Below are 72089 nucleotides of genomic sequence, written 5' to 3' on the forward strand. Positions count from 1 at the left end.
AGATACATTCAAAGTGCTGGAGGAAATAATATAATTCAACCAAGAACCCTATATTCAGCAAAGCTATCTTGGAAAAAAAAAAAAAAAAGATCAGGTAAATATTCCTATATAAACAAAACAGAGATTCCATTGTTAGAAGACCTGTCTTGAAAGAAATACTAAAGTAATTATTCAGGCTGAGAACAAGTGACCCCAGAAATTAATTTGAATCCACGAGACAAAAAAAAAAAAAACAAAAAAAACTTTCAATAAAAAAAAATATGTAGGAAAGTATAAAAACCAGTGTAATCACATTTCTTTCTTTATTCTTTTAATTAATTTAAAAATATTTGCACTCTAATATGACTATGTTCTGAAAATTTCAGCATGAATTTTGCCTTTTTAAAGATGTGCCTAGTGGAGGAGAACAGAATGATTGTGATGAATGGAAAAGACTGTGAAGACTTTTTTTTTTTTTTTTAACTTTTAGAGAATTAGGGTGGGAGAGTTAGCTTGAAGTAGTTCAAATCGGAGAAAGCGGGAAACACTGAAGCTGTGCTCTTTCTTGAAACCATGATGACAATTCTGAAGCGCATTTACTAGACATGTGATTTGAGTGAAGTATTAAGTCCAAAGACACATTCTGGAAGCACTGTAAAACACATGAACTTCTTTAGTTCATTTCCATTCGCCTACTCTGATAATCTATAGTAAAAATCCTCTTGTTGGAATTTAGCCAGGCTTACGTCTAATACTTTGGGTCTTAGAGATTTATAGAGCTAGAAGCTTGGTCTTTCTTGGAAAGTATTTTGTTGCCTTTATATAGTTATAGAATCAGAAGAGTGAATCTGGGGAGAGATGGGGTTTACCTAACACTGAGAGAAGCATTCATCTGTATAAAATTATTATTGGAAAACTAAGATATTTCTAGCAACAATAAAATAAACTCAGAGTTCAATTTAACTTATCAAAAATATTGTTTGATTCTATGCTAGGAATTATGGATATCTCATAAAAGTGCTTTGAGGTAAACGTTTTATTACACAATCTTTTGGAGAAAGTATCAGAAGTCCCAGTTATTAATTGTTTTAAACTTTGCTTTGTGTGCATGGGAAAGCATATGTGTAATAATCAACTGGTGAAAGAAAAATTGACAAGTTAGCTAAAAGTTTGATTTTCAGGTTTGCTCTAACAATTGTTATGCACTGTTTTATATTCTCCTATTATAGTATTAATGTTAAAAGAGAGAAATTCAATCAAGAATAATTTTCCTATATATTACATAGTCACCACAGTATTGATTTAACAAAGCCTCCTTCATCATACTACATAAATTATGACAATACTTAAAACATTTCCATAGAATTATCCGTATATACCTAATCATAAATGATCACCACACTATTTAATATACAGCGTGATTTTTTATTTGCTTACTGGGAAATTTGAAATTAATTCATGGTTACTTTAAAAATGTATTTTCCAGACAAAACCAATATCTTCCATGCATGTTATAAAGATGCTACATTTCAGAATATGTACCATATTTGGATGTAATAGCTTCCGCTGAATAAATAGCCACGTTTACCAGTCTGGAATAATTCCTTTCCTTTCCTTTCCTTTGAGGGTTTTTCCTTTTGGGGTCCTTTCACGGGAATTAGGGGAAGTGCAAGGAAGGGAGGAGGCGGAGGGTTCTTTTCCTGGGGAGGGCAGGGAAGGTGCTGCGGTTTGTTTACGGGAACTCTTTCTTTCCTTTCTTTCGTTGGAATTTACTTTCCGTTTCAGGTTCTTTCCTTCTTTTTTCTTTTCCTTCTTTTTCCTGTCTTCTTCTTTTTTTTCTTTTGTCTTTCTTTCTTCTTCTTTTTTCTTTCTTTCTTTCTTTTCCTCGTTTCTTTCTCATTTGCCTCTTCTTTTTCACTTTCTTTGCCATCAAAAGTTTTACTGCACATAATTCCAGGTGAACTCAACTGTCAGAGTCCTCATAAAGTTCATCAAGAACATGTATATTTTGTTTGTTAGAACTTAACAGCAAATCATAATAATATAGGACTACCTTTAGGATTAATTTTTAAATGACATTATTTTTGTTTAGGCGGCTATATGAGAAGATCACTGTGAAATGTTTCTCAACTGGCAGCTACTCCCACTGTCTTATGACAACCATGAATTGGGTACTATTAACAGACCATCTGCAACTGGAAAATTGGAACAAAGACAATGGCTAGTCTTTGGGCCACTGTTTAGTTGCTAATGAATATACTTGCTCTAAACAAAAGAAAAGAGAATCATCTTTTAAAAATGTGTGCAACACCAATATTTCAATGATTGAACAACTATTTTTTAACGTGCTAGTATTTATTTCCTAAGGGCTCAGTATAGTCTTCCTGCCATCTTGACTAGTAATGTCTTCTACCTGGAAGTCACACTTTCCCTGAGACAACTACTTTGAGGGGAGCTGTTCAGTTTAAAACTTGTATATCCAAGTAAAACCGTTGAGGAATCCTTAGAATAGTATTTTTTTTCTTCATGCCTTTGTTCTTATTGTCCTCTTTTTGTTTCATTGTTGGGTACAACCGCAGCAATGTCTTCCTAATTAGGAGTGTATTATTTTTCAGCACATTTTAAAGGCCTTGCTTCATTATGAGATGAATGAATAAGTTCTGGGTCAGTAGTGAAGCTCAAATACCAAACAGATAGGATCACCAGTATAAAGTAGCTGTAATTGTGCACAAAGCTTCAGTATCCCAGGCAATTTTGCACTTTAGTTCAGCATAATACTCTAGGCAAACAAATGGCAATGCAGCAAAGATAATCAGACCCCAGGGTTTTTTTTTTTTTTTTTCCAGTGTATCATTATAGTTTAGTTTAGCTGTTAATAGTTAACAGTGAAAACAAAAACAAAGTATGCATTGATAAAATTGTGCTGACTTGCTGCAAACCTCTGTATTCATTGGCTTTTAACCTAATTTATATACATCTGATTGTGCCCCATAAAATTTTAGAGTTTCCACTGTAGTAAATTGGAATTTGTTTTGTTTAATAAAAATACCACCAGATAGCAACTGTCAGTTAGAAAATTAGATTTAATTTCCCTTTATGAGTAATTAGCTGTTAGCATCTCAGCTCTTTATATGCATATAATTAACTTTTCTAATCAAATAGAAGTTCTTTGGTGTTGAAGATAACACTAGGAGCTTTGTCATCAAATATTACACTTCCTTTTCATGACAGACGTAAGTTACATAAATTGTTTACTGTATTTTACTCATGGGATTTGTACATGAAAATAGGAAGCAAACAGGAAAGAATGTAAAGAGTTTCTAAAGGCAAGATATCTTTGTTTGCAAAGACACTTCAGTTTTAAATTTCTATTTTAAATATGCTATTGAGACTTTGAAATTGCAATCATGTATATGGAACTTTGGATATGAACAAGTACTTGGCTGCTGCATTCTACATTGTGCCTGGGGTCACCCTGAACATCATTTACAGCAAAATGATTCTATGGGCTCATTGCCCATTATTCTGGGTGAGAACTCAGAGACATAGCTACATGATATAAACATAACAGTTTAAGAAGTGAAAAATCCAGCTACAATTACTTAATTTAGCAATATATAATTTTAAAAGGTAATTGAATATTTGATTGAACTTATAAATTTAATTTGTAGAGAGGCATGGTCTTTTAAACAGAAATTTAATTAATGCTTATTTCTGAATTAACTATGTAATCACTCTCGAATGGTGGTTTGCTTTGGATATTAGGATACCCCACGTGGCCTCAAAGAAATATGTGAAATACTGTACGGCTGTGATATATGATATTGGAAAAGCAGTAAATGTGGAAACATCTTTACAAAATGATTACTCATTGAAAAAATGCCAATCCTATTAACATTGTATGCAAAGATTTTGCTCCACTAAGAAAAATGCTTGCTGTCTCAAACAACAGTGTAAGAAAGGAAAGGATTCCTTTCCTACAGTAAACCCAGGTATCCTTACCCTGACTCATGAAATAATTCGAAATATTCTAAGGTACTTTTGCCAAGACCACTACTGAATTATGGCTGTTAACTACATATACCAGGAAAGAAAAGTATATTTTTACTGGAATAATCGATCTTGCAGAATTTCTATCTGAAACCATTTCTATATGAAACAAATCATACCAAATTTTTTCCTTCAATGCTGGGATGAAAAAAAGAGTTTACTCTTTTTTAGAACAACAATAAGGGAAAAAGCTGGATCTCTCTGAAAGAGTGATATTAAACCCATATAATTAGTATATGGTCATTTTTTCTTAGAATCTCAAAATATTTTACCCAGTATTGATTGTTCACCTATAGCGGCAACCTATTTATTTGCTGGTTTTACTATAAAAGATAAGCTATCATTAAAAGCTTTTTACTGGGATCCCTGGGTGGTGCAGTGGTTTGGCGCCTGTCTTTGGCCCAGGGCACGATCCTGGAGACCCAGGATCGAGTCCCACATCAGACTCCCTGTATGGAGCCTGCTTCTCCCTCTGCCTGTGTCTCTGCCTCTCTCTCTCTCTGTGTGACTATCATAAATAAATAAAAATTTAAAAAAATAAAAAAAATAAAAGCTTTTTACTTGTATATAGTCCAGCCTAAAAGCAAAAAAATGAGTTAAATATCACTGTTTTATGTATTTTGTTAAATGTTCTGAGCATACATTAATTTTTATGAACATGCATATCTAAATGTTAGAAAAAAATGCCACTACACTGACTTTTACTTTTTGCTTTCATAATGTGAATTATTTATTCATACACACAATGTGTTCTATGGATGTGTATCCAGAGAATATTAACTCATTTTAATAGGTTTAATAGGTTAATATGATTAATAAATGGAATCTTCTCTGTTAAACTTAGAGCATATTTCACTATTTGGCATATTTCACTATTTGGCATATTTCTCTAGCCAAACTAACTATTTTTAGGTAACAGACATGGCTACCTTCCCTTAAAGCAGAAAATACAGAATTCTATGAGAGTATGTGTGTGTATAAATCTCATTATAAATCACTCAAACACCATTTTTATTATTTTTAAATAGATACATAAATTAACAATACAGTTTTAAATTTTCTTTAGAAGATATTTCTGGGAGTACAGTACCTGGGTGGCTCAGTTGGTTAAGCATATAACTCTTGATTTTGCTCACGTCATGATCTCCGGGTCCTGGGATCTAGCCCCGGGTCGGGCCGCATGCTCAGTGCTAAGTCTACTTGTCCCTCTCCCTTCTCCTTCCCTTGCTCATGTGCCCTCCTTCTATCCCTCAAATAAATAAAATATTAAACATTTCTGGATGTATGGCATAACAGATATCTGAGGTGAGATAATATATACTTGATTTTATGCTTATAGTGTCTGCACCGTACCAATAGGGAGAGAGGAAATTTCCTTCAGCTTTCTAATAAACAAATTACCCTTAATGTATATATCAAATGCATTAATGGGGGTGAACTTGGCTTTTAGTACTGGCAAACTAATAAATAACTTGATTTGCCATGGAGTATTTAGTTCCCAAATCAAGAAGATACACACACACACACAACACATACACACACACACACACACACACTTGAACACTTTTATGCTCACCTCATTTCCACAAATAAAGAAAAGCAATACAAAGTTCAACAGTAATAGTGAAAGTCCTGGTCCTTTCAAAAATAATTGCCAGGATGTAGTATAGTTATTTAAATTATATAAGTCTCTTAATCTAGTTTTCTTAGCCATTTACTGACAGCGTTCATATTCTCCTAAAGCCAGTTACAGGAATGAGGCACTGCAGAGCTGTAAATTGTGATCTGTTTTTATAAATTGGGCCATGACATATTCTCACATCCTCTATAAACTGTATGAAGATTCATAGAAAGGACAGAGTCAAAACTATTTTTCAGTTGCTTATTACTCATCGATAAAATTATGTACCTGTGCTCAAAATGGTTTTGCCCAGAAATGGCCTTTAAGTGTATTAGTTATTGAATATCTATCAGATACCAGAAATGTTGGACGTGTGAGTAGTATACAACTCTGGGCATAGGGGAATCTATGGTCTTGATTGGGGATATATTATATTCATAAAAATATTGAATGGTAGAAAGTTGTGGACAGCATAATTATTGGAAAGATGAATGTTATATTATGCAAAATATTTTAAGTGAGATTACAGCAGTCTTGAAGGTTTAAGAAAAAAAATGTAAAATTTGAGAGTTAAGCTGAATTTTTAGAAGAATGGAAAGACCTGATAGAACAGTGGCAAATGTCACAGGGAGTGCAATATAAAAGTAAATTTAAAAAAATCAGGATTTCATAGAGTGTATGGGTTTCATAGGAAAGGAGTGTCTTGTTGGGAGTAATTGCATGTAGATTCAGAAGAGTTTGCAAAGCCCATTTTAAAAGTTGGATATTTTCCTCTGAGGAGTAAGGATTCTTCATCATTTTGATCAGAGGGATGACAGTGATGGTCTGTCTTTGGGGGATTTGTTTGGTGAAATTGACTTCTAGATCACCAAGTGGACAGACCCTAAGGTTATGTGTTTACCAAACAAAAGGAAAAAAAGATTCACTTTGAGTAGCAATTCCTTTTTCCCTATAATTTGTCTCCTAATTTTTTCTCTTTTTCATACACGCAGCACACACACCCCCATACCCATGGTGCACTCAAAGGATCAGCCTTTCTTTACCTAAATTGTTGGAAGAGAGCCATAATTAAAGTTGAAAAATAATTGAAAATTATTTTTTATTTATTAGCTCAAAGTTGGAAAATAATTTCGGTTTGGCTTTTGAATGCTAGTAAAAATTATCAGTGCATATTCTTTTTACCAATTGCCTTTTTTACACCGATAGTAAAATGAGTTTATAGAATAAGTTTGACTTACATTGAAGCTACATCAGGCTTTTTGCCATTCCCTGAACACATCATCTCTTCAGCTGCATCTACACATTGGGCCTGGCCGGTCTCATGCCAGGAATGTTAACTTTAGCTGCTATCACATTCTTAGAATGGACCAAGCACTATGCCAAGTGCTTTTTATTGATCAGCTCATTTAATCCTTATAACAATCTTACGAGGTTGATTTTACAAATGAGGTAATTGAGACCCAAAAGGACCAGTAACTAATTCTATCCCACACTAGGTCATGAACTCATTGAGGGCTAATTCTATGGATTCATCTTTCTTCTGTCAGCAACTATCACAGTGACGCTACGTGTTGGCTGATTAGATACTTAGTTGATGAGGAAGACATAAGCAATTACACTAACCTGGAAAGATCCAGCATTATGTACAATGACATCATACTTAATAGGCCAGGCCCAAATGTTGGGGAGTAGAACGTTCATGTAAAGACAAGGAGAGATCTTGTCAAGTTATGACACTATTATTGGAGAAGATCTCAGCACCATCGTGTATCATTAATCCCAACATGTAGCCACATTTTGGATTTCATTATCACCTGGATTAATTCATTTTTAACATTTTAAAAAAGGTGTGCTAGTACCACACTTTCTGACCAAAACCTTTCATGTTTCGTTTATAATCCATCAAGATATTCTGTGCTTTTCTCAACAGTATTCTCCAAGAAAACATGATCACCTTTGTCTAATTTTCCTTCTCGGACTGATGATGAGTTGGCTTACTAGCTTATTATTAATTGTCTCAAAATTACAGTCCTTGTATCCTCTACTGCATCCATCACTCAACCAACAACACTCGTTATCTATTTTCCCCGCACTAAAAAAAGTAAACACTTTTGGGAAAAAACTGCAAAACTATTTGGAATGGCAGTTTGATGTAACTCCATCCAATATTTGTTTTCAGTTTTAGTTGAGCCATTGTGACACAGTACATGCTAATCCTTTTATTTTATTTTTATTTTTTTATGCTAATCCTTTTAAAACAATAAATGTGTGCTCTTTTTCCATTAAGTTCTTCTAATAACTTTAGAAATCTGTGTGGTTCTTTACCAAATTTCCAAACCATTGCTCTCAGAAGCCACACACCCTCTGACATTCCTCAGGGGGAGTGGTCTGCATTTCCTGACTCAATTGTCTCTTCAGCAATGCTCATTAAGTCTTTTTACTTAACCTTTTACTTACTCATTCCTAAATCCCTGGAACCTAACACAGTCTCTGAAATAACACAACTACTCAGTTGTTGAATTAAATGAAAAAAAAAAAAAAAAAAAAAAGGGTTTCAGTAATCATGACCTGAGCCAAAGGCAGATGGTTAACCACTGAACCATCCAGGTATTCCATACTTTTAGTTTCTACCTATCTGAAATTCTTTAAGTCCTGGTCAAAATAAGACACTGTTTTAAATTTGTTATGTGAACTTGGGTCATTGATATTTACTTAAATATTTGTGATATGACATAAGAATTTATTTTTGATTTATAAATTTAGTGATTGTGGGGGCACCGGGGTGGCTCAGTGGATGATCTCAGGGTCCCAGGATCCAGTCCCACATTCAGCTCCCCGCATGGAGCCTGCTTCTCTGTCTGCCTATGGCTCGGCCTCTCTCTCTGTGTCTCTCATAAATAAATAAATAAATAATATATTTTTAAAAAAATTTAAAAAAAATAGTGACCCTCTAGATATTGCATGGAAGATTCATACCCTGGAAACACATTTTACTGGGCATCTCTCTGTCATTCATTCATATTTAGAAAGGTGAGGTGTAGTAAATGAATATCACTCGTGACCTTGTAGGCAAAGCATTCTGCAACCTTAAGGAAATGATGGCTAATTAGTGTTTTTGTTTTATTTTACCTTGAAGTTTAGACTTTATGCTTATTATATGTACCTAATTAATTTTTGAAAATACTTGTTCATACCAGCACTGCCTCTTCCCCTATGTTTTTTCCTTTGATGAACTTAATAAAAGCATAGCTTTTATTTTTTTTTAAAGATTTATTTAACTCATGAAAGACACAGAGAGAGAGACACGCAGAGGGAGAAGCAGGCTCCATGCAGGGAGCCTGATGTGGGACCTGATTCTGGATCCCAGGATCACGACCTGAGCCAAAGGCAGGCACCCAACCACTGAGCCGCCCAGGCATCCCAAAAACATAGCTTTTAAGACTAATTCTGTGTTTATCCGAGCTTTTGACTCTTTCTCCCCAGGGCTTACATTGTCCATAATCAGGCCTACTGTTGGCAGATATGCATAGAGTGGCAAAACATAATACTAATTTCTGCCTAGGAGGAAATACCTATTTCAAACATGAAATTATTAAATAGTTGTAAACATTAAATACTACTTTTAATCATTTTGTCTCCTGTCCTGTTGATTAAATAGTATTTAAATCATGTGAATTGTTTTTAATTAACAAATGCAATTAATTATATGAGATTATTGAGCAACTACTATGTACGACAAGAAAAAAATGGAAGTCCTTGGTATTTGTAATCACCTCTCTAGTCTGCCTTCTAAGGCTGCAGTGAGGGAATAGTGGGTCTAAAGGAGAAATTGAGAAGAGGCTGAAAGGTGCCAAATAGAGCTAGATTGGAACAAGCCCTAAGGAAAGTTATGTAAAGTAAGCAAAGGGGTAAATCAGGAGTTGGAGAAAGGTGTTGAGAGACAAAGACATAGGAGATTCTGAAAGGAGTGGAAGTTTTTTTTGAAAGAAATATTGAAAGGGGATTCTTTTATGAAGTGTTAGTGTAACTGGCAAGATATACTCATTGGTCTGACACAATTAGTAAAACTTGGCCCCATCTTTCAAGTATTTCGACAGAAAGGATTTGTGTGTGAGAGTGTATGTTTTGTGTGTCTACAATTATATTAGTCTGTAACGAGTAAAGCAAAGGGATAATTAGCAAGTAATATGTAATATCTGAATTCATAAAGACAATAACAACACAAGAGACTTTAACAGATAAAAACAGAAACCACTGTGGGTATTCGTGTTTATGATTATGTATGTATTTATTAATATGCCACATTCTAAAATCATACTTCTAAATCTCCAATTTATCAAAATAAAAATTGACACTCTTTCTTTTAATCCTTTGAGGGTTTTTTTTTTTTTTTAAGATTTTATTTACTTATTTATGAGAGACAGAGAGAAAGAGAGAGAGGCAGAGACACAGGCAGAGGAAGAAGCAGGCTCCATGCAGGGAGCCCCATGCAGGACTTGATCCCAGGACTCCAGGACATGCCCTGGGCCAAAGCAGGCACTAAACCGCTGAGCCACCCAGGGATCTCCCCTTTGAGCTTTTGATCAAAGTTGATGTTATTGATTGGGTAATGATGAATTGATCTCTAAACTTTTAACCATTAGAGGTTGCATACATATTTTCCTCCAGGTTTATATTTTTCTCCTTTCTATCTTTCTAATAACTAGAGGCAGTAGAGCCATCATATGTAACTTCAAAAAAATATTTGATTTTCTCATTTCTGTGCAAGATATTTTATAAACTCTTAGATGTTTTTTCTGATCTTATTATGTATTTTATATAAAATATCTGTAGAGTTACTATAAGTATCTAAACATCTTTCTTCAACTCTGTCATAAACACGTATTCAAATTTAATTAAAATGCAAATGTTTAATCTTCATGCTAAACAAGAGAAAAATATACATTTGGCTGCTCAGTTACTTAGATAAATTTATTGTACAATTTCTTTTTTTTTTAAGATTTTATTTATTCATAAGAGAGACAGAGAGGCAGAGGGAGAAGTAGACTCACTGTGGGGAGCCCAATGAGGGATTCCATCCCAGGACCCCAGGATCATGCCCTGAGCCGAAGGCAGATGCTCAACCACTGAGCCACCCAAGCATCCCTATTGTACAATTCTACCATTCAGTGCATTCTACATTTGTTTTAAAATCACAAATTAAAAATAATAATAATAAATAAAATCACAAATTTTACAGTTAAATTCCTTAAGGACTTTGCGTTACTCATGTCCTTAAGGAACCTGTAGAAGTATTCATCATTTGATTTCCTATAATTATGAAATCTACAGTTGGGAATTCAGTCAACAAAGTTATACATTATTATTTTTCACAGTGGCTATTAGAGTGCTTGCTTGAAATTGAAAATGAATGGAAATCAGTAACCCTTGGTGATTGATCAACTTAGCACATGATTTCCTTACCTGACATACTCACCATGTATTTTCAGGCAAAGTGACTTTTCCATTATTAACTCTTACTGTGTGTTTTGGCATATAATCTAGCAGGATGAAATAGCAACTAAACATTTTATACGAGCATGTTTGTATTACTTACATGTTATATGTTCTTTATTGAGATTGTGATGGCTTTCAAATTTAAATCTAAACAAGTACAGTAGTCTTTTGGTATTCAGGCATTTAGCATGAAATTTCAAATATTCATAATCAACCTTAAACTTAAGTGACAAATAGTAATCAGTAATTTTACTGAAGTACTAATTTGAATCACTCTTGAAATGAGGCTTTTGTTGACAAAGAAGTTGATGGTTTGCCTAGAAAACTCCTCTCAGGGCTGCTTTGTGGTTCTTCACTTGTCATGTGCATATTTTATGCTTATTTTTGTCAGGTTTCAGGACAAGAAACAGAAATTACACCAACCGTTTTGAGCAGAAAGTGATTTAATAGAGTTAAGGAAGAGCATATTGACACAATATGCAAACTTCATATTAAGCTTCAGGAGAGACTTTCAGAAAGCTTGTAACTATCCACCAAGGGAGCAACTAGTTCTGTCACTGTCAAAAGGGCAGGAAAGCAAGAAACCAATGCTAGGACAATTTAGTCCAAGAAAACTCCACTATAGCTGCTGTCCAGAACGAGCCTCCACATCCATAGCTGTTGTCTCTCAACATGCATGATGCCCATGACTGGACGCTCGAAGTCAGCTGCAGAAAAAACTAAATATGTCCACAATCATACTTCCTAGAAGATTGCCCAGATCATTAGTGAGACATCATTTGCCTTATCTATTTGCTTTGGTTCTTGTGGAGTACATCCAATTGTTGAATCCTAATTTGTATTCAGAAGGACCTCAGGGAACACAGGTTTCCAACCTCTGTGGTATAGGAGAGCACTCTAGAAAGATAAGGGAATGGATACTGAGAGTTAATGGGCCACATTCTACCCAAATGCAGGAGTTAGATTTTGAAATTTAAGATTTTGTAAAGATTTTAGGAGGATTCCTCTTGAATGCCAAGGGAATCTTACACTGTACTTCATTATGTGCCATACATAAGTTCCATTCAAGGAAAAAGTAAAGGCAGAGAGGAGATGGACTCTTCCTTTCTTGACCCCTTTAGTGTAAAGAGACTGTAGCCTCACAGAACATTAGAACATTGAAGAACTGAGACCTCTCAAGTGTGTTTTGAACATCCCAGGCCAGTGTTCGAGATGATTTGTGGTGATGGAGGAATTTTTTGTATATTCATGTCTTATCTAATCCTTTGTTAATCATGATATACAACACACATGATTTATTAGCATGTGTGTCTATTTAAAAATAGATACTGATAACATTTACTTAAAAACACCGTCGCAGTAGTGATGCGTGATGAAAAAAAAAATTTGGAGATTACTGTCCTAAAATAATTTTGTGTAGCCATATATGCCATTGACTCATTCTAATAAACCTTTGCATGCCCTGTACATGTTGTAGGGAAAAAAGACCATTTTAAAATTTTCAGGAAGATTATTCTTGCCCTCTAGGACTGAAGGATAGGCTTTATTGAGCATGAAGTGCTGTATTTCATTGCCTTCCCAGAGTCTCATAGTAATGTCCATGGACATAAAGTACCCTACATGTCCTATGCCTAAAAAAAATAGCAGAGAAAAGAAAGGAAGAGGGAATACTCTTCAGATCTTTTATTTTTACACAAAAGTGGCAAAAAACACAGTCTTCACTGCCTGATTTCTCAAGCACACTTTCCAGCTCTCAATTAAACAAACAGGAACTTAGAGGCCATTCAGAGCTCCCTGTTCTTTGGCAGATGCACACTTGTCCCTTCCTGGCAGAGCTGCACATATTGTCTGCAATACACAACTGGATGTATAACGGCTTTTTGCAACCTTGGATTGTTCTCTGGGCCTTGGCCACCTACGCTGAGCAATAAGGGGACAAAATTGAAGAAGCTTTTTAGCTTTTATAGCTTATTGATTTTTATATTTTCTGATGTATTAGAGCAATTTTTCAAACGTATCCTCCTTACCTTGATATCTTGAGTGCAGAGAGAGGATTTCACATTTATTAGCTTTGCTTTGGTAAAAAAAAAAAAAGAAAAAAAAAAAAAAGAAAAAAGAAAGAGGTGCGTGCATGTGTATATGTGTGTATTCTCAATGTTATCTCAGAGGTATAAATGGTTTGGTATGAAAAAAATCAATTCTCAGAGTAAAAATCAAGACTGTGTGCAAGTGTTACATAAAAAGTAGACAACCAAAAACAGACCCTTTCCCAACCTGGTAGCCAAGATGGTTTTGAAAAATTACAGTTTCTGGGCTGCAGTTATACTCACAGATGCTTGATACTTTTCAAATAGAAGAGTTCTATCATAATGGAAAGCATATAATGTGGTAAATACTTTTTATTAGTGCCGATCATCCGTGACAGCATTAAACAAAGAAGTGCAGTAGGAATGTCTTCTCCAGGGGCAGTAGTCTTTTCTCAGAGCTCAGACACGGAGACAAGGTTTGAAGCATTTCCTGGTAAAGATTCTTTGAAATTTTGCATTTTAAAATAACAGGTGCAAAAGGAAATTACTTTGTGGGATCCGAGTTCCCTGTTTCATACCAAAGAGTTAATACTTTCTACTTCAGAGAGAGTTTAGTACTTTATAGTCGTGAATTTAACTTGAATATTTTCTATCCTTAAAATGGCTTAGGATCAGGCTAAATGTTTCCCCCTTTTAATTTTTTTTTTTTTTGGAAAATAAATTCCATGATGTATTAGTACCTTTTAAAAACTTCAAAAACTGCGCTTGTAACATATCTGGATACCAAAACCCTTAAAAACATCAAGGGAATTTTAGAAACCTCAACTCTTCTTTCCTCCAAACATTATCTCTTACTGTTTTGATATCATGAGTCAACTTTATTGAATTTTGTTTTCCGTGAGTACATTTTTTTTTCAAGAGTTAACTATTACCACATAGAGAGCAAATTAAGTTAAACATGTAGTCCTGACTTAAAAAAAAAAAATGATCATTTTAGATTCCTTTCTTACTGGCAACCTAAATAAAAAAAGCAAGAGATAGGATGTTTTTTTGCAATAAACAGAGTGATGAAAATAACCTGAAATTTATTTTGTAAAGCACTTTTTGAAGATGTTTTATTTATGTGAGAGAGAGAGAAAGGGAGGACAAGCAGGGCTGAGGAGCAGAGGGAGAGGGAGAAACAGACTCCCTGCTGAGCAGGGGGCCTGACACAGGGCTCTATCCCAGGAACCTGGGATCATGACCTGAGCCGAAGGCAGATACTTAACCGACTGAGCCACCCATGTGTCCCATTTGTGAATGTATTTGGTTTGGAGGGTACTGCATTTGGAAAATAGTTCTGATGGTGATTACATGCGGTGTAAGTGGTGGTAGGTATTGAGCCAAGGGCTCTAAACTCATCCTGGGAAATATCTAGGCACTGTGAACCAAAGAGAGAAGACTAGATCCTGGAAGGGAAACATGGTAAAAAGGAGTAGACAAGTTCACCTGCATCCTGATTTTATCTAGAAGTTACCCTGAGCTTTGCTTTTATATGCACAGAATATTTGACAGAAGCTATAAAGCCTTGGGCTGCTATGACCTGGGTTTACAAGCATTTCTTTCAACCACAACGTGGCTCTTGCCATCCTCAGGTCTTCAGTATCAGTTGACTACTTCCCATCATTTCCTTCACTCCTGAAGTTATTGAAAGTTGTTCATTTTAATTTGCTCACTTACATCTTCTGGCAAACAACAATATGCCAGTGTGGAATAGCTCCCCCACCCCCCAGCCCCTTTCGTTCACTTCAGTGAATCAAGGTAGGGGTCGGTATGGTGGATGAAAACTGTCACTTAATTCTTAGCAGCTGTGTGAAGGCCCTGAATAAAGAATGAGCACCCCTAGGCTCTTCATACAATGAGAGGAAATCTCCATATGGTCTCTACCTATTGCCCTATCCCGCGTCTTCTTTTCATCCTTGAAAAGAAACTGCAAAGCACTGCCATCAGTTCTGCTTTAGGAGCAGAGAACAAAGATGATGTGACAGCCCGTTCTGTGATCATCACACAACAGATTTCTGGAGTCCAGCCCAGTCTCTGGAATTATCACTGAAGTTCTTAGCGGTGGTAAAAATCCCCTTTGCCTGACCCTGATGGTTTTGACTTCAATTTTCTTGACAAGCAAGTTTGTTTTGAACAAAGGACTGGGAGAAGAGGATTGGAGCTGAAGGGAAGTAGGCTTTCTAATACATTGATTGAGAGCAATACAGCCTTGAGTAAACATTGACCCACCGTGCTGCTCAGATCACTACCTGAATGGATTATCTGCCAGACGTCCACTGGTTGTGTAAACTGGGGCTTTCCAAGAATGGCTTAGCTTGAACTATCTTGGATAAAATCCCTAAATGGCCTCCATTTCTTCTCAGGCTTGTTTGTGCTGTGTATCGTCTGCTTTTCATATATGCTCGGTTTTCCTCAGCAAATATTCCACTGTTTAATATGAGATGGCATAGAGTTTATGGTTTAAGTTAGAGTCCCCTTGAAAGGGACAAGGGTGGGACAGATAATGCACCAAGAACTCTGGGACAACAGGACGAACAGGCCTACATTGGGACACCCCAAGCAAACTGTGACATATGGTCATCCTTACCTACTGCCTATTTTCCTTTCTCTGTCACGAATGCTGAAGATTTTTGGCAATATTGGGCTTGGATTAAACATTTAAATAACATTTTATTTAAAGGAGTATCTGTCATGGTGAGTTGCAGCAAGAAAAACTTGAGGTCAAAGGCGTGCCTTTTAGTATGCTTCTACTATTGCCCTAATAGAAATTATGGGGAAGTGCATCTACTAATGGCTGCACGTAGAGTTGCAAGAATTAAGTGAGATAATATATTTGAAAACACTTTATAAAAGGCACAGCCGTTGCCAAACTTAAAAATGGTATTTAAGACCAAAGTGTTTTAAAATGGAGAATCATGGGTTGGTGACTATCTGAAAATACAATCATATTAAGAATGTAACTTTTAATAATGGAGCTAATTTTGCTATTAAAGATCTAAAACTTAGATTACTGGTAATGAGATATTGAAAAAAAAAAACTATGCTTATTCTCTAGATTATATTTTAGAAAAGCAGAAATAACTTTTGGACCACCAACTCTTGATGACCTTAAGGATCTTGATGCCTCAAAGGATATAAAAAAGGGAAGGGAATATAAATTGGCAGCACTAAGAAAAACTGTTAAGCCAGCTTGGTTAAGCCAGTTTATATATCTTCAAAATACCTCACGAAATAACCTACAATTACATATATTATATATATATAAGATTATATATGTAATAATATAATCATATATATTTATATATTATAATATAATTATATAATATATGGTATCATAATATATTTATGTTATATATAATTATATTAATATAGTATTATTATATTGATATATTATTAGTATATTATAATTTATTTTGATTATATATGTAATGTAATATTACATTTTATATATGTATATTTAAAAGACCAACATAAACTTATTCTTAATATATAAAACTGTTACCTAGCTAAGAAGTTGCTTATTGACATTCCTGAAGTCTCATGGTAGAGGGGAGGTAAAGGCACCACGATGGAATGAACGATTTGGACATGTTAATAAGCCAGAGTTACCCTGTATTCCTGCCCATGGAGGCCTAGCACTGAAGTACTTGTATTGGAGGGACTCCGCCTTCGTATCTATACTCACTATTATTCAAAAAGGTCACAGGAAAGTGTTGTGAATTAAGTATAAGCTCTCACAAGTCTTGATAGACTCAAATGCACCTAATTTGCACACAACAGAGCCAGGTATCTTAATCTACAATGATACTATGAATCTTCCAGTTCAGTTTTAAGCTTCTGTTTCTTTATAAACTACACATGTATACCAGTTCTTTAAAAATGGGGGTAGGGTGTTTAGGAAACTACATGGATGCCAGTGGCTTTTGTTTCAAATGAAAATTAAAAATTAAAAAAATAGGGGTACTTGGCTGGTGCAGTTGACGCCCGACTCTTGGTTTCTGCTCAGGGCATGATCCCAGGGTTGTGAAATCGAGGCCTGCTTTGGGCTCTGTGCTCAGAATGAAGTCTGCTTGGGGCTTCTCTCAGCCTCTCCCCACCACTTTCTCTCTCAAATCTTTAAAAATAATTTTTAAAAGGGTGTGTATATAGGAGTGTGTGGAGAGAGAAAGAGGGAGTGAGAAAAAAAAAAACAGGGAGAAGATGGAAGAGGTGGAAGGAGTCAAGAAAGAGATGTCACATAACAAGCTGAGGATGAGTTGAGTCTACTCTGAAATGATGGTCAATGAAGACCACTGTAAGGAAATAGAATTTTAGCTCAGCCTTGGAGGATTAAAACGAATGTGCCTTGTCAGAAGCAATGCAAAATTTGCATGGAACTGTGGTGCAGTTGTGGGTGGAGGGGAAGCTGGAGTCAGGACAGAGGTAGAGAATCTAGGAGAAAAAAAATCAGTGAGATTGACAGGGATTAGTTCTCCCCCTCTCCTCCGTAGTTTGCAAACATCCTTTCTACTTTGGGACCATTTGGAAATGAATGGCAGTAAGGGTCTGCTGGCATTTCTCGTTCAAGGAACAGTGATGCTAACCACCCTGCCATGCAAGGGACCATGGCTCACAGTGCAGAACTGTTCCCACTTGTCCTGCCTCCCAAGTTGCATATGTGCTTTCACTGAAAGAGGAAAGAATGTGTTTAAGTAGTGGAGGACTACTTTAGTTCCTATTTTTATCATCGGTAGGATTTTCCTGTCAACAGGACTCTAAACACAGATCAATTACTGAATTATATAACCTGAAGTCCTACCTCTTGACAAATTAAAAGGAAAGTGCCGGTAATTTTGCATAAATCTCAGAGGTTAAATTGCAGTTTTTATTAGCATTTTAAAAGCTAGCATCAACACTAAACTTTCAATCAGGCAACACAAAGCAGTTTAACCCTATAACTCATTAACGTTCCTATCAGATACCAGACTGGTTTGAGGCATACAGTGGAGGAGCTGAATTCTCCTTCACAGTAGGCTGCCTCCTGCCATTACTAGAATATTCACATTACCTTGCTTTTGACATTCAGGTACCGTTTGGGTTAAATGTTAGGCTTTCTTTCACCCTTTCGCCCTATTCGCACCTTAGTCCAGGCTCCACAGGTCCCATAAATCCAGGATTTCATGTCAGAACTCACTCATCATCAAAACCAAACTATCTTGATTCATCTCAATAAATACATTCAAATTCTCTTAACACCTTTCCATCCTGTTAAGGAAGTTCCCAGAAGTTTCATCCTGAGGAATGTTATATACCAGCTATGATCTGCAACAGTAGGAAGTCATTATAGCATTTTAAAGAAAAGTTACCAGGAAATCCTGTTTTACAGCAGGAAGGGACTGAAGAAATCATTTAGCTGATGGGTTGCAAATATGAATATACACAGAGGCAGGTAAATGGCAAAAATGTGTAAAGTGGGCCCCACGTACTTCACTCAAGAGAGCTGGGGGTGTGGTAGCTCAAGAAGGTGGGCCCGGAGAGCAAACACTTGTCATGCCTGGCAAAAACAGGAAAATAGACATTCCCCTCCATCTGATACTTTTTCAGAAAAAGCTACAAATCCAGACTATTTTAAGAACAATATTCAATTTTGTACTAAATAAAAATATAGCTTGCCAGTTTAAAAATCTCTGATAGTCTTACCTCCTGAATTCACTGAGCTGTTAAGCATGTTTCTAGAGTTAATAGAGGAAATGAGGGGATTAGTAGGAAAACCAGAAATAGAATCAGAGATTGTCCTGGTTTTCAGTTCACTGCGTTTTTAATGTGTGAATGAGTCGTATTTCTTCTCTCCACCACACTATAGCCAACTGAGTCCCAGCATGCCTTATAAGAATGTGTTTTTAGCTAACCAGGATATGCTTATATAGTACATTCTGGCATGATGAAATGTGCATCATTTCTTGATTCTAGCAGCAAGTTGAAAATTGTTGGGACAAGCAGAAATGTGATTGATCTGCACAATAGGATCAACGTTTACATCTTCATTTCCAGGTATCTTCCCATGGGCACGTATTAGAAGTTAGAGAAAAATACTATGGAAGTAGGGAATGATGAAATGGAGTCACAGATGTGTGAAGGATGAGTCAGGTACAGATTAATGTTGATCTGTCATATGCATGGAGCTTTGGAAAGCGTGGACAAGTTAAAAGAGCAGTATTCATCAGTTTAGCCAGTTTTATATGTGAGATAAACATGGAAGCAGTTATTAAATATAAGTTCAGTAGAAGGTCATTTTTAAAGGTCTTTTTGAGTAGCTGGGACCAGTATTTCAATAATCATAGTAATAAAATTGTAATAACAGTAATAACCTTGCTATATATTACATATACATTGATACATAAATTATATACATAAATCAAAGATAAATAAGTTTCTGTTTGTTCTAAATTTTATATACATATAATTTTATTTCAGGAATTGGTATTTTTCTTAAAGATTGGGTAAAACAGCAATGTTGAAGAAAAGATAATATAAACAGTGATATGCAGGGGCTCCTGGGTAGCTCAGTCAGTTAAGCATCTGACTCTTGATTTCGGCTCAGGTCATGATCTCAGGGTTGTGAGGCTGAGCCCATGTCAGGCTCTAGGCCCCCCATGGAACCTGTGTAAGATTCTCTCTCTCCCTCTCCTTTTGCCTCTCCTCCTTTGTAAAATAAATAAGTAAACCGTATTCTGCAATAATTCATACTGAAGAGGGCAATGTATGTGTAATGAGGAAATATGCTTTGTCCAAAGATATTAAAAGGGAAAGAATTAAGTTATTTTGAAGAAAAATACACATATATGCATATATATGAAATCACCATAAAAACGTAAGTAGTTGGCAAAAGTCAGGAAATAGCTTAACAACTGTTTTATGCATCCAGTAGCTCCTTGTTTTGTGTGTGTGTAGCTGTTAACTACCATAAAGCTAGGTGACTAGATGGTAAAGTACATACAGAAATGATAGAATTTATCCCACAGATCAACTTTTGTTGTATTGAATTACCAGTCTCCTATTGTATTAGAATGCTAGTGCTTTGGAATTGTTCGATTTTAGTTGCTTATTGATTAGAATTAAAATACATATATAGAAAAAGTCACTACAATGGTATTGACAGAAACAGAATCTGGTCTGCATAATTATAAAATTTGCTTATTCACATCTTTGTGCTAGTATTGACTGGAAATAATTACGATAACTTATTTATAAGCTTATGTTCTAAAGATTCCTTGAAGAACCCCAAAAATAGAATGGGTCTGAATTGTCGTCAAAATTCTAAAAGGTAGGTCCCTAATCCAGTTCTAAATGCCACAACCTCTATTTAGCCTTCTGCTATACCCAAGATTACTGAATTTGCAATAGAATGAGAAGGAATATTTTTTATTTTTATTACAAATAATATGAAATAACTACTTTCTATATGCTAGATACTCTTCTTGGAATTAGGGTTGCATCATCAACTAGGGAGAAAAAAAATCCCTTCACTGATGAGACAAGAAAGTATTTTTAAGAGTATATAAAATAAATTAGGTTAATAAATAGCACGTAATATAGTATAGCTGATAATATATACAAAAGGGAGGTAAAAGGGAATGCAAAATATTGCAGGTGGGAAAGGAGTTGTGATTTCACATAAAAGGTTTCACGGAAAGGGTATATTCAACAAAAGACCTACTATTGGCTAAGGAGTAAACCATGCAGATATTTCAGGAAGAACATCCTAGGATAAAAGAGCAAATAAAAAGATCTTAATTCGGAACATGCTTACACATTCATAGAACTTCAAGGAATGTCAAGAAGTCAGTGTCAACTAGAGGGCACCTGGGGAAGGGGACATGTGTGAGAACTTTAGGGATGAGGGGGCAGGTCATGGAGGAACTGGTAGGCTTGTAGAAGACTCAGTTTGACTGTTAGTATTCCATTGCTACATAACAAATGACCAAAAACTTGGTAGCTTGAAACATTTATTCACAATCCTGTAGGTCATAAGGTCAAGCACGAATTTGATCCCAGGACAGATCCCAAAGATGTTAGACAAGCTCTTGGGAAGAGCCTGCTTACAAGATCATTCAGGATATTGGCAATTTTAGTTCCTCATGGTTGTAGGACTGAGGTTACCATATTTTTTTGGGTGTCACCTCAGGGCACCCACTCTGCTCATATAAGCAGTTTGCATTCCTTGCTGTATGGTCCCTCTGCATATTCAAAGCCAGTTACGGAGACATCCCTCATTAGACATCTCTCTCATGCTTAAAATTTATTTTACCCAAAAGATCCTAGTCCCCTTTTAAGGGCCCATCTAATTAAGTCAGGTTCACTCAAGATAAGGTGATAAGATCACCTTATCTAATTTCCACTGTTGGGAAGACCTTTATTACATTTGCAGAATCTCTTTGGAGCACCCAGATTAGTGTCTGATAGAGTAACTGAGAGAAGAGATTATGGAAAATATCAGTACCTGAATATTAAAATTAGACAAAATATGGAGTTATTTTGGAGACACCGCAAGTGAAGAGAGAACTCAAATTTTCAAGCAATGAGGTGGGGTGCATGGAGGCAGGAAATAACTGAATAGTAAAGGTTGATGGCAAAGGTCTGGTGGGTTAAGCAGTCTGGATATAGCAATAAAGAACAAGCAGGAAATGTACTCTGATGGACATAGGAGACGAAATGTTTTCTAGTTAGAAGGGCAGCAGGGGAAGCAGTGTCCCCAAGAGAGAGCTAGGTTCCAGGTAGAGCAAGAAAGAGAAAGGAAAATGTAGAGAACCATTTGAAGACACAGGGAAATAGGTTTTGAAACATATGTCAGAGGAAGAGTTTCAGGAGTCGATAAAGAGGGTCAGAAAAGGCAACACCTAGAACTCTCGGAGCTTTGTGGAAGTCAGAGCCAATAGGATGGTAGGTGATTTAGGGTATCTGGGCCTCCTATTGTGGCTCAAATGGAGGCAGTGGGCATTGAGATTCATTCTGACATTGCTAAGGCAACACCTGATAGGGGCTAAGTGTTACAGGTAGAATGAGAAAAGTGGGGAGCAGCCTTGGTGGCTCAGCAGTTTAGCACTGCCTTCAGCCCAGGGCATGATCCTGGAGACCCGGGATCGAGTCCCACGTCAGGCTCCCTATGAGGACCCTAATTCTTCCTCTGCCTGTGTCTCTGCCTCTCTGTCTCTCGTGAATAAATATTTTGTTTTTTAAAAAGGGGGTGGATATACTTGCAAGATACGGTTACTGATTATATATATTAAAAATATTTGTGTAGGAGGATTATACATGGGTGATTCTTTGATTTTAGGTTTGACCATCTGACATAAGTTACTCCCCACCACTTCTTTCAGGATTTGATATTCTTACATTGCTTACTTCAGGAGTGGGCATGTGATTTTAAGAAACGAAATTTGGGCAAAAATGAACTGTGACTTTTGACTCTATTAAGTGTCACCTTTTGCTTGCCAGATTCCTCCTATGCCTTTAAAAAATTTTTAATTTAAAATGTAACAATTTAAAAAAGTTTAAACATCTATAAAATTTAAATTTTTAATTAATTTTCAATTTAAAAAGTTAAAAACAAAAAATTAAATCCAATCCAACATGAGCCCAACATGGGGCTTGAACTCATGACCCTAAGATCAAGAGTCTGATGCTTAACCAACTAAGCCACCCAGGAGTCTCCAGATCCCTTTTACTTCTGCTATTTTTGTGATAGACAGCTAGGTCCACCTGTGTCCCAAATCAAGGTGATACTGTGCAGAATCATAGCGATCCATGATGGACAGGTAGTGTTTGCAAGATATTAACCTTAGCTATAAGCATGGAGTTGGGTTATTGCAGTTGTGTTGACCCGAGTGATCCAGTGATCACTCAAAGGGTGTTCTGATGGGAATATGAAAGTTGGCGAGGATTGGTCTTACCACACTCTGGGTTTCCATTCCAAAATTACACACGATTTGATCTCTCCCAACTGGTATCTTTTTCTTTTAAATTTCAGTTTTAACTTGAGACAGTTCAAGGAATTAATTTTTAATACTTGGTCTATCCACAAATTTGTTTTTGTAACCCAGTTTCCACACTTTCATCAAATGACCCCTGTTAATTTCTATACACTTTAGTGTTACAGTGATAGTTACAGTCACAATATTATCAACTCTTTTAACCCACAAGCACGTTACCTATTACAAATTAACTTTACTGGGACACCTGGGTGGCTCAGCAGTTAAGCACACCTGCCTTCAGCTCAGGGTGTGATCCCATAGTTCCAGGATCGAGTCCCACATCGGGCTCGCTGCAGGGAGCCTGCTTCTCCCTCTGTGCTCTTATGAATAAATAAAATCTTTAAAAAAATTAACTTTACTATGAATGGAGAAAAATTAACAGTAGATTCAGCATCAAAAGTATAAAAACTGATTCTATTCATGAACACTGAAAATCATTTAGAATACTACTGGATTCAAACAACAAAAGACTTAAGCACAAGAGCTTCTTTAGGTTCCCCATTTAGTCTAAATCTAGAAATAGAGCTGGAGATCTCTCTTCAGGAATGTTTTTACAAGCAGGTTCTTTCTTCAGTTTTTAAAAAGATTTTATTTATTGATTCGTAAGAGACACACAGAAAGAGAGGCAGAGACACAGGCAGAGGGAGAAACAGGCTCCATGCAGGAAGCCTGATGTGGGACTCGATCCCAGGACCCTGGGATCACACCCTGAGCCAAAGGCAGACACTCAACTGCTGAGCCACCCAGGTGTCCCTCTTTTGTAGTTCTTTATAATGCTTCCCCTTCTGGGGGACAAGCTTCTTATTTAGGTTGTCTCATTAAGTAGCTTTATTTGAAAAGCAAGAAAACCTGTCTTCCTCTAGAAGCTTCATCAGACTTCCTTTTTAAAGTCTGATTGTGATGTAGGATTGATGTATGTCACTGTCTTTGACGTCCAGTTGTGGCCTGAAGTATGTCATGCCGTTGTCAGCTTGGCTTCTGTTCCTAAATAAAGTAATAAGGTAGGAGAGTTACCTTAAAAATGAGTCCACCCATTTGTGAATATCTGGATGGAAGTTTATATGAGGACACAGAGCTTGTGCTTTAAGAAAGGGAAAGAAGGTGGGGCGATTGGGTGGCTCATCTGGTTAAGCATCTGACTCTTGATTTCAGGTCATGATCTCAGGGTTATGGGATCCAGTCAGTATCAGACTCCACACTCAGGAGTCTGCTTGAGATTCTCTCTCTTCCTCTCCTTCTGTCCCTCGCCCCTCAACAAATCAATACATAAATGAATAATATCTTTTTAAAAAGGAAAGGAAATAAATGTCCACCACATATGCTGTAATTTATTTGAACACTCAATTATCTTTTGCATTACTTAGTGAAAATAATGAGCAGTAATAAAAGTATCCTATACTAATTTTTACATATGGCAACGAGTGTATAAAATTTTAATAACCACTTAAGAACATTTTTGAAGACCCACTCAAATCAAGATGGTATAAAGAATAAATGTAACATCATCCACAAACATTAGACCGTATATTGTGAAAGAACAGCAAGTATTTGTTATATTATTATGGTCATTAGTATAGATATTTCTATGATGCTATTCAAAAGGCCTTTAGATGGACTGAGGATTCTCTTAAATTACTGCCGAATTTCCAAATATGCATCTTTTTCTCTAACAGAATAAAACTACAGTCAGTCTTATTACATATTTAGACAAGTCTTGTCTTTTATTTATCTTACTTAATTCACTCAAAGACTATAACTTCAAAATGTCTCAATGCTTTGGTAGAGTTAAAAATGAAAAAAATCATCAATATACTTCCCACTAATGTCCTATTATAGTGATTATCATTAACATATATTGAGGTCTATTCTAGGCACTTAACTTTAGTTAATCATGTTCATTGGTTTGATATATTGATGGTTGGAAGAAATTTCTAAATGTTATTTTTAGCTCTTTTGACCCATTATATTCTTTCTGAGCTTAATACTGCTTTGGTATTACCTCCAGAGGAAGTTAAAGAACACTACAAATATTCAGGAAATATAATTCATTAAAAGAGTAATTTTTTAAAGATGTTATTTATCTTTTCATGAGAGACACAGAGAGGGAGGCAGAGACACAGGCAGAGGGAGAAGCAGGCTCCCGGTGGGGAGCCAGACTTGGGACTCAATCCCAGGACCCAGGGATCGTGACCTGCACTGAAGGCAGATGCTCACCAACTAAGCCACCCAGGCAGCCCTAAAAGAGTACTTTATACATTTGGAGAATTTTTTCAGTATTTCCTCAAGAGTACCATCTGATATTATTTGGTGGCACATCAGTTAATCTATACTTTATGCCCTTTGGGTATAAGGAACAGCATGTTTCCCTTGGAAACACCATCTACTGCCTTGGCATTAGTGAAATCCAGTTGGCCTGAATTATGGAGTCAGTCCAGCCCTGAAGATCTGAAATTATCCAGGTTTCTAAAAGGGAATAAGAACACCTTTGCCACCCAAACCCTCATTGCATACATCATCACTCAAACCTTCCGGTTTCACAACCTATTTAAATCATTTTTATCAGAATTCAGATCATGTTTTCTGGTTATTTGTTGTTGATATCACTGTTTTGTTTTCATTAGTGTAACTGGTATTACAGTGCAATTAACATTTTTATTATTTGTATTCTGTCAAATTAAGGGAAGCTACAAAATGAATTATTGGCAAGTAGTTTTCCTCATATTACATTGAAATTTTCTCATTTTGCATACAGATATAATGGCCATCTGTCCCACTTTTTTGTCTCCAAATTTAAGTATTTGCAATATCATAATTTGGAAAAACTAAGATCCTTAGTAAGATATAATAGGGCATATGTAGTCCATGAAACTAATAACATATTAATGAAATGTAAATTAGCTTCAAAGAGTAAAAATGACTCCTCTAATACTTACCTGATCTATTCCATTTATTAATTGACTTTCTTCTCTAACTTCTCTTGGCTTTTTGGTCTTTACCAAAGAACCTAAGTGTGAGCATGAATATATAATTTTTATGTACTAGAACCTGCCTCATTAGCTATCATCAAAACAGTTGCCTTCTAGTAGGCAAAACAATTGAACAAGGTAATAACCCAAAGTGGTGGTACAGTTACAACCCTTTTATATTTATCAAACTGTGAAGTCGAGTGAGGTTATCAGTTTATGCTCATACAGTGTTGTGCTGCTGTGCAGTATCAAGGGTTCTGAATCACTAGAGGATGTCCATTCTAAGTACTGAGGAATTGGCTAACAGAAAATAGGAGTGAATAGCCAATTCCTAAATATCTATGGTTCCATTCTGTGGATATCCTTAGATCATCTTAGTTTTAAATTGTAGTAAAAAAGCTATCAAAGGCTGTCTGAATTCAGTTGCATCTGCTTCTTAGAAAAACTAAAAAGAAAAAAAAAAGGAGGGAAATAACATAGGTAAATAAAGCTCTAAGGAAAGGTTCTTGGCATTTTTTTTATAGAAATATAATTGAATTCTGCTTTGGGAAAATCATCTTAAATTTGTATTAATCCTCCAAATACCAGAGAACAGATTTGTATTATAAAGTGATGAATTTTATGATAGATTTTGGGCACATATAGTTTTGAATGAAATATAGTAGTTAGATAGATACATTTTCTTAGAAATCTATACTCTAAATCATGAATATATGCTTATTTCTTTATGAGGACTCCTGGGATAAAATGAGGCAGATGTCATATACCTAAGAAATCTGTTTTATTACATAAAAACCTTTTGACAAAATCATATTAAAAATTTCCACTTTGATCATTCTAAACAGAAATTCAATGGTAAGTTTTAATGAACCTGAATTCAATAGTTAACTCAGTCAAATATCTAAGATTCACATTTCCACAGGTTTTGAATATATTCTCCCCTTAAGGGACTGCATAGTGATCTTCAGTCTCTTTCAAATACTTCTCTAAATCAGTCTTGTATTAATTTATCTGTTTATTGAACTGACATATTGTTTGGAATGAATGAATTCAATAAAAAGGATAAACCATTTTTCTACAATAAGCAATGCTTAACAAATATTGCATAACCATATGGTTTATGGGAAATTTTACCATAAAACAAAGTAAAAACATCATATTATACTGCTAAATTTAGTTCAGCTTGCTTTGGGTTGGAAAGAAGGTAAACTATAATCGCAAAATGGCTTTATTTTGTAACAATGTCATAGTACATTTTTTTTCTTGAATATCGCAAAATAGTAAATATTGAGATTTATGAGCACATGTAGAGAAAGACTATATCGTCTTTACTGTCATGAAAAAACACTATTTCATAAATATTTCAAATATTAAAAATATATAAAAAAGTTCTGTAAGTAAATAAGGGTGTATTTATAAATAAGAATATTTTACAAATTCTTGTTCTATGTGCATGGATAGTATCCTCTATACAGTAAAAGTCTGATTATATAATGGTGTGGTAAGTTTCTCTGTTATTTTGTGAAAAAAACAAAACAAAAACATTCCAGGCATACCTGTGTTGTAAATGGATAAACACTTGAATACACTGGAAAATTATACAATGATATGATTTTTTGTGAAAGATTATTCCCTATGCTTTATTCTTTTTGGAGCAGTTAATTTGAACTTTTTGAAGTTTAAATTAGATGGTTTCTTAATAACTATTGAAGTGATACTTAAAATCTGTATGTGAATTGGTTAAGGTTAATATCATCTATGCTCTTTAATATATCCCTGAGCTCATTTATTAATATTACAGACTTAGGCATGGACTCCTTTGATTATTAAAAAGCCTATTTCAAGTTCTACAAAGATACAATTTCAGTGATAATGTGTTAAGCATTATTATATATATTTTACTGTTTCCTAAAAACATGAAATAGGAGTATATGTAATATAGATATATATATATATTTCTCCCCATAATCATTTACTTTCTTATAAATTCTACCTATAAATATTTATTGAGCACTTGCTCAATAACTGGTACTAGAAATTTGAAATAGAGTAATAAATTTATTGAGACCCTGCTGTTATAGAATTTACATTTTCATGAACAAATGGTAAACAAATAAAAGGAAAACTTTATATACTATGTGATAGTTTTGTGTCAACATGATTGGGCTAAGAGATGTCCCGACAGCTGGTGTCATCAGAAGATATGAACATTTAAATCAGTAGATTGAATAAAGATCTGCCCTTACCAGTAAGGGTGGGTACCATGCAATCATTGAGGGCCAAAACAGAATAAAAAAGTGGAGGTAAGCCAATTGACTTTATTTTCCTGACTCCCATCTTCTCTAGCCATCAAACATTGGAGCTTCCAGTTCTCATACATTGGACTCACCAGTGGCCTCCTGGTTCAGCAGCTTTTAGAAGATAGATCTTGGGACTTCTTTGGCCTCCATAACACTGTAAGACAATTTCTATAGTAAATCTTTTTCTATGTCTAACATCTAGGTCTATATATCCTATTGGTTCTGTTTCTCTGGAGAATCTTGACTAACATACCTGCCTAAAGTATGTACTAATACTACTATGAACAGGATTTTGAAATTTGAAGAAGCTAAGCTAGAAGGGAGACAAAGATCTAAACCAGTAAAGTGGCCAACCAACTAAAGATCTGCTAAAAGACCTTATAATAAAGAGGAGGAAACATCCTGTAGCCCCACCAGGAGTGCACAGGGTTCCTTTTCCTCCATATCTTCAGCAGCACTTGTTGTTTCTTGTCTTTTTTTTATTCTAGCCATTCTGAAACACGGAAGGTGATTATCTCATTGTGGTTTGATTTGCATTTCTCTGATGATTAATGACGCTGATCATCTTATTATACTTGTGTTGGCCATCTGGATGTCTTCGGAAAAATGTCTATCCTCTGCCTATTTTTAAAACAGATTATTTGTCTTTGTTTTGGTTGGTTTGTTTTTTTTTGGTGTTAAGTTGTATATCTATCTGTATGTTTTGGATATTAACCCCTTATCAGATACATCATTTCCAAATATCTTCTGCCATTTAAGAGGTTGTCTTTTCATTTTGTTGATAGTTTTTGTGCCAGGCAAAAGCTTTTTTTTTTTTTTTTTTTTCTCTTTTCTGAGGAGACATATCAAGAAAAACATCAAATTGTTGGCTATGTTTTCTTCTAGGTGTTTTATGGTTTCATGTTGTACAATTAGGACTTTAATCCATTTTGAGGTTATTTTTGTTTTTAGTGTAAGAAGGTGGTCCTGTTCATTCTTTTTATATGTAGCTGCCCAGTTTTCCCAGCATCATTTATTGAAGAGGCTTTCTTCCATTGTATATACTTTGTCTTCTTTGTTATAGATGAATTCATCATATAAGTTGGGTTTCTTTATGGACTCTGTATTCTGTTTCCTTGATTTATGTGTTTATTTTTGTGCCAGTGCCATGATGTTTGATTACTACAGCTTTGTAGTATATCTGGAAATGTGGGATTTTCCCAAGATTTATTCTTTTCTCATTATGGCTTTGACTATTTGGGTTTTTGGTGGTTCCATACAAATTTTAGTATTATTTGATCTAGCTGTGTGAAAAATGCTGGTGGCATTTTGATAGGAATTGCACTGAATCTATTGATTGCCTCGGGTCGTATGGACATTTTAACAACATTCTTCCAATCCATGATCATAGAGTATCTTTCCATTTGTTCCTGCTGTCTTCAGTTTTATGCTTTTTGTAACAGTTATAATTGGATTTGTTTACTTAATTTCTCTTTTTGCTACAGAAATGCAAATAATTTCTGGGTATTAATTTGGTATCCTGCAAGTTTACTAAATTGATAAATTCTAGTAGTTTTTTGATTGGGTCTTCTGGGTTTCCTATGTATAGTATCACTTCATCTGTAAATTGTGACAGTTTAACTTCTTCCTTACCAATTTGGATGGTTTTTGTTTTTTCTTAATGCTCTGGCTAGCACTTCCAGTACTACATTGAAGTGGTGAGAATAGAAAACCTTATCTTGAATCTTAGAAGGAAAGCTTTTAGTTTTTTACTGTTAAGAATGATGTTGGTTATGGGCTTATCATATATGGCCTTTATAATGTTGAATTATGTTCCCTCTATACCCAGTTTGTTGAGGGTTTTTATAATAAAATGATGTTTTGTCAAATGCTTTTTCTGTATCAATTGAAATGATCACATGATTTTTATCATTTTCTTAATGTGGTATGTCATATTCATTGATTTGTAGAAGTTGAACCATAATGCAATCCCAGGAATAAATAACACTCGATCAAGGTGTATGATCCTCATAATGTACTGTTGAATACAGTAATATTTTATTGAGGATGCCCAACAGAGATAGTGACCTATTTTTTTTTTTTTTTTTTGGTCTGGCTTTACTCAGGGTAATATGGGCCTTCTGAGCTTGAAAGTGTTTCTAGAAACCTATAAATTACCAAAACTGGAACAGGAATAAATAGAAAACTTGAACATACTGATAACCAGTAAAGAAATTGAATTAGTAATCAAAAAAAAACTACCAACAAACAATATTCCAGGGCCAGATAGCTTCATAGGCAAATTCTAGCAAACATATAAAGATGAGTTAGTGCCTATGCTTCCTAAATTATTCCAAAAAAATAGAAAAGGAAGGGAAACTTCCATTTTTTTCTAGGAACTACACTGATACCAAAGCCAGATAAAGACACCACTGAAAAAAATAACTACAGACCAATATCCCTGAAGAAAATGGATGAAAAAATTTCAATGAAATCCTAGCAAACCAAATCCAACAATACACCAAGTGGGATTTATTCCTGGGTTATAAGTGTGGCTCAGTATTTGCAAATCAATGTAATATACCACATTAATAAAAGAAAGGATGAGAACCATATGATAATTTTAATAGTTTCAATAGATGCGGTAAAAGCATTTGGTAAAGTACATCCTTTCATGATAAAACCCCTCAAAAAAGTAGGTTTAGAGGGAACATATCTCAATATAAAAAGGGCATTTATGAAAACCCACAGCTAGTATCATCCTCAATGGAGGAAAACTGAGAGCTTTTCTTCTACAGTCAGGAACAAGACAGGGATCTCTACCCTCATCATTGTTATTAACATAGTACTGGAAGTCCAATCCACACCAGTCAGACAACAAAAAGAAATAAAAGGCATTTAGGTTGAAAAAGAAGAAGTAAAACTCTCATTATTTGTGGATGACATGATGCTATATACAGAAAACCCTAAAGATTCTACCAAAAACAAACAACAACAACAACAAAAAACCCTGCTAGAACTGATAAATGAATTCAGTAGAGTCACAGGATACAAAAATCAACGTACAGAAATCTGTTGCATTTTTATACACAAATAATAAAGCAAGAAAAAGAAATTAGGGAATCAATAGTATTTATAATTTCTCCAAAAATAGTAAGATACCTAGGACAAAACCTAACCAAAGAGGTGAATGTACACTAAAAGCTATAAAATACTGATGACACACAAAAAAATAGACATTCCAGCTCATAGGTTGGAAGAACAAATATTGTTAAAATGTTTATATTACCAAAAGCAATCTACATATTTAATGCAATCACTACATATTTAATGATACCACCAGCATTTTTTCTCAGAGCTAGAACAAACATTCCTAAAATATATATGGAAACACAAAAGACCCCAAATAGCCAAAGCTACTCTGAAAAAGAAAAAGCTGGAGGCACCACAATTCCAGACTTTATATTACAAAGCCGTAGTATTTAAAACATTATGGTACTGGCACAAATATGGACACACAGATCAGTGGAAAGGAATAGAAAACACATAAATGACCTTACAATTATATGGTTAATTTCCAATGGGGAAAAGAATGTCTCTTCAACATAGTGTTGGGAAAACTGGACAACATGGAAAAGAATGAAACTGGACCACTTAATTTTACCATACACAAATTCAAAATGTATTCAAGACCTGAAACAAAAAAAAAAAAAAAAAAAATCCTAGGGAGTACAGAAGCAGCAATTTCTCTGACATCAGCCATAGCAACTTCTTTCTAGTAAGGTCTCCCAAGGCAAAAGAAACAAATATTTTTTAAACTATTGGGACACTTAACCGAAATAAACAGCTTCTGTGAAGGAAACAATAAATCTAAAAGGCAACCTATGGAATCAGAGAAGATAATTGCAAATTAGATATGATAAAGGATTAGTATCCAAAATATATAAAGAACTTATAAAACTCAACACCAAAAAAAAAAAAAAGAATAATCCAGTTAAGAAATGAATAGATATTTTCCCAAAGAAGACAGAACTGATGGCCAATGGACACATGGAAAGATGCTCAACATCACTGATTATCAGGGAAACACAAATCAAAAGTACAATGAGTTATCATTTCTCACCTGTCAGAAAGTCTAAAATCAACAGCACAAGAAAAAACAGGTATTGGCAAGGACGTGGAGAAAGGAGAAAGGTTGGTGCGAGTGCAAACTAGTACAGCCACTATGGGAAACAGTATGAAAGTTCCTCAAAATGTTAAAAATAGAACTACCTTTTTGACCAAGCAATCACATTACTAGTTATTTATCCAAAGAAAACAACATACTAATTCAAAGGGGTACATGCACCTCATGTTTGTAGCAGAATTCTCTACAATAGCCAAATTACAGAAACAGCCCAAGTATCTATTGATCAATACATATATATATATGTAGTCATATATGTGTGTGTGTGTGTGTGTGTGTGTGTGTGTGTGTGTGTGAACAAACTGATAGTGACCAGAGGGGAGGTGAGTGAGGGGATGAGTGAAATAGGTGATGGATATGAAGAGTGTGTACATGTTGTGATGTATGGAAGTGTTGAGTCACTGTATTGTACACCTCAAACTAATATTACACTGTGTGTTAGCCTGACTTTAAGTGTTTTCAAAAATAAATAAAATGTATTTAAGAGAACAAAATTAGGTCATGGAGATAGCAACTGGCAAAATAATAATGAACAAAATTAACTCCCATGTATTTTTTGTGAAGGCAGTATAATTAAAAAGAAAAAAGTATTCCTTCCTCTTCTGTATTCTGAAAGAGTTTGAGAAGGATTAGTATTAATTCCTCTTAAAACTCTTCTTAGATTTCACCAATGAAGCCATCTGGTCCTACATTTTCTTCCTTGAGAAACTTTAGTAATTGGTCTCTTCAAATTGTCTTTTTTTTTTTTTTTTTCCCAGGAGTTAGTCTTGATGTGTTGTGTTTTGGGGATTTTATCCATTTATTTCATGTTGTCCACTTTGTTGGCATATAATTGTATATGTATATTATCAGTTGTAATGTCTTCTCTATCATTTAGAATTTGATATGAGTTCTAATCTTTTATCTTGGGTATGTCTAGCTAACATTTTGTTGATTTTATCTTTTTTTTTTTTTTAAATAGCTCTTAGTTTTACTGATCTTTTTGTCTCTATTTCATTTATTTTTGCTCTTTGTTATTTATTTCATTCTGATAACTTTGGGCTTAATTTGCTCTTCTTTTTCTTGAGGAATAAAGCCAGATTGTTTGAGATATTTGTTTCTTAATGTAGCATTTATCTCTATAAATATCCTTCTTAGGAATGCTTTTTGTTCTGAGTTTATGGTATGTTGTATTGCCATTTCCATTTATTCGTCTCATGATACTATTTGATTTCCCCTTTGGTTTTTTTCTTGATCCATCTGTTGTTCAGGGACATGTTGTTTAATCTCCACATATTTGTAAGTTTTCCAGCATGTAATTGATTTTTAGGTTTATACTATTGTGGTTGGGAGAGAATACATGGTGAGATTTCAACCTTTTTAAATTTATTAAGACTTTAGTGAAAGACCGGGGAATGGGCAATTTTGGTGGCTCCCTCTTGTGCAGAGCCCTGGTGAGATAGCTGGTTAACAACTGCTTCTTTGTTTGCTACAGTCCTGTGGGACTCATGAATGGAAGCCCCTTCAGCTATCAGAATCAGACATTTGTAGACCTGTCTCTTGGCTGTAATTGCAAAAGCTGGGGTGCAGATGTGTATGCAAGCTCCTTCCAGGGATTTTTCTGTTGAGTTGGGGCAGGATGCAGGGAGACAGCAGGAGTGGTGTCTACCAGCTTACCTAGTTTCTGAGTAGACGTACATCAGCCCCTGGAATCAATTTTTATGTGATTATTTTCTCATTTGCCTCATGTGTGGGAGTCACACAGCTATTTTCTGTTGGTGCACCATGGAATGGGGAATCTTAGGAGCTTCCCCTGTCGCCACCTTGGTCAACTCCTTCTCTACTATATTCTTAGGCATAGTTCCCACCAAGTTATTGATCTCTTAAATGTTCTAACTACTCATAGTCCAAAACCATGCTCAACAGATGATACAATTAGTCCATCAAGCCAAAAAAAAAAAAAAAGCTAAGGCCAATCTAACCCTGGAAACCACAAATTCCAACTTCACAATTCTTATGCATCTTGAATAATATTTAAAGACAGGAATTGTCTATCTTAAACATAGAGGGGATGGCCAAGGTGTGCACACTTGCCTATTTACTAATTCACTGATGTGGCTTGGCCAAAATTTTGTCAGCCTTCCTGTCTCCCCATTGTCCTATGAACTCTATCTTACTCAGGATTCTAAGGTATACTAAAGGGATAGAACATACTCCCTTTAAAGCTCATTCTGATGATCAGCTGGCAACAGGAAGGAACATTAAGTGTTAGGCCACCTTTTTCCCTCTCAGGTCTTGCTGACTCTCTTTGACCCTGCTTACTATTCTCTATATAAATCTTTTCTGTTTGATTTTGAAATACTTGCAGATCTCAATGTCTAGGTGTTTTTCTTACTGCAATAGTCTTTTCAGATAGTCTTTTCTTGGCAGAGTTCAGATTTGTTTTTATTTAAAAACATATTACACAAAATGAAACAAAAAACCTATTATAGTGTTTTATATCCACTGATTATAAATACTGCATAAATAAATTTTCATTTCCTGTAATATTGGTTGGGAATGATAACCACTTTATTAAGAATGGTGGCTATACAGTGAAGGAAGAGGTAGTGAATGGAGTGTATTTACATGAATTATGTAAAGAGCCCCAACAATTTGGAAACATTTCAATTTTTAAGCTGGAATTTGGGTACAAAACATGTTCATTTAATATTATTTATATTGCATGGTATCTCTAAAGTACTTCAATTTCTTACTAAGGCTTTGATAATGCTAAAAAGAAACAACAGGCCCAAAATAGAATCACTTGTGTTTAGCCCCACATCAGCAAATTAAGATTTAATACCTAATATAATTGCCTTTTCAGCCTTTCTCAGGAATGTAACCTTTACCTAATCAACCAGGAATTACCTGGTCAGCACTGGTGAGGTAATCCCTGATAAGACCCCTCTGTTCCCCATCAGTAGGTTACCTAGCCTGAAACAATCCACCCTGTGCTAATAAATTTCTTTTCCACTCCCTCTGTGCCTTTAAAAACCTTCTCTTTTCTGAAGCTTTGCAGAGTTCCTTTCTATTTGTTAGAAAGAATAATGGTTGATTCATGAATCATTAAATAAAGCCAATATCATCTTTGAGTTTACTCAATTGAATTTATTATTTTTTTTTTTTAACAATAGTAAAGAAGGAAACAAATCAACAATAGCAGTGGAGAGAAGGCAAGGCTGTTGTTGGCATTTAATAGCTTTACATATTTCTTTCATTAGCAAGGGTTAAAAATAGATTGAAAACTAAGATTCAAATTGTTTTCAATCAAAAACTTGGGTATTGTAAGCTTTCCCTTGAAGTACACGTCTCAGTGGCAAAGAGTTCCAGAATTAAGTTCGTTGTTGACCCCTTCTATTTCTGTCACCTTGGAACCTCTGATCCCTCATCTATGAGATGTATAAGTGCTACTTCTTCAGGCTATTTTAGGTTTAAACAACAAAATCCAACTAAGTAAATTTAAAGATGTAATTGGCTTTACTAAATAATTCGTGAATTAGCATCCCACCTAGCAAACAGGAACTCCATCGAGCTGCAGAAAAGGAAAGGCTTTAGAGGTAGCGAGGGAGTGGTAAAAAGTAAATTATTAGCAAAGAATACATTGTTTTTAGGCAAGGTTGTTCTCTTAAGAGGAACAGGAGGGGTCTATCAGTAAATTTCCTAGTGATGACCAGGAAATTCCAGGTTAACTGGTTAAATGTTACATTCCTGGGGGAGTTGAAACTACAGTCAGGTTAGGGAGTAAGTCTTGGTTTTCTGACATGGGGCTCTTAACATAGACTCTCAGCTTAAGTGAGAGATGTGATCAAAATATAAGGCATTAGCGCCACTCTGAGCTACTGCACTGTATTTCTTGCAGCTTTTGTTGATTTTTTGTGTGTGTGGTATTCACAGGTCATAACTTCAGGTTCATGATTTTTAAGCCATTTTCTTTAATCATTAGGCATGCATAAGCCCAAGGAAAATGACAACCCTCACAAAGGCAAACCTTGTTGGTGCACAAAATACTCTCACTAAGGTGGCATTGCTAATGGACAAATAGCAGGTTTTGATGTCAAATCCAGGGTTCTAAAAGGCAAACGTTACCCTGTTAGAAATGGACTGAGGCCTGTGTCACAGGAAAGGGAAAAAAGGAAAGAAGAAAGGATTTCGTGTGTAAAATATGAAGTTGTAATCTTGGAAGGATTCAGTTTACCTCAAAGTCAGCTACTTCTCCTCCTATCCATTTGATCAGAAGGTCTCTGGAATCTGTCACGTGGAGCCTTTTGCAGTTATGAGATGCATGTCCAAGGGTTAAGTCCCTGAGGTTTGGCTGCTACTGACTGGGGAGGAATGTTTGCTACAGTAAGTCTCAAGGAGATTCAAGGGCAGTCTTTGTTTTACTGAATCCAAATCTGAAGGGTAGGATACAAATGGAAATGTTAGTTTGAAGAGTCAAAGACAGATTTTTACAAAAAGGAGAAGAATTTAGGATGTAGTTCAGTTTACAAGTATACCGGAACCTCAACAGGATTAGAACCTAATACAAAAGTATAAAAATATTTATTTCTCTATATAATCACTCTCCATTTTTTAATAGCAAAATATGTTTGCATTAAACTTTGCCTGATTACATATGTGTATCCCAGGAATAGTAATTGACCACTTAAACTCTTTTTTTAAAATGACTTTGCTGGAAGCTTGTAAGCAAAGTAACTTTTTTTGCCCTCATCTCTCTCATATAGGATATTCCAGTCAAATATAACCATTATTTTCAAACGTGTTCCATCATGGGAAGAACAGATTCTCATTGAACTTATGTAAGTAACTTTTGTCAAACATAAACATAAAGGAGAAAAAAGACCAGAAAAAGAATCTTGAGAAACCACAAAACAAGTAACAAAATGGCAATACACACATATCTATGAATAATTACTTTGCTTTTTGATTGGATCATTTTGTCAATTTAGAGTGATAGAATAGATTTTAAGAAAACCTTAAAAGATCAAGAATTTTTGAATTTTGGAGAGATTAAGTATATCTCACTGAATTGTTCATGGGCTTAAAAGGCTTCCTAAGGCCTAATAAAGTAAAACATACAGCCAGGAATATTTAAAACGAGAAGTCACAAAAATTAGGGTCCTCTTCCTCATTTCATTTTGACCTCTGTTACTCATTCTGCTTGTTCATTTTTCCATTAGTTCTGGGAATTCTTACTCAGTTCAGTCGTATGATATGAAAGTCACCAAAAACTTGTATTCTAACAGACTTGTCAGATTCCTTTCCATAAATTTCCCTGAAAATTTTTGTAAAAGCATCTGAATAAAACAAGAACTGTTGGTAAACAGCCATTTCAAAGGTCTGATTAGAACTCATAATATAGTTAACAAAAAAATTTGGGTTATTTCTAGGTCATAAAACATTGTTAAGATTATGACTGATAGCATTAAAATTTTGATATATCCTGATAATTTTTTTACAATTTGTACAACACTAATATTAATATGACTATAATATATATATTTACCCACACAATGTAAGCTAAGAAGGTTTAGCATGACCTATTTGACAATGCTCTCCATATAATTTAGCAAACCAAATAAGCCACGTTAGTTTAATATTAAACTTCCTATGAGAAAACAAATTCTTGAAATGTTCCAGGTACTCCCTGCAATATTTCAAAGTTAATTTGTGGTCAAAATTATTCACTTTAGAATTTGGATTTGGACACTTGACTAAATAGGACCACAGGTGACTGTGAAGCAAGAGTTTTCTATGTAACCAAAGTGATAAGACTTCACAGGTAAATACAGAAAGTTACATAGTCTTGAGCAAAACTTAGCTCTTTTAATATCAGGAAGGCTGAGTTTACTTAAGTAACCAACAACCTGATGAAGACAAAACACAGAATCTTTGTTTTTCTAGGCCGATTACAATAAAGTTAAACAACCTAAGAAAACTTTGTCCTTTTAACGGAGGAAAAAAAAAATGAATTTAAATTTTTATCAGTGTCCTTTAAATATTCAAACTCTTATTTATATCTATCTTAGTCAGCTTGACTAAGCTTACTTTTCATTAAACTTACTTTTCAGAGATTCCTTTGCCACAAATCTATAACTTTTTGCCTTTGGATTTTGTCTCTATTTTCCTCCTTTCAAATAACTACATTTACTTTAGGACAACATTACTTTCTTTTCCCTCAACAAAAATGAATTTCCATTCTTAACTTTTATTACCTAAAGTATACACACTTCCTTCCTTCTTCTTCTTCTTTTTTTTTTTTTTTTTTTTTTTTTTTTTGCATTCAGAGAGGTTCCTCTTATTTCTAATAGTTTTATTCACATATTTTAATTAGAATTCTTAGCCCTTAGTTTGCTTAATTATAGAAATTAAAGGTTCCTAAGTAAAATTAAGAAAACCAAGTAGCAATCATTTGTGAACTATTAGAGTAGCATTCTTTCAGGTTGACAAATTTTTGAATACATTTCATAATTTCTAGAAACAAGCTTCTTCATGGTACAACTTTTGAATAAAAGACAAAAAATGCTTCCTAAAAAACTCAAATGTATCTTTAATTTCTCTGTGATAAGGAAGAGTAGATAAACCTATGTTCGGTACCTAATATATCACTATTTTAAGTTTCAGGTTACCAAAAAGATTTTGGAAAGTATTTTTAAGTAGATGTAAAACACAATTATTGTTAAGAGGTTAAAAAGTTAGGTTAACTTTTTATCTTATATCTATCTAAATCACTTGCTCCCAATAACTGTGTTTCGATTACCCACAAAAACCTCATGGGACATTAGACCAAATCAACCATCATTCAAAGCTACTTTTTTTGACAGATTTCTCAAGATCTAATATGAGCTCATTCAACTAATAAACCCAAAATAAAATGTTATGTCTGCATTATATCCAATGTTGATAACTCTGACATGTCTTTATATATTAAACCACCAAATTAGTTTTTATTTGCTGAAAATCATGTGAACTTGAAAACTTTGGGGTTAGTTTCTATTATATTTTTAAGATAAGTGCTTAATTTTCCAGTGCTCATTTTTAAACAATCCAATAGACCTCTGATAAATTAATTTTAGTGAGACCACTCAGAATTAGAAAATGTCACAAATCTATAATAGACACACATAAACATACAGAGATCTTACAGTTATTGTTTAAAAATTTTTAGCCATGAGATGGCTATGATAAGGCAAAACTCATTGGTTGTTGGATAACAGTGGGACCCAAACTTTTTCTGACAGATGTAACAACTTAAAGAGATCTGCTCAGATGGCCTGAGATTTTTCTACTAAATCGTTTTAGAGAAGACATGATTTTTCATTCAAAGGACATTTCCCCATTATACTTCTGATAAGAACTTTCTCCCTAAAGTTTGTATTTTTATTTTCAGAGACATAGGGAAAGAATGCAAGTTCCTCCAAGAATTTGGATTTGTAAGCCCAGTAATTTACAAGCCCTTTGAGATAAAAAGTAAACAGAGATAAACTCTGGAGTGCCTTTTGAGCTGAGTTTCCAGTTTTATTAACCTAAAGACAGTTGCTTTTAATTCCTCAAAGAATTGAATCTTAGCCTGGATGTTGAAGGAATGACCTAACCATCTATCTGTGTTAGAATAAATTTGTTTTGTTTATTCTAGTTTTCCCTTGGCCGTTCAAGAGACTAATGCAGAAGTTTATCAGAAAACCCCTCAGAGTCTCATCAACTCTGGGAGAGGCATAAAGGGGGGTGCTTATTTGAAGGTAGATACTGAGGTGTTTTTAGACCCATTAATTTGGTGGACTTTTGTTTACACTTGCATAAAAGGCATTTCAAACAGACCACTAGAATGAGTATTTAAGTAAAGGAGAAGAGAGGGAAGCAGCAAGAGTCCATCTTACAGTCTTTTGCAATAGGTACTTCTTTGCATCTTTTTTTTTTTTTTTTATCAGCTTTCTGCAATGAAACTATTTTTGGAATTTTGAAGTCTGCTTCTAAGTACACTTCTTAAATGATCTTATCAAATGGGGTTGCTCCTCTTAATGGCCTGTGGGACTCTAGTTTGTAATTATCCTGAGGGCTGGCAGCAGTTTGGTTGGAACCCAGCTATAAATGGAGTGTAGCCTACATTTCTGTCTGGCCTTATTTTGATGCCCCCAACATATTAGTTACCAAGCCAAATTCTTCAAGACACAAAACAAGCTTAGTAAGATTTTGCCATTTTTGAAAATATTTATGGCTCCTGCTTCTGCAACCCTAGTGCTAAGACATAAAATAAGCAGGTGTGCCAGAATGTGTCACGCTTAACTCTTTGGATTTTTAAAGATCCCATTTAAAACAAATTTTATTCACCTGAGGCCCCCCACTGGACCCAGTCCAGTCTAAATGCGGCCCAGTACAGTTCCTAAATTGAACTCAATCCAGCTCAAATCAGACCTGGTCTAATCCCACACCCAAACCAGTCTTTAAATTGGACCCAGTCCAACTCTGGCAGGTAACCTCCAGTAATTCCCAATATGGCAATGGCTAGGGTTTTCCACTAAAAAAAAAAAAAACTGAGAATTGTGTCTGCCAGTTTAAGCTGCCCTGAATTATAAGGGAAAATCAAATAGACTGGGAGCAAGAAGCAAAGACAATGGAGCTCAGAACTGAGAGTGAACTTACCCAAGGCCTTTGGTAACAGTGAGAGACTGTGAACTCAGAGGGTTCTTAGGATATTTCTTCTTGTTCCCCAAAGCCAACATCTGTCTGTTCTGGATCCTGTTGCTGCCACTAAATTGGTTAAATAACAATAACAAAACAAAAAACAGCTGAATAAAAGTGAAGATCTAACTGGTTTTATTATATTTACTTAAAATTTATTAAAATGATTCACTAGTCAGCATCCCTCCCATCTAGCAAATAGAAAAGAGCTCCATCACCCATCAAGCTCCAGAAAAGTTTTGTTTTATTTTGTTATAAGGTAGAGAGGGAGTGGAAAAAGGAAATTAAAATTTTTAGCAAAGACTATATTATTTAATTCCCTAGTGATGACCGGGACATTCCAGGTTAACTAGTTAAAGATTACTTTCCTGGGGGAGTTGAAATTGCAGCATTTCACGGAACTGGAATAAACAATGCTAAAATTTGTACGAACCACAAAAGACCACAAATAGCCAAAGCAACCTTGAAAAAGAAATAGCTGGAGACTTTACCATTCCAGACTTCAAGTTATAGTATAAAGCTCTAATGATCAAGATATGATAAGGGCACAAAGACAGACACATTGACCCATGGAACAGAATCCCAGAAATGGACCCACAGCTCTAATCTTCAGCAAAGCAGGAAAGGATATCCCCTGGGGAAAAAGACAGTCTCTTCAACAAATGGTGTTGGAAAAACTGGACTATTTCCTCACACCATACACAAAAAACAAATTAAAAGTGGATGAAAGACTTAAATGTGAGACAGGAATACATCCAAATCCTAGAGAAGAACACAGGTAGCAACCTCTTTGTTGCCGTAGAAATTTCTTATTAGCTAAGGCAGGGAAAACAAAAGCGAAAATGAACTATTGGGACTTCATCAAGATAAAAAAACATTTTGCACAGTTCAGGAAACTATCCACAAAACTAGAAAGCTACCTTTACAAATGACATACCTGATAAAGTGTTAGTATCCAATATCAAGAACTCATAACCACCCCCCCCAAAAAAAATAATCCAGTTAAGAAATGGGCAGAAGACATGAATAGACATTTTGCCAAAGACAACTTACAGACACTAACAGATACATGAAAAGATGGTCAACATCATCAGGGAACTACAAATTAACACCACAATGAGATACCACTTCACATCTGTTAGAATGGATAAAATTAACACCAAATGGAAATGTGTTACTGACAGGTGTTGGCAGGGATGTGGAAAAAGGAAAACCCTTTTGCACTGTTGGTGGGAATGCAAACTGGTGCAATCACTCTGGAAAACAGTATGGAAGAAATATCCTATGACCCAGCAATTGTACTACTAGGTATTTACCTGAAGAATGCAAAAATAGTGATTCAAAGGGACATACACACCATGATGTTTATAGCAGCATTATTAACAATAGCCAAATTAAAAACAAAGCAAACAATAGCCACATTTTGGAGCAAGTCCAAATGTCCATCAACTGATGAGTGGATAAAGAGGTGGTATATACAGAAAATGGAATATTACTGAGTCATCAAAAAGAATGAAGTCTTGCCATTTGCAATGACACAGATGGACTTACAGTATAGGACGCCATGTGAAATAAGTTAAAGACAAGTGCCATAGGATGTCACTCATATGTGGAATTTAAGAAAAGAAACAGATGAATATGTGGGGGGAAAAGGGAGGCAAACCATAAAACAAACTCTTAAATATAGAGAATTGCTGAAGATTGATAGAGGGAGAAAGACAGTGGATGGGCTAAATTGATGATGGGGATTAAAGAAGACACTTGAGAAGAGCACTAAATGTTATATGTAAATGATGAGTTCTAACCTTGAAGCTAATATTCCACTGTATGCTACTAAATGGAATTTAAATAAAAACTTGAAACAAACAAATGTGGCTCTTAATACAAATGGCTTCATGTGGGGTCTGTGGTTTCCTTTTTCACAGAGGTAAAATAGATATAACTAGGTACTTAAGTATGTAAAATGTTAAAGGCAATTCTTTAAATAAAAGATTATGACAAAAGATTCATAATAAACTATCTTCCACGTGATTTTTACAGGCAGACTCAGGACCGCAACGAAGCCTGAGATTCTAGATTTAAAGACATTCTGTCTCCTAAATTAAAAAGAAAAAAAAAAAAAAGAAAAATATTTAAGAGATCATTTTAGAAGTTGAGAGACTTGCATTATAATACCAGCCCTGATACTAATAAGATATATATTTTGGCCTCTGTAAAATATTTTTGTTGAGCATGTAATAGTAATATACCACAGTAAGTGGTAAATGCTGAAGACAAGGTTAAATAAAATAAATTCATTTGTTCTAGGAGCTTACATTATATCATCTATAAAATGGGTGCCCTTAAATTAAATATTTTTGTTTTGCTCAGGCTCCAATAATTCCCAAAAACAATTGCTTTGCCAGAGGTGATCTTGATTTTTTTTTTTTTTTTTTTAACACAGAACTACTATTAAGACAGAAGAGTCAACTGTATGCACCTATGATACAAGTTTTCACCTGGGCCTAAGGCAAGGATCTGCGATATTGTATGTTGCTTATCTACAAGAAGGGAAATTCCCTCTCCCCACAACCGTGCTGTACAGCCCCAGGTGCACTATGTAATTTCCAGGTCTTTACTATTTCTTTAAGAATAAATGTTCCCCCCCCTCCCCCCCTCCCCCCTTCCCCCCCTCCCCCCCCTCCCCCCCTCCCCCCTCCCCCCTTCCCCCCCCTTCCCCCCTCCCCCCTCCCCCCTCCCCCCTTCCCCCCCTTCCCCCCTCCCCCCCTCCCCCCTCCCCCCCTTCCCCCCCGCACTTTGAAAATAGCTAGCATGTGGCTTTCCCTTAAAGATTATACTTTGTGGTATTTCTGGTCCAAGATGTCATTGTAGAAAGGCCCTGAATTTACCTCCTCCACAGACACACCCAATCTGCACCTATTTATAGAGTAATTCCTTCAGAAGAACTGGACAGCTTTGGCACAACAAAAGATAAACCATATAGAGAACAAGGAAGAGAAAAGTAGACACAGTAACAAAGGGAACAATGCTGCAAACTGCAGTGGGGAGGGATAGTAGTGAGAAATCATGAGCAGATTCCTGTGCTCTGGGCACACACACACACACACACACACACACAAAAGCCACCATTTAAAAAAGCAACTGGTACATAAAAGATCCAACCTTAGAACTCCACCAAATAGCAAAGAAACTTCCAGGAAGGAGGAGTTGTGAATGCTGTGGTTTATACTTCCCCTCTCCCTTGGGAACAGAATCTGGACACCATAGCCAGTTTGCCTCCTCAAAGAGCATCAGGTTGCCCCAGGCAAGGCAGGCAGGCCCAGGTTTAAAAGAGTAAGTGGATTATAAAAGACCCAGCCCTAGATCTCCTCCAAAGTATGTGCTGAAAAATCATCTGATAACCTAATGAGGTTTCCCTTGTAGATAATACTTTGCTCTTTCATGCTGCTATTATGATTCTCTCTAGATCTTTAACCTTTGCCTTTTAATTATCTTGCTATGGACCGTCTTGGAACTTTCGGTGCTTCTTCAACCTGGATGTCTGGTTCCTTTGTCAGGTTAGGAAAGTTTTCAGGTATTATTCATTAAGTTTTCTCCCCTTTATTTTCTCCTTCTGGGACCCCTATAATGTGGATGTTCACTTGATGTCCAAGAGATCCCTTAAGCCATCCTCATGTTTTGATCTTTCTTTTTCTTTTTTTTTTTTAAGACTTTATTTATTCATGAGAGACAGAAAGCAGATACTTTGGAGGCAAGAATGGAATGGCATATTATATTCAAAGAGCTAAATGAAAAAATCTACAACCAAGAATACTGTACTTAGTTGGCAAGGTTGTCATTCAGAATTGAAGAAAAGATAAAAAATTTCCCAAACATTAAAGAAATTCATCACCACTACACTGGCCTTATAAGAAATGCTAAAGGTACTTATAAGAAATACTAAAGGTACTTAAAAGCAGCCATAAGAAGAAGACAATGATGGATAAAAGTCTACAAAATATGAAAGCATATACTTTCAATGTGAGGAGGAGGATGTAAAAAAGTTGTTTTAGAATCTCTTCAAACTTAAATGACTGTTAACTTAATATAGACTGTTAACAACTTAGGATTCTAGATATGAACCTCATAGTATTGCAAACTCAAACCCTCTAACAGATACAGGAAAAAATAAAGTAAGCCAAGCATAACATTACAGAAAGTCACCAATCATAGAGAGAAAGAGAAGGAACAGACAACTACAAAAATAACTAGAAAATAATTACTGAAATGACCTTAAGTACATGCCTTTTAATGATTTAAATGTAAATTGTCTAAATACTCTAATCAAAAGACATAGGGTGGAAGAACTGATTGTTTTTTTAAAAGACCCATTTATATGCTGCCTACAAGAGACTCTTGGCAGACCTACAGCCACATCAAACTGAAAGAATGGAAAAATATATGCTTTGCAAATAGAAGAAAAAAAAAAAAAAGCCAGAGAAGCAATGCTTATATCAGGCAAAATAGACTGAAATAAAATAAAATAAAATAAAGATTTTATTTATTTATTCATGAGAGACACACAGAGCGAGAGACAGGCAGAGACACAGGCAGAGGGAGAAGCAGGCTCCATGCAGGGAGCCCAACATGGGACTCAATCCCGAGTCTCCAGTATCACACCCTGGGGCAAAGGCAGCGCTAAACCACTGAGCAACCCAGGCTGCCCCAAAATAGACTTTAAAACAAAGACTGTAATAAGGGACAAAAAGAACAAAAAGGAAAAAAAAGTTACCTACTGATAAGAGTCAATCCAATAAGAGGATTTAAAAATTATAAACTTCTATGCACCCAACATTGAGGCAGCTAAATACATAAAGAAAATATTAGCAGACATAAAGGGAGAAATTAGTAGGTATACAATAGTAGATAGAGAACTTTCACATCTTAGTTACATCAATGGATATACCATTGAGGCAGAAAATCAATAAGGAAACAGTATCTTTGAATGACACATTAGACAAGGTGGACTTGACAGAGAGAACATTCCATCTAAAAACAAAAGAACATTCTTTTTCAAGTGCACATGGAACATTCTCCAGGACAGATCACATTAGACCAAAAAACAAGTGTCAATAAATTTAAGATTGCAATCATATTATTCATCTTTTCCAACCACAATGGTATGAGACTAGAAATTAATCACAAGAAAACACTGGAAAAAAACATGAACATGTGGAGGCTAAACAACAGGCTACTAAAAAGCCTATGGGTTAACAAAGGAATCAAAGAGAAAATAAACACACATGGAGATGAAAGAAAATGAAACACAAAAGTCCAAAATCTTTGGGACTCAATGAAAACAGTTCTAAGAAATTTACAAGAATATAGTCTACCTCATGAAACAAGAGAAATCTTCTTTTTTTTAAAGTTTTTATTTATTTATTCATGAAAGACACACAGAGAGAGAGAGAGGCAGAGATACTGGCAGAGAGAGAAATAGGCTCCATGCAGGGAGCCCAATGCAGGACCTGATCCTAGGACTCCAGGATCATACCCTGAGCCCAAGGCAGACCCTCAACCACTGAGCCAGCCATGTGTCCTGAAACAAGAGAAATCTAACTTTACCTAAAAGAAACAAAAAAAAAAAAAAAAAAAAAAAAGAAGAAGAAGAACAACAACAAAGCTCAGGGTTGGTAGAGAAAAGGAAATAAGCAAATAAAACAGACACACACACACAAAACAACAAAACCTCAAAAGATCAACTCACCACTTTTTCCAAACATGGTACTAAAATTTCTTGGCATATTAGGCTTGAAAAAGAAGTAAAGGCATTCAAACGGAAAAGGAAGTATATTATTTTTGTTTGCTGATGCTATTATCAACTATCCTGTCAACTACCTATAATTGACACCTATAGGACTCAAATTATATTAAGAATACACTAGGTCTCCACCCGAAAACCTCTGGAACTCATCAACAATTTCAGTAAAATTACAGTATACAAAATCGGTATAAAAACATTAGTTGTTTCTATATATTAACAAGAAACTACCCCAAAAAGAAATTAGGAAAACAATCCCATTTGCAACAATATCAAAAAGAAAAGGTATAAATTTAACCAAGGATGGATTTCTGTACACTGAAAACTATAAGTCAATGATGAAAGAAATTGAAGAGGACACAAATATATACAGAAGTATTTCATGCTTAGGGATTGTAAGAATATTGCTAGGATGTCCATACCACTCAAAGCAATCCACAGATTCAATTCCAATGGCATTTTTCAGAGAAATGGGAAAAAAAAAAAATTCCCAACATTTGTATGGATAGCAAAAGATTCCAAATAGCCAAAGCATGTTAGGAAAGCAGAATGAAGCTGGAGGCCTCACATTTCCTAATTTTAAACATTATTACAAAGCTATAGTAGGTTAAATATTATGGTATTGGCTTAAAAAGAGACACAGAGAGCAACTGAACAGAATAGGGAGCCTAGAAATGAACCCATGCATATGGTCAATTAATTTTCAATAAAGGAGCCAAGAATATTAGGAATTGGTAGTTTCTTCCATAGATGGTGTTAGGCAAACTGGAAAACCACATGCAAATGAATGAAATGGGTTATACTAGCCACAAAAATTAACTTGAAATGGACTGAGGACTTAAATGTAAGACCTAAAACCAAAAAAAAAAAAAAAAAAAAAAAAAAAAAAGAATTAGAAGAAAACATAGGCGGTAGTCTCCTTAAGTCTCCTTAACACTTGGATTGGATTTGACAATAACAATGAAAGCAACCATAGCAAAAATAAACAGCAGAACTACCTCCAACTAAAAATATTCTGCAAAGTAAAGGAAACAATCAACAAAATGAAAAGGTAAACTATGGAAAGGGAGATAATATTTGCAAACCACATAAAGGGATAATACCCACAATACATACAGATGATCAACAGGTACTTGAAAAATTGTTTAACATCACACATGATCAGGGAAATGTAAGTCAAAATCACAATGAGATCCCACCTCACCTGTTAAAAGGTCTGTTATGAAAAAGATAAGAGAGCGCAAATGCTCGTGAGAATGGGAAGAAGAAAAAGGAACCCTTATATTCTGGTGGGAATGTAAACCAGTACAGGCACTTTAGAAAATATCAGAGGTTCCTCAAGAAGTTAAAAATGGAACCAGCATATGATCCAGCAATTCTACTTCTGAGTATACTTTCAAAGGAAACAAAATCATTATCTCGAAGAAATACCTGTATTCATCATGTTCATAGCATTGTTCACGGTAGCCATAAAATGGAAAAAAAAAAAATACAACCTAGGTTTCTATCAGCAGATGAATGCTAGGAGTATCATGGGTGTGTATACACAATGGAGTATTAGTCTTAAAAAAAAAAAAAAAAAAAAAAAAAAAAACGGAAATTCTGTCATTTGGTACCACATGGTTCAGGATAAACTTGGAGGGCACTATGCTAAGTGAAATAAACCAGACAGAGGAAGACAAATGCTCTATAGCATCACTTATTTGTAGGGGGCGGGGGGAGTTCATCTGCTAGAAGCAAAAATAGAAAAGTGATTCCTGAGTCCTCACATTGGATGCTTTAAATATCCTACATTTGTATTGGTCACTTGCACTTTAGTAAGGCTGGGGAGAAGCACATCATACACATAAAAATGAAGAAAAATAATGGGTATCAAAGTTTGAATAAGAATAAAAAGATCAGAGATTAGAAGGGAGCCAGTCAGGAGTAAAAAGAATATTGGGCCCAAAGTGTCCTTAGATAATAGAGTAAGGATGGCAGTGGTGACGCAACAAATTTCCTGGTGTGTGGGCTGAATATATTCATTGATGGCTTCAACATCAGAGTTTTCAGGGAACAGATACATGGCAGTCACCATAGTCACTGCACAGGTGGATCCTTAGGAAGCCAGAACCACATCCGATCCTGTCTGACCTTCACTAGAGTTCCTGGAGGTCTTTGGCAATGATGTTGATTATTTGGGGCAAGATTGTCCTGTGTCCTGATAATTTCCAGGAGCAAAGTTCATAAATTGCAGGATTTCTAGTGAACCTCCTGCATGACTCATAGTGTAGTGCCCATAAGCACAAAAGCTGCCCCCAAAAGGATCTGTAATGGCAGGCAAATCTTTTAGGTTTACTTCCAATTTCTTGTTTTCTCTTCTTAGGAACATGATGAGAAAGGAAGTTCATACATTGCTCTTAGTTTTGGAAATTTTACACCTAAGCTTAGAGTTGTAACACATTTTTATAGACCTTTTGGATTACCTAGTGCCTGTAAAGATCTGAGGTCACAGAGTAGTTAAGAAAAGCATCTGGTTGAAGATTTGATAAGGGCTAATAAGATTAGCTAGAATTAGGATTTAGTCCAATAGATACCATTAGGCACAATTGCCAAAAACAAACAAACAAAAAACAAAACAAAACAAAACAAAACAAAAACGTGTCTCAGGGGATGCTATCCAGGGTTTATGGAAATAATCGTCCCATGGATTTGTATTTTGGAATTCGTATTGGCTTTTGATGGAAATGTTTTCCTACCTCTCAATTATACAGAAAATCCCTCCCAGTTGGGTGTGTGTGGGGGGGAGTTAGTGGAATTCCTTCTTGTTACATGTAGAGCGACTAAAGTAATTAGTTGAGGAGAGAAGGCAATTGAAGTCATTTAACTTCACTTCTCTGGGGGCGAATAGATGGGGAGCAGGACCAAGATCTCGAGTCACTTTGGGCAACTGGGGTTTGGGAAAAATAGGAAAAGGGGTGGGTAAAAAGCAAGGAGGGTAAGAACGTGGTGATGGAGGCGCAGGAACATGGTTAGAGATGCAGAATGACAGAGAGAGGGAACACAGGCAATTGGGAGTGTCTTTGAGGTTGGAATAGCTGGGGGAGTTGAGGACGAGGACGGGTGAATGTGGACATATTTGGTAGTTCCAGACAAAGTAGATGAGTGTGCGATGGCCTAATGAACATTATACTAGGAAGGCTCTTTTTCTTCTTTACACCAGGAGCAATTAGCAAACTGTATTTTGGAGGAGATTTTGGATCACTGGTATTCATCAAGGGCCTTCTGGAGATGAACCAGTCTGCAGAGACTCCCCCAAATCCTCACCCTCATAAACAACGCTGCTTCATGCCTATGAGCTATGGAGGTTCTCAAGAAGATCTATGAAAAGGAGGGTGTTAGAGTCAGGAGAACTGGGACCTTTAACTAGATGTTGCAGATGCATTCTGAAAACGATCGTACTCATTTTATTTTCACTATAAAAAAGATTTATGCTTGGTCCAGATCCTTACAACATTTAGTGCTGTGAAACTTTTATACTTACTCAGACAGAGGGTTTGGGCTGTAAATCAGTCTCTTATTGCTTGTGGTTTTAATTTTATCTTCTAGGGATGCCTGGGTGGCTCAGCGGTTGAGCGTCTACATTAGGCCCAGGGTGTGATCCTGGGGTCCTGGGATCGAGTCCCACATCGGGCTCCCCACATGGAGCCTGCTTCTCCTCTGCCTGTGTCTCTGCCTCGCTTTCTCTGTCTCTCATGAATAAATAAAATCTTTAAAAAAGATTTGTTTTCTTAAGAACTTGAGTATTTTCCCCTCTCAGATACTTAATTGTATTGCCTGTTTATATTTCTACTATTTTTCCTAAAGCTTAACATTTTCTTATACATGGTCAGAACTCTTTAAATGCTCTAGCTGTGAGCCCTTTGCTGTTCATAAATATTGCAAATGTCTTCTCTCAGCCTGCAAATTATCTACTTGTTCAAATACCGAATTTTGAAGACTACGGTAGGCACATATTTTCACTTTTTCATCTTATGATTTGTGCCTATTTAAATCCTCTTTGTCTACTACTGAACTCCTAGAGATATTTTTGTATGTTTTCTTAAACTTAAAAGAAGTGTTTTTTCATGCTAAGATCACCGTGTCCTTCCGAACTGATTTAAGCTGTAATAATATCCTTTGATTGGAATCCCCACCTCAATCAGCAACATTAGGTGGGGGCCCCAGAATTCATCCTCGGTTTTGACCAGACTCCTCCCACCTTGCCTTCTCTCTTGACACCTACAGCATTTACTCTGTCATTTGTTTTCCTATCCAACAGGAGACGCGGGAACAGAAGTCACACCGTACTCTCTGCACTGTAATTCTCGTGATCCTATACATATTCCTTTCACCCCATCTGCTACATCCCTCCATTCCCCTAACTTCCATTGTGCACCCTTAAAGTCAAGGTTAGAAATAAAAGCCTTTGGACTCTTTGAGCACTTGTAAATATTTCCTTCATCTTCTACCATCAATCCCAGGGCCTGTGTGTTCTATCTTCTAGTACCACTACTCCTTGTAGTCCTCTGCAACCCACCCTTTCTCCTCTTTCCTCCCTGAATATTTTATTTTTCGGATCATTGTCCCTCTCTCTCCAATAATACGCCTGTTATTGCTCTTGATGATTTCAATATCCACGTAAATTGTACTCCTTTCAGTTCCAGGATCAAATTTCCTCCGATGATGTTGCCTTCCATCCTACCTCAGCCAGTCCATTATCATATCAATGCTTTTCAAATCACACTCTTATTACTCCACTGACAGCAAATGTTTAATTCAAATAGAAGTTCAAATCCAATGACGCACTTTTTTGTTCACCTCTTATCATCCTCTTCATGAACTTTATTCCCTTTTTAGCTAACTTTATGCTATTGTCAATCATTTTGAGCACTCTACTCTATACACTCCCCACACCGACCTTTCTATCCTTCTGCAGTGTTTGTGCCACACAACCTACTTCTATCCAATGGTTTACCCATTCTCATTTTAGTTTCTTGTACTTTCTCTCAAAATAATGCACACTAATATCACTAGTGTCACACTAATAATTGACCCCCCAGAGAGGATTGTGATGCTTAGTCTATTATCTTTTCTGTGCAATGTGAAATAGGATTTATTTTCTGTTCATTTCTAAAAGCTATAATTTCCAACAATCTCATCCTCATTATAAGCTGATATATTATTTTATCCTAATTCACACACACACACAAATTGTAGCAATTATAAGAATTTCCATTCTCACTAGTTCTTCCTACTATGATTTACCCAACAATACCTACCGGGGCCCACTTACGATGGCCTATGTCCTTTTACTGAGAATGCAATATCAAGCTCCTTGTTCTTCATTATGCACTCAAAGACCTCATCAATATTTCCTTGCTTACTGCCTTATTCCTGTCAGAAAACAAACATATCTTTATATTTCACAATAAGCAAACCACAGTAAATTATTTTAAACCCATTTTACCCTTCAGCTACCACTTTTTCTCTTTCCCTGTATAAATTCCTTAAAAACAAAACAAAAAGACATTTATACTGTCTCCAATTTCTCTCCATTTTCTATTGAACCCCTTTTAAAAAAGTACTTTCTTATGATATCTTGCCTTAACTATTCCAACAACATTTGACATAGCTGCTTATTTGTAGGACTTTTTTGTCTGAAAGGAAAAAACAATTTTCTCGTGTAGTTTCTATCACTACCACACTCAGTAGTCTGATGCTAATACGTCGGGTTTCTCACACTAAGCAATTTTCCAATTTTTGGTGGACAGCCACTGGATGTCTTACAATTTAAATTAATATGGACTGCCAGAATTAGAGCAGAACTTAGAGGCTAAGACTGCCCCTTACTTCAGACACCAATAACCAGTTCAGGTTGCCATCTTTGCTTCTGACACTTGACTATTTAATGGCTATCTAAATTATAAGTTCTTATCACCTCCCTATAATTTCCTAGAAGCTTACTTACTCGATAAGCAGTTTATTATAAAAGGTTATATGACTTAGGAGCAGCCGAGTGGAAGAGATACATAGGGCAAAGCATAGGGGAAGAGGTGCAGAGGACCTCCAAACCCTTTCCAGGAGTGCCGCTCACCCAACACTACATGTTTGGCAACTCAGAAGTTCTCAGATTCCCTTCAGTAAGAGTTTCTTACAGAGGCCTCATTACATAGACATGACTGAATGAATCACTGTCCTTGATGATTTATTCAACCTTTAGCCCTTCTCCCCTCCCAGGAGTTAGGGGATGGGGCTGAAAGTTTCAACCCTGTAATCACATAGTGCCCCTGGGATAAATGCTCATTCTTGAGGCTTTTCAAAAATTAATTCACTAACATAAATGCAAGTGTGGTTGAAAGGACTTTGTTATGAATTTTAAGAAACTGCCCTTTCACCTTTATTGCACTTATCACTAGGAAATTCCAAGGCTTTTAACTCTGGGCCAAGTACAGGGACAAAGATCAAACACTTATTTCTTTCTATAACATCATGCTCCCTAAACCTATCCACTCACTTTCAGCATTGCTTTCTTGTCCTCTTTTTCCCCAACACTCCTCTTAACACACTATTGCCTCTGATAACTTCAAAATTTTGCCATGTCCTACATGTGCCATGATTGCTCACAGTCCTTAGGCTTTGTCAAGTTAATGAATAGAAAAGTCTTTTCCTCCCTTTTCTAATTTTTGATATCCTACCAAACCTTCAAGATACTGATTAAATATCACATTCTCTGTCAAGAATTTCCTATTTTCTCATAGGAAATTAATAATTTCAATCTCAAAAAATTTGCAGGAGACTTATTTTGTGTAATAATTAATTGAATATACTTGTTTCCTTTAATAGTTTTCTCGAGGACAGAGCCACTGTATTATTAATTTCGGTATCTTAATTATTTAAGCCAGTATTCAGATCATTTATGTGCTGAGCATATGTTTTGGATTGAATTTAGAATTGAGTAAAATGGCAGATTTTCCTGTAGTGTCTTTGTTTTGTATAGTTTCCTAGGGACAATCTCGATCTATGAAATATAATTATTAACTTCACTGCCAGACAAGTATGTAGATCAAAACCTAGAGCAAAAGGATGAGTAGAATACATTTTGCTAGGTGTGGTGACTTATTATCAGTTATTCAAATTGTAAGTCTATTGAATTAAAAGGACACGTTCATGTTTTTGGTAATTACTTCCTATCAATGACATAAACTCTCAAATAGGACTTGGCTCAGTATTTATTTTATATATGTAATTTTTTTTTTCAATTGGAAAATAAAACCTCAGTTAAAAAGCTTTTCTTCTTTAAAAAATATATATACCTACATACACACCCCTGTATGAGTATTATACTCACACATGAATATAGAAGCATAAAATAATGGCTTATTACAAATTCAAATATTTATACAAAATTTATGATATATGCATATCCTCGCAGCTTCTTCCATCAACTCACATGATTTTAGCAGCTACAATGTCCTTTTTTATATTATTGAAGGCTTTTCATTTTCCACAGCACTCAGTTTTCTCTGCTACAGTAACCAAAAAGAAAGGCTCTGACAAAAATCCAAATTCATAATATTTAATACTACAGAGTAAGAACAAAATTCTTGTATCTCAATACTGGCAGATGAAAAAGAATCCCAGTGATGACCATTTCTCAAATATGATTTTTTTTTCCCCAAATAGGATTTCTTTTAAGACTAGTCTGAGATAGAACTATTAGAGTAGTAGAGAATAGTTATAGAGCAAGTTGAGAATAGAACTAGATAATTCTGAATGTATCTGCTATAGTCTTCATAGTTGTGTCTTCCTGAGTTAGTGACATAAGGGACCACGGAAGCAGGCTCACAAAAATTCTGAAAATGCTGAGATGTAAGGAAACCAGAGATAAGGGAACAAGCCAGACCACCCTGCCCTAGGTGTGGGTGGTGAGGGTGTCTTTTTATGACAGTCATCTGTGACCAACAAAGAGTAACCAGACCCCAAAGAAGAAGTAAGCTATTAAGGATGTCATCACTAGTCCCTTTTTTAATGGTGCTATCAATAGATAATGTTAAAAAGCTTTAGGTTCCCTAGTTGGCTTTCAATAAAAGACCAACCCTACGAGCCCTCAGTGGCAACCCTGTCAGGACCCCTCTCACTTCTGAGAGCTTTCTCTGTATCTTTGCTTAATAAACTTCTATCACTTTATTCACTCTCCTTTGTCCGTGAGGTTCATTCTTTGACTCCATAAAACAAGAACCAAGCTCTTCCAAATCACTGCCCCCACCCAAATTGGTATGTTGAAATTCTAACTCCCAACGATTATGGTTTTGCAAAGTACTAAGATCATAAGAGGGTGGAGCCCTTATGAATAGAATTAGTATTCTTTTTGAGAATCTGCTGCAATCCGTTGCCTTTTCTGCCTTAAGGCACTGGCTGTGAACCAGGAAGAAGGCTCTCACAGAATGTGACCATGCTGGCACCTCGATCTTGGACTTCCTAGGCTCCAGAGCCATGAGAACAAGCTACCCAGTCTGTGATATTTTGTTATAGCAGCCCGAATAGGCTGAGACAACCTCTAACTACAGACTTGCAAATTTATTAAGTTTTTACCCCATTACTAAATCTGGGGATAGTGTTGCTCCTTCTCTGGGTCCCAACTTCTTGGGGAAAGAAAAATCAAAACACTAATAGTACCCACAATATTATGTAGTAATATATGTCAATTTCTGACTCAACAAAATATTAAGGACAAGCTGATCATTCTGGTTTCATTCCATATGGTCTACCATATAACCCATCCAGAGACAGTAACCTATGGATGATAATGCCTTTCTTTGTACAATTGATGTGACTTTGATTATTATGTTTCTTCCCTCTCTATTTCTATATTTAAGATGTAGCTCCAATACTGTCGTTTCCTCACATAAATTTTTGATCTCAACTTAGAACCCCATAACTCCTGCACAAATTTTCTTAAACTTTATTCTGTACAGGATTTTGCTATGGATGTTATTAAAAGGCAAATTTGATTAAGTTTGGGGTGGGCCCTGAGAGTCTTCATTTCTAACCAGATACCAACAGATGCCAACACCATTAATTTGAAAATGTTGAGTAGCAGGGTTCTACTTGATTTTCTAAGATCCCTTAAGAAAAATTTCCTCACATCATTCTCTTGATCTTATCCATCCTACTTGATTGCAAGCTTCTTGAGAATGAAATAGTTATTCATTTTAGCATGTCTGTGTGTGTGTGTGTGTGTGTGCACGTGTGTTTTCTTCTCTTTTCTCTAAATTCTTAGCAAGTATCTCAATATTTGTAGCTCCTCACTAAAGGCCAATCTTGCAGACTGAATACTTTAGGGCTGGAAATGACTGGGGAAGCCTCAGTGTGGGCAACCAACTATCTCATATTTGTAGGTTTTGTGTGACTTTGTATGATTGGGGGAGAGTAGCAACTTATATTTGTGGGGAATGGAAATTAATGAAATCATTTACTTTGAAATAAGAATAGTGTGTCTATGAGGAAAAAAAGAATATGCAGTACATGTGGGGAGGCAGATATTTACAATTTGGCTTAGACTACATGAAAATAAAATAAGCAAAAACAAAAACAAAACAAAAGCAAAAAATTTCAGTTGTGGTATTTCCAGACTTCTTACAGCTTTTAGGTAGATCCTAAAGTCTATCAAGTATGACCACCTCTGATCAAGAAAGAGGACCAAGAGGCTTTACTCAGAGAATCATTTCTAGGGAAAATGTTTTTAACCTCCTAATGAAATAAACATCTCTATCCACAAACTCAGTAATTTAAAACAGGCAGACATAGTGAATTAATGATGTAGAAATGAACTTGAATGCAAGCATTTTAGGTATACTAAAGATCTTAATAGCCCTTAATCTGAAATATAGCTGAAGTTAAATGACTTCTTAAAAATATGAAGGACCTGCTAAGATAAGCCATTTATTTTTCATGGACTGTTGGTGCCAAAACATAAATACTGAGATCATCTCGACCTGCACAGGGCCTTTGTACTCTATGCCTATGCATGAGTCCCTATCAAAGGACTGGGAATTTGCCAAGCCTCATATAAAACTGCAGTGACTTTTAAGGCCACTGAGGCCATTCCATCTACTCAAAAAATGAAATTAGGCTTTTTTTTTTTTTTTCTTTTTTTTTTTTTAGGCTTGAAGCCACCTAAATTTGACCTCTATCTAGCACATCTTTTTATCCATCAAAATTATCAATACTGTGAGTAAGAGGTAGAAAGTTTTGAGTCAGTCACCTGAACATATCATTTATAAGGTCTCTTATCAAGGTTTCTCAAATAAATTGGTTTTACAAATGCATTTAGAGAGAAATAATTAACTTTGAGGGTCAGGAAGAGAATATATGTAGGCAATACAAGATTTTCTTTTCCTGTCATCCACATTTGTTTTTTTTTTTTTCCCCCTTTGTGTTCACTTATTGTATATGGAGAGTCTTTTTTGAAAGACAGGTAAAGAGATATTCTGTTAAAGGAATTAAAGTTAAACTCGGAATTTATCAATATTAGTTAGAAAAATACTAATAACTTCCTATAGATTTTTTTTCTCTGAAGATTCTGAAGTCCTTTTTTTTTCTAAATATTTATTTATTCATGAGAGAGAGAGAGAGAGAGAGAGAGGGGCAGAGGGAGAAGCAGGCTACACACAGGGACACTGACATGGGACTTGATCCCAGGACCCCAGGATCATGCCCTAGGCTGAAGGCGGTGCTAAACCGCTGAGCTACCCAGGCTGCCCTGATTCTGAAGTCCTTAAGTCTTACCCAGCAAGTCACAGAGGCTTCAAGATGTGATGCTTGTGTGTATTTTAGGCCCTGGAAGAGGAACAAAAGGGTAGAAAGAGTATTTCCTGGAGAACAAAAGAGTCTAAGAAACCAGATCGATAGGACAATGAATGATAAAAATCTAAGGTAATTTCCATATGTACTTGGGAAAAGTAAAAGATGTTTTACACATGAGTCTCCAGGTATCCTTTGAGGAGCTAATAAGAATTGTGCTATTGCTGTGTACTTAATGCTTCTTCCCAAACCTTCTGCATGTAGTTAAAGGTTTGTGTCTTATTAGAAGTAACAGAAGTCAACTATTTTTGTCTATTTTCCCAATTTGAGCACTGAGAAGTCGAGCTACCATTAATCTTTAGAAGGCCATCTTTCTAAACTTTGAAGGACTTTGGAGCATCAACAGTGTTAGTTTTGTAGTGTCCTTTTCTTTTTTCTAATTAGAACAGTCCCAAAATGAAGCCAGACCAATGAGTGACCAATAGCAAACCCCAATGGATACTCTTCCTTTCTTAGAGTAATGCCTTGGCTGTGTCAGAAGAACTTAGTGAAGTATCAGGACAGGCTATCCAGACACTCCCCAGACTTCCTGTGCCCCTAAAGGGTTACAGAAGTCATTCTCTACATAAAATGAGCATAAACTGATTTTGAATGAGCAATTTAGGAAATAAAGATTTTTAAAAAGATTTATTATTTTGTAGAGAAAACAGTAAAATCTTAGTGGTTCTACCATTACCTTTCCAACTCTGGTGAAACTGCTAAATGTAACTGCATGGATAAACAATAAAAAAATTAGGATGGGTTCTCAATATGATACATTGCATATGCTGATCAAGTTGACTAAATATTTTAGTGCACTTTGTTACATGCAGACACAGTGTGCATTTTATATGGCCCTTAGTGATATCATGCATTTTCAAAATGATTCTTTATATATGCTGCTAGTAATATTTTTACATAAGAAACATTCATTCCAAGTTTCTTTTCCAGGACTCTTTCAAGTATTTTGCTTTTCTCAAACTTTTTTGGCCCTTATGTCCACTGCTACACTCAAGTTAATTACCTGCCCTCCCACTAACACAAACACAACTTAAATAGGGAATCATCCTCCATCTGCAATATCAAATAATACATTCATGTAAATCTCTTTTTCACGGGTAGCAGCAATGGCACTAGCTACACAAACACCAATAACATGTCCTAGGATTGAAATAGGGAGAAGCAAAACCCAGATATACTGTGACTTTGGTTATTACAACATTATCCATAAATGAAATAGCAGGTATTTTAGTAGAGGAATATCCTGAAGTATAACCATTTTTCGCTAGAGCCCAATTTTTCAGGGTGTCTAGCAGAGATGAAAGGTTATTAATGATAATGGATGTCATGTTCTTTGCTTTAGACTGCAAACCGGGCACTAAACTAAGTGTATTATGTAGATTGTCATATTAATTTCTAAAGAAAAAATATGATGGAGTAGATCTCATTATCCTAATTTTAGATATAAGGAAACTAAGACCTAAGAAAACCAAGTAACTAATATTAAATCTCACAGCTGGTGAGTGAAGAAGTTGAAAAGCAATACTAACTTTGACTCCCTAACTTCCAATTATGCTTACCTAGTGTGGTGAACACTACTTTCTGTTTACACAGCATTCATTCCAATATTTGAAATAACACTTAAGAATTTTCTAAAAGAAATATTATAATGAAAGATATTTTTAAGATTTCATTTTTAAGTCATCTCTACACTCAATGTGGGGCTCAAACTTATAACCCTGAGATTGAAAAAAAATAATAATAATAACCCTGAGATTGAGAGTTGCATGCTCTGACTGAACCAGCCAGTTGCCCCTGAAAGATGTAATAAAAAAAAAAAAAAGAAAAAAAAAAGAAAAAGATTCTTTTCCTAAAAACCTGGCCAAGGTAATGGCCTCTTACTCCCCCCCTTCCTCCACACCTATAAATTAAAATGTCTCTACCCTTACCAAGCAGCCTCATCCAGCTGTGAAATGGGATAGAACTACATGAATAACAGCTCAGCCTTCTCAGAAGAAAAGGGAATATACTTGGTAGGACAAGAAAAAAAAAAGTTGGTATATCTGAAGGGCATAGGAGAAAGAATAAGATATTATCCTAACAGAAGAAATCTCCTAAATATCTAAGGCAGGAGTGTTCATTGGATGCATAGAGTTGCCTCTCTCAGTTCTCAAACCTCATGAATTTAGAAAAGTTGACAAAGATAAATACAATGCTGATACTTAATATGAAGAGAGCATGTACGTCTGATAACCCAAAAGAAGACAACACAGTAAATATTTTTGGTTAAAGAACTGTACTACTCTTGACTTTATGCAGATGTTGTTCATCTTCAACAGCTATTTCCACGGTCTGGATTAAGGATAAAAAAGAAGTCTCTTACTGGTTTAATTGATACCATTATTTCTATTAATTCCACATTTACATTTAAATTATGAATCCTGATTTATTTACATGTGATGCATTCTCCATTTGAGGTAATGTGAGGTAATAAATCTCCCAAAGTTAACTTTATCTTTCTTTCAAGGATTTTAGATTGTTTTGAAATACTGTTTCATTTAAAAACCATCTGCTGAATATCTAACATATGTGTATCTGGGAAAATACTAGGTACTAGATTAATAGTTTAATGGAAGAGAAAAATAAATATACTAACATTTAAGCATAATGATTGCTGAGATAGGATAAGGCCTGAATGTTATGAGCATACATATGAGTGCACTTAATCTAGCTGTCAGAATCATGGAAGGCTTCCAGGAGGAAGTTGAATAACTGTAAGCAGTCTGTCATGGCAGGAACAGAGGTTTACAGATGGGGGTTGGAGTTCTAGGAGGGGGTTGGGGCACTGAGATTTTCTGTTTGTTAGGTGGGTGCCAGTCTATGAATGTCCATATATGTAAAAGTAAGGAGTTTGGAATTTGTTCTAAGTGCTATTGGAGCCACTGAAAGATTTTTGGCAAGGAAAATTAGTGTCTAAGTGTATATCTTAGATAGATTTATCCATCATGTCTTTGGAATATATTTTGGAAACTTGAGATTGGAAGGAAGCCGATTAGGAAATGATGTAGGTTTGATCACTTCAAGGCACATAAACCAGTTGAATCAACAGATTTGAATGAATCATTGAGAGAAAGAGGTAAAAAGTGCAGAGTTAAGGATGTCAGTCAAGTCCTTCATTTTGACAACAGATAGTAGTGCTAATAACCAAGATGTATAATCAAATACAAGGATCAGTACCTTCGAGGGAGGTTTTGGAAAGGTGTATATTTGTTATTTTGACTGTTCATTATCCACTGCAAGATATTTAGTTTAGTTAGAATAGGATGCCTTGATTGGATACCTGGCCCTTGCCAGTCACTCTAACAGGGGTATGTAGATGATGCTTTAGATCTCCAGGTGGTGGGATCCCTGGGTGGCTCAGCGGTTTAGCGCCTGCCTTTGGCCTGGGGAGCAATCCTGGAGACCCAGGATCGAGTCCCACGTCGGGCTCCTGGTGCATGGAGCCTGCTTCTCCCTCTGCCTGTGTCTCTGCCTCTCTCTCTCTCTGTGTGACTATCATAAATAAATAAAATTTTAAAAAAAAACTTAAAAAAAAAAAGATCTCTAGGTGGTAATGTGTACATAAAACCTGGGTCTAAAAGTTTTTATGTCTGAAAATCCTCTCCCCTCTTTATGTAATATTCAGTGACTTGAATAAATGGGTATAATCTCATTTAAAGAAAGAAACTGAATTATTATGATAGATTATTGGCGTAGTCTTACGGAGTCCTTCCTCCTTGGGATATGACCACCTTTTTGCATCTGAGAACTGAGCGAGAAATTGTGAATTTTTATTTGTGGTAACTGCCTTCAATCTCTTTTTTTTTTTTAATTATTATAATTTTCTGGCTAGATACCCTTTCAGGGTGCCTGTATATCTTAACTCTAGAAGTATTATAGTTTATTAACCATCTTCACAGTTCCCTATGGATCAAGTGCCATTGGCTATGCCTTCAGTTTTGCAGGTCAGAATGGCGATTGAAGCCTATGGGCTTTGGCTGTTGAATATTTATGACTTTAGTATCAAAAAGACAGAAATGACAGAGACAATGGAATATCTTAAATATTGTAAACATCTATTATAAATATACTCCATATACTCACAAATGTAGAGGAAAACACGATTATGAAGAGGTGATGCAAAGAAAATACAAACAAAAACAAAAACAAAGGACCAAAAGCTTTGGATTTAAAAATAAAATATTCAAAATAAAAAATATACTAAATTCATTCATGTATACTGAGAAAACAATAACACCACCATTTTATATAATCCATGGGTCATAGAAAAATCCAAAAGAAGTTAGAAACTGCTTTAGATGAATAAAACTTAAAATACAACGTATTGATATTTGTGGGATACAGCTCAAGAACTACTTAGCAAAAATGTTTATACAATTGTATGCTTATATTACAAAAGGAAAAAGGCTCAAATTAATGATCTAAGTTTCCATTTTAAGGATCTAGAAGAAGAATGAACTCAATACAGAGCAAGCAGAAAGAAGGAAACACTAAAATACAACCAATGGAATCAATGATCACAGTTCTTTAGAAATATGAGTAATTGCAATAAACTCTAGTTAGACTAATCATGGAAAGAAAGGAAAAATCAGTTGGGGAATGATTCTCCATGAGTAGCCACCATTTCCATGTGTTATGAGAAAAAGCATTAATAGGTTTTGCTTTGGACTATTTTATAAAAACATCTACATAGCAAACAGGTCTGAAAGTTAGGGATGATGTCTCCCCAGTAGAAGGCAGATTTGTTTAAAAAGGCACTATCTCCCTCTGGGGTGAAAGATGCTTGGGGTTCCTCAGTTGTGATGCAAACTCACTACTACAAGTATAACATCCACTCTAGCCGTTCCACGTTGCCTCACTGAAATCGGGAACAAGTCAGATAGTGGAGACAATGAGCTTGATTTCTGACAGGAATTTTCTGTCTTCTGCGAGTGTCTATAAAACCATGGCAATCTCACCAGTAACAAGAATAAAAACAGTCATTACTACAGACCATACAAATGTCCTAGGATTACAGAAATATAACTTGAGGCCAAAAATTCAAAAACTGATCTTCGAAAGTAACCCCTTTTTGAAAGAAATAAACCACCAAACCTCATTCAAGAAAAACCAGATATGTGGGAGTATCCTGATATCGGAATTACCCTGTCTTTAACAAAAGAAAACGAATTTGAAATAAAACCCTCCTGTAATAAAATGGCTTCGCTGGTAAATTTACTAAACATCAAAAGAAAAATAATTTTTAGACAAACTCTTCTGGAAAGTTAAAGAAGGCAAAGCACAACCCCACTCATTTTATAAGGCTAATACTAATACCAGACAAAGATATTAATAGGAAAACAAATCAAAAACACCAGGGCCAGAAAAACAAAAAACAAAAGAACACCAGGGCCAAATTCACTCATGAAATACACACAACAGTTTTTAACTGTGTTTTACCAAATGAAATCCAGCAGTACATTAAATTGGTAAGACATCATGACCATGTTTGGCTCATCCCAGAATGAAGATATGCTTGGACATTTGAAAAATAAATGTTATTCACTATAACAGACTAAAAAATGAAAATCATCGTGTTATCAGAAGTAGAAACTCACATGACAAAATTCAACCTGTTTTTATGATAAAAATTCTAAACGAAGTAGGAATAGATGCTGATTTCCTTAACTTTCTAGAGAGCTCTATAAAAAAACTAATACTAATATCTTACTTAATTGTAAAAGGGTGAATGTTTTCCCCTATGATTGGGAGCAAGACACAAATAGTTTCGATAATTTCTCATTGCTTTTTTTCAACATGACCTGGAAGTCCTTCTTCCGGAATAAATGCAGTAATACAAGAGAAAGAGTAGTAATTTTTCTTCAATGTTATGTTTAATCAGCTTCATTGTCAAATCCAACCTTTCCTCCATGAGTAAAATGTTATTCATTGCTCCATTTGACTCCTAGTTAGTGCTCCCCTTCTAGTGTTTTTTTTTTTTTTTTTAGTTGGTTGGTTGTTTCTGGAGAGGGAGAGAAGGGGAGAGGAGAGAGAGAGAATCTTAAGCAGGCTCCACGCTCAGCATGGAGCTATATGTGGCACTTGACCTCACAACCCTGAGGTCATAACTTGAGCCCAAATCACTAATCAGACACTTAACCCGCTGAGCCACTACGTGCCCCTCATCATGTCCATTCTTCATAGCATCGGAATGAATAGTTGAGAAGTGATTTAGGAATCGTTTCAATCAAGATAGTTTGGATTATGCTTCACCAATAACCAAACCCAAAATTTCATTGCCTGAGAATGATAGGGTTTTATTTCTTATTCCACCTATATGACTATGATGAGACATTGGTAAAGTCTCTGATGATTATGTTTGCTCAGGAAATGAAGCTAAAGGGCCACCTTACGTTTCAAATATTATCCATAATTATGCCAGAGATAAATGAAACACTCCTCAGTGTCTTAGATCTGAAATTAAATCATATACCTATAAGTAACAAATCCAACTCCTACCCACAATTCCTGGTCAAGAACTAGTCTCAGGGCCCTAATCAAACATGAAAAGGTCAGGATGGTAATCTCCGAAAATGGAGTCTAAGAAATATTTATGAAATATTCTAATATCTCTCAATTATTTGGCTTTTCCAAATAAGCTAATTATATTCAATTATCACCTAAAACAACTTACATTTATTAAATTATCAGTATTAAAAATACCTGTAATCTCATTTGGTAAAATATAAGGAATAAACAGTATTTTAGATAAAGTACTCTTATTTTTCTAATAGTTCTACTTATTCTTTTAACATGCAATTCCTCATAATTTACTTTATCATTCTAGTTTTTTTTTTAAGATTTTATTTATATATTCATGAGAGACAGAGAGAGAGAGAGGCAGAGATACAGGCAGAGGGAGAAGCAGGGTCCACGCAGGGAGACCTATGTAGGACTTGATCCCTGAACTCCAGGATTACGCCCTGAGCCGAAAGCAGAGCTTAACTGCTGAGCCATCAAGGCTTCCTTCACTCTAGTTTAATGCATAATTCCTCATGCTTTATTCACATAAAAAAGTCCTAGTCTCATAATATTTTAAATTCTGCATATGGCTTTTTGTAATGTCACATCCGTCTATAAACTATGTGCAACAAAACCAATAATACTAATATTTTTATGTTTAATATTTATACATATATGCATATATATGTGTATGTATATGTATATATATGGTAAATGCTAATAAAAATAACTTATCTTGAAACTTATTTTCCTTGATTATATCATTATGGTAATTTTTAGTATATACTAAAATCTGTAGCATATATAATGATTGATTATAATTATTTTCTGTTTATATCATGGGTATAAGTATACACTAATCAAAGTCTAGTTTATAAAAATATTCATTCTGATGTTGCTTAGCTGCTCAATACCATTTGTGACTACCAAATGCAATAAATAATCTTCATGGCTCATTTAGTTTCGGTTAAATTTATATAGAAAACACTTGCCTAAGAAAAATACACTGACCATTTCTACTACATCATACTGAATTTAATTTGTATTTTATGTCTGTAACTCAGTGTACATATGTCTTAAATCGGGTTTCCTCAGGATGAGATTAGCGAGTGTTATCAAATGTTTTCACTTAATTCCCAAGCCCTTTTGCTCACATGGCAACATTCTTCACCCTCTCTGTCTACATGTATATTTATATGTGTATGTACATATATCTTTTCTTTTCCACTCTTGGGAATGAAAGCGTAATCAATGTAGAGAGGAATGAGAACCAGGAAATAGGAATAGGTTATAGAAGGAGCAGTTAAAAGGAGAAAGATGGAGTCATTTAGTTCCCTCATCAAATGATTTGGGAAAAAAAAAAAAGTTTACAGAATTAAACATGAGCAAAACTTTACAAATTAACATTACAAAATTAAACCAGATCATACAATTAGGGTTAAATTTTGGTCTGTGTAATATGAAACAATGTCTAATTTTGTTTTATTATTTTTGATAATATGAACATGATTTAAGGTCATAAAATCATTTCTGGTTGATAATTTCCTGATATGGACACAAAGACGTACTTTTCAATGACTGAAATGGCATTGGCACAAAGTATTTGTAGTATGTACCCTGAAATAAGATTGATCTCTGTATAAAAAATTAATATTTTTGAGATCATATGAAGTATTGGGTAAAAATAGTTCTTTGACTTCACATCACTTCTTTCGTTGTGTCCTTACAGGAATATGTTTTTAAATATATTTTTCCTCATTATGTTAACTTCACACACAGATGGTTATTATTACCAAAAGCAGGAAAACATGGTTATTACATGATATTACTTTTTTTATATCACAGAACCAGAAATTTTACTCAAGTCATAAAGCAATAATAAATGCAACCACTAAATTTTTTCAAACTTTTACATATAACAGTGTGTAGCTGTTTCTAGACCTGAAATGATCATTTTAAATTTTCTTAAATTATTTGTAAAAACTGCTCATTTTGGAGGTTCAATGGATGGGTTGACATAATCTTTTAATAAGTTTATATATAATTTCTTGATAATATTTTAATATGAGTAGTCATGTTTGATCCAATATTTGCAAATAAGATAAAAATGGAAAGTATAGAGTATATAGAAACTGCAGAAACATGAGAGCACAGTTTTCATATATAGTATGAACCTCAGATCCAGGACTTACAGATAACTCTTTGGTATTCTTCAAATTTTTCATCTTGTGGTATCTGGAGTTACTATGCCCTAGACACTGTAGTAAGATATAAACTTATAGAGCATGTCAAAGGAATTCCCTTCTGTGAATTTGAGAATGTTACACACACATGGTACATTCTCTTTCTTTTCTTCCTTCTTCTTCTGGTATTTATTTATTTATTTTTTAGTTTTTCTACTGATTTTGTAATTTAAATAATTATGACACTATTTAAAAATCATGTTAATGCTTACCTGTGTATGCTAGTGTGTCTATGTTTAAAGGCATCACAAGCTTTTGAAAACGAGACAGATTTCTAAGGTGGTTTATATCCTCAGATATTAGCAAATGAAGTAATTCACGTGTGGTTGTAAATATTAGCAATGGGATTGGAAAGTGAAGGAAGCTTTGAAAAGTTTTCTTTGACCACATGAAATTGAATATACGTAGTTTTTCGTGCTGTCCAGCGTATGTGATGAGATCATAATCTGTTTTCTTGCCTTTTTTTTTTTTTTTTTTTAGTGAAACCGAAAGCAGCTTTTCCACATACAAAGGGGGGGAAAAAAGACAATGTCAAGAAGGTAGCTTAGCATTTTCATCCTATTAAGCTGGTGAACAGGCAATTAAAGATTTTTGCCTACACAGGAAGGCTCTACCATTATGATTCCCAGAAGCATCAGATTTTACCTTCAAAGAGGATGATAATAGAATACCATACGCTATGTTAGTAACTGGGGGAAGAAGAAAGAATCATTTTATTGAGTATAGAGCAATGGTCAATACATTTGTATTTTTTCACAATTTGGGGTATGAATATTTCACAAAGGATAAAAATAAGTTAAAAATTTAGATATAACGCTGCTTTAGATTCGACTCAGAAAAATCTGTAAAATAAAAGTGGAACAAACCTTGCTTCCTATAGTCATTGACCAAAAATTAGATCAATGTTATGTGGCTTACCTATATAGGAGATGCAGTTTACAGAGACATCTTTCCATTATGTGGTAAAAAAAAATATAACTTAAAATATAGGTGTTTTACGTATGCCTGAAACCTATAGATATGCCTTCATTTTTCTTTATGGAAAATCTGAGAAAATAGTAGCTCCATCAAATCAGTGAATAAACAAGACCATTTGATCAAAATAGAATTCTCTCATTTACTCTGACAAGTATAGCACTTTAAATTATTTATAGCTCTACTCCGAGCTATAAATAGTAGATGCCCCATAGTGCATTTTGTAAATTCAGTAGAGTCCTAGTAAATTCTTTATTAATTACATTTATAAATTACCCTCCTTACAAAAGCCCTGGAGCATGTAATTGATACATTTATTTAAATATTTAGCAACTCAGAAGACACTGCATTTTATAAGTAAACATATATATATTTAGTTAAATATGTCTATATATTTAGACTTGTAGATATGGAGATTCTTTCTTTGGTAAAAGAGTAATAATTTATTAGGAAAAGAACTATAAAATAAAGAAATGACCTGGGCAGAAGTTAGTTATGCCTTCTAAGTCTTTCTCACCTTCCTTCAGGAAAGATGTGCTCATAGACATTATAAACACAATACTCAGTACTTTGTCATCTTCTGAGATTTCTAATTAGAGTAAGTCTGATAAATTATCTCGTGTTACTATATGCCACTATGTAATAGACGACATTTATTGAGATCTACAGCCATTTAGGAAGAAGGTGGGAGAAATGCTGTACGGGCTCCCAGAAGGTGGGGGCCCTAACAATGTATTAAAAATCCCCTCATCTTGTATCTGCCCATACCTACAAATTCAGAAAGAGGAAATAACTATCTGACCGGCAATGTCATTTGATGTTTTTCCTCTACTCTTTTTACTACTTTCATGCTACTTGCAATCAAAAGATTTTAACTCGCAATAAAACAAGAAGACCTAAAAAACAAAACAAAACAAAAAGAAACAAAACAAAACAAAAACAAAAACAAAGAAACAAACAAAACAAGATGACCTGAGATAGTAGCAATGGATAGTGAGGGATACACCATATTTGGATGTCAGTCCTGCAGTAGGTAGTGGAAAAGCAAGGAGAATGCTCAGATCAGGTCACTCAAGAGTTTCTGGCTTCTCAGAAGTCATTTCCAGATAAATAAAAATTGCAGACCATTTTTATTTTGGGGAATAATTTTGCTACTTGTTCCCAGAGAGCCAGGCAAAATTATACTATAGATAGTATGGAATATATACACTATATAAAGCATAGTGTATCTTTGTCACTGCCTTTGCTAAGATTTGGAGCTAAAGAAAAGAACGTGAAGTTGTTAAAAGCAGTAGGAGTTTTAAAAAGAAAAACAAAGTGTTTATGAGTTTTCTCTTTGGTTCTTTCACATGCTTGGTAGTCATAGTGTAGTAGGTCTAAAAACTGTTAGAGTTTTCTTAAAGTCTTATTTATCATCCCTTAACCTTGTCAGGTAAGGAAATCACAGTGTTGATTAGCTACCTGTCCCACACTTATAAAGAATTTCAATAGATTAATGCATGTAAAACATTCAGAATTGACCCAGTTTTGAGGGCATGTAATAATTTTACTCCTAATTACAAGATATGAGTTATTTTTAGGTATTAACTGTGTTAAGAATCATACATCATTGTTGACTAAAGCTTTAAAATGTAAAATTATTGGCTTTCTCTTTACTATAGTCCTTCTTTCAGAAATAAAGGGCTGTATCTCTATTTGACCTGTATCTAGGAGAAAATGGTACAAATCTTTCATAATCTTTGGCTATTAGTGAGTAGACTCAGTTGCTGCTCTCCAAGAACGTTACTGTGACATGATCTATAAGTCAACATCTCTTCGCATCTCACAGTATTTTAATTCTTTCCATTTGATAGTCATTGATGAAAAATGGAAATAAAACTTGGTGAACTCAGGAATTTATCCAATAGTTTTCTTAATAGGAAGGAGGAGAATTTTGAAGAACAAATTATTCCTCCCTAGATTCTCCAGATCATAACAAGCCCTTACCCCAAATCACTTCTTCTGGTGATAGAGCGCTGATCTCATCTGCCCTTGCACACAGGCAGTGACAAGGGACATGGTGCAGGCGTGTAGAGACAGTTACAGATATATTTAACGGAAAGCTGAGAGAGGAGACATAGAATGAAAATGTACACAAAATGCAGAGTCCAAACAGGAGGAGAGGACACCGTGGAAAGGGAAATAAGATCAATCTTAAGACCAGCAGCTAGCATGATACCTAGAGTGTGGCTTTCCTCAACACTCGTAAGCCCCAAAAGAAAACTAGAACTAAGACTATAAAAATAGAAATAGAATCTACAAAACTTGGAGTTGTTACCTTGCAAAGGAAAAATGATAACAACTTCTAGCATTTCCCCAATACCGAGCAAAGTGGCAGTAGGGCTATGCCCATGTCAGAGAGAAATGGACTATTGATCCGGTGCTGTGAGCCCTTTAAACAATAGGATTAGATCACCACACAAATGATTGTGAAGATGGCTCGCCTGGAGACCCAACCTGTAGCACAGAGATTGGGTCCTGGAACAGTAAGATGAAGAAAATGATGACTGTGGACAGAGGATGAAAGGAAGGTAAAGAATGCACAATGCTCCGGGTAGGCTCTTAATGGCCAGCTTATGTGGAGCAAAGGCCTGCTCTCTGTTAAACCGACTATAAAAAGCATGCACATTGGTAAATTTTCTGACTTCAAGGTACAAACTATTGCATCAGCTTCTTGTGCCTGGTTCATACATATGATTTAACACACAGCAGAAGATTAATTTCTGGGGACAATTCAGAATGAATTTCATTTCTTGGCAGAAAATGAACCCTAAGCCAGAAAGCACTAGAAACCTGATACCGGTGCCTGTTTACAGTCAGCCTGTGGACTTGGTATTGCCTAATGCACATTTTCAGCCAAGCCTTACTCATTTGCACCTCCACTGTTTACCTCTCATTTGTGTTCCTGCACAACTGCTCTCTGTTTAGGAAAACTCTTCATACCATGAGTCATCGGTCACTCTGATTCCCGCTAAGTATATGTATTAGCCTCAAGTAATCAAAAATAATACACCGCACGTGACCAATTCAAATTCAAACTAGCTGAAGGAATTCCTACAGTAGTTCAATTAACCTGTGGATGTTTATATCAGGTACACACTTCTGTTAGGTGAGATATTTATACTGTTGGAGAAAAAGACTCTTAGAACAAATAGACAGTGGGTTCTCAGACATAATTTATCATTACTGTTGAAATATTGTAATATTTTCCCATTAACCTTAAGCATAGTGATCTTATCAAAGTTATTTTCAGTAGAAAGGATTGGAGTGTATTTATTTTAGTATATTCTTAGTGAGACAGACCTTCTTGAGAAGTCAGTTTCTATAAGTTAGTCACTCTGTTATAGACCATGAAGTTAACCAGCTCTTGCACCATTACCATAGATGAGACCCTCAACTTTCATAATCAGCTTCTATTGGGCTCATGAAACTCTGGGAAACTGGGTTTTCTGACCCACCTTTACATGAAATTTAGTTTACAACAGAAAATGAATCAATTAACTTACATGAAAATATTGTTAAGCAGGTCAGAATACATACGTTAGCTAGTCACCGTATTATCACACCAGGTGGGAAAGATACCTGAAGATCACTTAAAACACACACACCCCTGTTTTTTTTTTGTTTTTTTGTTTTTTTGTTTTTTTTTTTTTTTACCTTGGTGAATATGTTATTAGAGTGGAATGATTCTGCAATGCCTTTCCTCAGTCATCCTTCTCTCATGGATATATGCTCACCAGGACGCAGATTTGTGTTTATCAGGACGATAATTCCTCTCTTCTAAAATGTATTAAAGACACCATAAGACTGTATTTGTTTTTTCCATTTATTCTAATTCAGGAGAAATGAATCACCAAGTGCTCCATTTTGTGGCCTCAGTCACCTTTCAGCATTTACCATTACTTCTCCAATTTGTAAAATTTCAGTATTCTTTTATAACATGCCATAATTTCCCATCCTATATCATATTTTATATTGACTATATTTCAGGATGACTGCTTCCTAAAAGCATTTTGAGGAAGAGACAGGGCAACTGACTTCATCGACAACACCAAATGTGTTTTCATACACTTTTCTGTTGGGAAGTATCCCTGCTAATACAACATAATTATTATCGTAAACCATATGCTAGGCCCTTTTACTGAATTTTGTCTCTTTTTTTTCCAGCTCTTTCCTTGCATCTCTGCTTTAGCTCATTCCACTACATCTGTCCTTCTCATTCTTATTCACTCATTTTTTAAAAGCAAACTCA

The 72089-nt window shown here is 35.3% G+C and overlaps 1 long non-coding RNA gene across 1 annotated transcript; it reads right to left on the reverse strand.

Annotated features, from left to right (window-relative positions):
• Window positions 1-28507: 28507 nt before the first annotated feature.
• On the reverse strand, window positions 28508-41426 carry LOC111095343. Its single transcript, XR_005356280.1, has 3 exons — window positions 41318-41426; window positions 36873-37071; window positions 28508-28645 (listed from the first exon to the last, which is right to left on the reverse strand). It is a non-coding gene; the product is annotated as an uncharacterized LOC111095343 (long non-coding RNA).
• Window positions 41427-72089: the final 30663 nt, after the last annotated feature.

Source organism: Canis lupus, chromosome 3, assembly GCF_011100685.1.
Source record: "Canis lupus familiaris isolate Mischka breed German Shepherd chromosome 3, alternate assembly UU_Cfam_GSD_1.0, whole genome shotgun sequence".
Lineage (NCBI taxonomy): Eukaryota > Metazoa > Chordata > Mammalia > Carnivora > Canidae > Canis > Canis lupus.